The following is a 72089-nucleotide window of genomic DNA, read 5'->3' on the forward strand; positions in this document are numbered from 1 at the left end:
AGGTACCCATGTACATGTCAAAATACTTCCCAAAGGTCAGTGAATACCACGATCACAACACCAGAGGGAGCTCCACAAATCATGTAAAACCCAGATTCGGCTCAAACAAGGGACTAAACACGTTTCGCAATTATGCCACATCAATGTGGAACGCCCTACCTAAAGCTGTAAAGGAATGTGAATCACTACCCACTTTCAAAAACACTCTCAAAAAACACCTACGTGAGACTGCAATTCGAAACTGGCCCCTACAAATGTCCTAACCTAGTTGTACAGTAAATTACCAAGTAAGGCTTTGTCAGTATTCCAATGTACAGTGTAAAATGTGTGTGTCCCCTACCCAACCCCCCCCCCCCCCCCCCCCACCTCCAATGTACAGCCCTCACCCACCCACCCCACCCAACCCCACCCCACCCACCCAACCTCCTCCTATGTACAGTTTCTACGCCAAATGTATATACACTCTTTTTCTGGACACTTTTGTATCACAAACAGTACTGTATTTGCAAATCTGATATGTCATAAATGTATAGATGTAGCAGTACTGTCTATCTGTATGTCATGTATGTCATATATGTTATGATGAATTGAAAATGGGGGACCCTGATGTAAACAAGACGAAAGTATTTCTCTGGTCTGCATCCCCTTAACAATTGTATGTATTGAGCTGTACTGTACTGTACCCATTCTGCAATCTGTTAATAAACTTTTCAATCAATCAATCAAACCAGTCATAAACAACACACCAGTCATAAACAACACACCAGACATAAACAACACACCAGACATAAACAACACACCAGTCATAAACAACACACCAGACATAAACAACACACCAGACATAAACAACACACCAGACATAAACAACACACCAGACATAAACAACACACCAGTCATAAACAACACACCAGTCATAAACAACACACCAGACATAAACAACACACCAGTCATAAACAACACACCAGACATAAACAACACACAGACATAAACAACACACCAGACATAAACAACACACCAGACATAAACAACACACCAGACATAAACAACACAGACATAAACAACACACCAGACATAAACAACACACCAGACATAAACAACACACCAGACATAAACAACACACCAGACATAAACAACACACCAGACATAAACAACACACCAGACATAAACAACACACCAGTCATAAACAACACACCAGTCATAAACAACACACCAGTCATAAACAACACACCAGTCATAAACAACACAACACACCAGACATAAACAACACACCAGTCATAAACAACACACCAGTCATAAACAACACACCAGACATAAACAACACACCAGGGCCCTGTTTCTTGTTACTGGATAACTGAGTTAGCCGGATAACTTTAGCTGGATAACTGGGTTAGCCGGACTTTCCGATTTCATGTACCTGGATTTTCCAAATCACCATGACAACATATCCAAAAGTTTGAGCCTGGTCGAAAGCAGAGTTCAAGTTCAAGTTAGCCTGAACTATCGCCACGCCCCCGCAAAGAAGTGACAGCCCGTTTCCTGAAACTATTCCCACAGTCTACGATCTGCATTATACCATTCTGAATTACGTTTTTGTGCTCCATTCTTCCAGAGGGGGCTTTTGAAATGTAAAATAGACCCAACATGCTGATACTAAATTCACTTTGTCCTAAATAATGCACGTTATATATACCGTGGCGACGGTGGCGCTCGCTCGTGCGACGTACACATTATGTGGTTATTTTAATTGTAACTGGGATTAAGATGTCTGATGAGATGCGCTGTTTGACGGATTTGAGAAATTGAATGAGCCGTTGACGTCACATGAATGAATGAGGATAAAGAAATAAAACTTCATTCAAAATAAGGGATATTCTAAACACGGGTCTCTCGTTCATTAATGTATAAACAATGAATCTATCCCATCTGGCACAGTGGCCCAGCGGTAGCGCTCAAGTCTGCCAACCTAGCGATCCGGGTTCAAATCCCGGTGTTTCCAATATGATTTTTTTGAATATAATATTAATGATTATACGCCAAAGTAGCCTGGTTTTAAGTTAAAATATTATAAATCTACATGCATTGAGGATGTCATTCTTTATATAGCTCTCAACGTGCACCAAATTGAATTATTCCTATATTGCAAAAAGAAGGACCCCGGTCTTGAACCCGGGTCGTCCGTGTGGAAGTCAAAAGAACAACCCGTTAGACCACATTGGAGATAAGTTAAACATTGACTATACATCAATCAATGGGCAAGAAAGCCGTCTCGTAATTCTGTATAACAGTTAACTAGTTATTTTCGCTAGCAAGATCTCATTTGATTATTCAATCCAGCAGGCAAGTTTAAAGAAATATAATCTGATTGATTGAGGTAATGAGGGACTTAGAATTAGCCTATAGATAACGCATTTAACTTGTCGGCGAGGCGATTGAGCCTATTGCAATCTGTCAATAAAGTCTTAAATCAATTAATCAATCAATGCCGTTGAGAATCAGCGTCTCTGCCATCGATACGTGCTGGCTTTCCACCTAAAACGGGAGCGCGCATCTAGCCTGACTTGAGCCTGACTCTCAAGTCTGGCTTGAGTTAACGAGACTGAATCCTCCTTTGTGAAACAGGAAAATCCCGGCTTTGAACATCGGGTTAACTGAAGCTGGATAATGGACATGTTGATCGACTTAGTTGAACCACGTACATGAAACAGGGCCCAGGGCCCCGTTCCTTGTACCTGGATAACTGAGTTAGCCGGATAACTTTAACTGGATAACTGAGTTAGCCGGACTTTCCGGTTCCCCGTACGTGGATTTTCCAAATCACCATGACAACAGATCCAAAAGTTTGAGCCTGGTCGAAAGCAGAGTTTAAGTTCAAGTTAGCCTGAACCATCGCCACGCCCCCGCAAAGAAGTGACAGCCCGTTTCCTGAAACTATTCCCACAGTCTACGATCTGCATTATACCATTCTGAATTACGTTTTTGTGCTCCATTCTTCCAGAGGGGGCTTTTGAAATGTAAAATAGACCCAAAATGCTGATACTAAATTCACTTTGTCCTAAATAATGCACGTTATATATACCGTGGCGCTCGCTCGTGCGATGTACACATTATGTGGTTATTTTAATTGTAACTGGGATTAAGATGTCTGATGAGATGCGCTGTTTGACGGATTTGAGAAATTGAATGAGCCGTTGACGTCACATTAATGAATGAGGATAAAGAGATAAACTTCATTCAAAACAAAGGATATTCTAAACACGGGTCTCTCGTTCATTAACGTATAAACAATGATTTTATCCCATCTGGCACAGTGGTGCAGCGGTAGTGCTCAAGCCTGCCAACCCAGCGACCGGCGTTCAAAACCCGGTGTTTCCAATATGATTTTTTTGAATATAATATTAATGATTATACGCCAAAGTAGCCTGGTTTTAAGTTAAAATATTATAAATCTACATGCATTGAGGATGTCATTCTTTATATAGCTCTCAACGTGCACCAAATTGAATTATTCCTATATTGCAAAAAGAAGGAAAAGACTAGGGTCTCGAACCCCGGTCGTCTGCGTGATAGTCAAAACAACAACCCGTTAGACCACATTGGAGATAAGTTAAAGATCGACTATACATCAATCAATGGGTAAGAGAGCCGTATCGTAATTCTGTATAAGTTTAACTAATTATTTTCGCTAGCAAGATCTCATTTGATTATTCAATCCAGCAGGCAAGTTTAAAGAAATATAATCTGATTGATTGAGGTAATGAGGGACTTAAAATTAGCCTATAGATAACGCATTTAACTTGTCGGCGAGGCGATTGAGCCGTATTGCAATCTGTCAATAAAGTTTTAAATCAATTAATCAATCAATGCCGTTAGAGAATCAGGATCTCTGCCATCGATACGTGCTGGCTTTTCGCCTGAAGCGGCCGCGCGCATTTAGCCTGAGTCGCAAGTCTGGCTTGAGTTAACGAGACTGAATCCACCTTCGAGGAACAGGAAAATCCCGGCTTCGAACATCGGGTTAACTGAAGCTGGATAATGACATCTTGATCGACTTAGTTGAACCAGGTACAAGAAACAGGGCCCAGACATAAACAACACAGACATAAACAACACACCAGACATAAACAACACACCAGGGCCCCGTTCCCCGTACCTGGATAACTGAGTTAGCCGGATAACTTTCGGTCAAGTCTGATTAAGCCGGACCTTCCCATTCCCCGAAGCTGGATTGTCTAAATCACCATGACAACAGATCAAAAAGTTTGAGCCTGGTCGAGAGCAGGCTTAAGTTCAGTTAGCCGGATGAACCATGGCCACGCCCCCGCAAAGAAGTGACAGCTCGTTTCCTGAAATGATTCTCACAGTCTAGGATCTGCATTATACCATTCTGAATTACGTTTCTGTGCTTCGTTTTCCTAGAGGGGGCTTTTGAAATGTATAATAATAGAACTAAATGCTGATAATAAATCATATTGAGCCTATAGATTTACTTTGTCCTAAATAAAATAATGCACGTCATATACGGCGCTCGGAGTCGCGATACACGCTGCATGTGGTTATTTTAATAACGGCTCATTGCAAATGTGAATCCCGCGGGGATATTTTTAATGAATGAAACCTATCGGCCGTTTGGCTCTGATTAGTTTCATATATTAATCTCCACTGTAGATTTGCTTAACGGAGCGCCGGATTGTGTTTCATTCAAGCATAAAATTGAAGTGTCTATGCGGGGATTGTGGTTTTTGTGTGATATTGTAACTGGGATTAAAATGTCTGATGAGATGCGCTGTTTGACGGATTTGAGAAATTGAATGAGCCGTTGACGTCACATTAATGCATTTGAGAATAAAGAGATAAAACTTCATTTTTTGGTAAGAAAAATATTCTAAACACGGGTCTCTCGTCCATTAATGCATAAAGAATGAGTATATCACGTCTGGCACAGTGGCGCAGCGGCTAGTGCTGAATCCTGGCAACCGGGCGACCGGTGTTCGAAACCCTGCGTTTCCAATATAATTTTTTTGGAATATAATATTAATGATTATACGCAAAAGTAGCCTAGTTTTAAGTTAAAATATTATAAATCTACATGCATTGAGGATGTCATTCTTTATATAGCTCTCAACGTGCACCAAATTGAATTATTCCTACATTGCAAAAAGAAGGAAAAGACTAGGAGAAGTGGGATTCGAACCCGGACCGCCTGTGTGAAAGTCAAAAGCAGAAACCATTACACCACAGTGTAGATAAGTAAAAGATCCACCATACATCAATCAATGGGTAAGAGAGCCGTATCCTTATTCTGCATAACAGTTTAACTAATTATTTTCGCTAGCAAGATCTCATTTGATTATCCATTCCATAAACCTACTGCCAGCAGGCAAGTTTAAAGAAATATAATCTGATTGATTGGGGTAATGAGGGACTTAAAATTAGCCTATAGATAACGCATTTAACTTGTCGGCGAGGCGATTGAGCCGTACTGCAACCTGTTAATAAAGTTTTAAATCAATTAATCAATCAATGCCGTTAGAAAATCAGGATCTCTGCTATCGATACGTGATGGCTTTTCAACTGAAGCGGCCGCGCGCACTTATCCTGGGTCTCAAGTCTGGTTTGAGTTAACGAGACTGAATCCACCTTCGAGGAACAGGAAAATCCCGGCTTCAAACATCGGGTTAACTGAATCTGGATAATGGGACTCTTGATCGACTTAGTTGAACCAGGTACGGGGAATAGGGCCCAGACATAAACAACACACCAGTCATAAACAACACACCAGGGCCCTGTTTCTTGTACGTGGTTCAACTAAGTCGATCAAGATGTCATTATCCAGCTTCAGTTAACCCGATGTTTGAAGCCGGGATTTTCCTGTTCCACGAAGGTGGATTCAGTCTCGTTAACTCAAGCCAGACTTGCGACTCAGGCTAAATGCGCGCGGCCGCTTTAGGTGAAAAGCCAGCACGTATCGATGGCAGAGATCCTGATTCTCTAACGGCATTGATTGATTAATTGATTTAAGACTTTATTGACAGATTGCAATGCGGCTCAATCGCCTCGCCGACAAGTTAAATGCGTTATCTATAGGCTAATTTTAAGTCCCTCATTACCTCAATCAATCAGATTATATTTCTTTAAACTTGCCTGCTGGATTGAATAATCAAATGAGATCTTGCTAGCGAAAATAATTAGTTAACTGTTATACAGAATTACGATACGGCTCTCTTACCCATTGATTGATGTATAGTCAATCTTTAACTTATCTCCAATGTGGTCTAACGGGTTGTTCTTTTGACTTTCACACAGACGACCGGGGTTCGAGACCCTAGTCGTCTCCTTCTTTTTGCAATATAGGAATAATTCAATTTGGTGCACGTTGAGAGCTATATAAAGAATGACATCCTCAATGCATGTAGATTTATAATATTTTAACTTAAAACCAGGCTACTTTGGCGTATAATCATTAATATTATATTCAAAAAAATCATATTGGAAACACCGGGTTTTGAACCCCGGTCGCTGGGTTGGCAGGCTTGAGCACTACCGCTGCACCACTGTGCCAGATGGGATAGATTCATTGTTTATACATTAATGAACGAGAGACCCGTGTTTAGAATATCCTTTGTTTTGAATGAAGTTTATCTCTTTATCCTCATTCATTAATGTGACGTCAACGGCTCATTCAATTTCTCAAATCCGTCAAACAGCGCATCTCATCAGACATCTTAATCCCAGTTACAATTAAAATAACCACATAATGTGTACATCGCACGAGCGAGCGCCACCGTCGCCACGGTATATATAACGTGCATTATTTAGGACAAAGTGAATTTAGTATCAGCATTTTGGGTCTATTTTACATTTCAAAAGCCCCCTCTGGAAGAATGGAGCACAAAAACGTAATTCAGAATGGTATAATGCAGATCGTAGACTGTGGGAATAGTTTCAGGAAACGGGCTGTCACTTCTTTGCGGGGGCGTGGCGATGGTTCAAGCTAACTTGAACTTAAACTCTGCTTTCGACCAGGCTCAAACTTTTGGATCTGTTGTCATGGTGATTTGGAAAATCCACGTACAGGGAACCGGAAAGTCCGGCTAACTCAGTTATCCAGTTAAAGTTATCCGGCTAACTCAGTTATCCAGGTACAAGAAACAGGGCCCAGACATAAACAACACACCAGACATAAACAACACACCAGTCATAAACAACACACCAGACATAAACAACACACCAGACATAAACAACACACCAGTCATAAACAACACACCAGTCATAAACAACACACCAGTCATAAACAACACACCAGACATAAACAACACACCAGACATAAACAACACAGTCATAAACAACACACCAGACATAAACAACACACCAGACATAAACAACACAGACATAAACAACACACCAGACATAAACAACACACCAGACATAAACAACACAGACATAAACAACACAGTTATAAACAACACAGTCATAAACAACACACCAGACATAAACAACACACCAGTCATAAACAACACACCAGACATAAACAACACAGTCATAAACAACACACCAGACATAAACAACACACCAGACATAAACAACACACCAGACATAAACAACACACCAGACATTAACAACACACCAGTCATAAACAACACACCAGTCATAAACAACACAGACATAAACAACATAATAATAAAATGTGTAGAAAACAAGGTAAGTTTATCTCCGTTATATTAGTGAGAAATAATGCAACCTTGGCCCAAAAAGCTAGTACTTCTGGACATTCCCACATCATATGTATGTATGTTCCTATGACTTTTTGCGGACATAAAGCACATAGAGGACTTTGTAAAATTTTGATTTGACAGAGTTTCCTGGGTGACAGAAAAAATATTTGTATCAGTTTGTAATGAGTTAATTGATTATTATAATTATGAGAGGTTAACGGAATATTATCCCATACATTCTGCCAATTTATGCAGGCGTTGTAATCCTTTAAATCTATGTTCCAGACAGTGGTATTACCTGTAGTTCTGTTTAGTTTCCCTTGTATTTTATTATATAACCCAGAAACAAAACCATTTTTAACATTTTTGCCATTCACTATATTCATTAAGGGGTGAACTGGTAAAGGCTGATTCCATGGGACACCATAAGTGTGCATTGCAGTGCGCAACTGTAAATAAAAAAAGAAGGATGTACTAGGGACATTATAGATTTGTTTGAGCTCTTGAAAGGATCTGAGACCGTATTCACTGTATATGTCAGATAGTTTATGAATACCTTGTCTTTGCCAATTGGGAAATGTAGCTGGTTTCCCTCCCAACAGTAAGACGTTGTTATCAAAAATAGGGGTATCTAGGTGCCATTTTGTGTCCCACTGTCCCATTTCGGCAATATATTTCCAGACGTAAATTGAATGTGCTATAATTGGGCCGAATTTAGTACGGCAAAAGCTTTGGGATAGACCAGAAAAGAGGATATCTTTGAGTGTATATGGAGATACAATGTGCTTCTCCATATTCACCCATGGTATGTCAGAATCATTATTGAACCATCTTAGCAACGGCCTGAGCATAAAAGAGAAATAGTACTGTTCGAAATTATGAACCGATAGCCCTCCTGCTTTCCTACTGTAAAAAATAAAATAAAAAATGTATGTACAGGAAAACTGTACCCAAATAAAGAATAATGCATGCCAAAATTGGGGGAATTCAAATTAAGTAATAATTTGATGGATATAATATTATTATTGGCTATACTTGTTCTATCACGCAACGTTCAGCTTCCCACCGGACTGTCAGGTGTTACACCGAGCATCATCATTGTAGTGTAGCTAGTTAGCAAAATATCAAGCCTCTTTCAAAATGTCTGTTAACATTATGGATCAATGGCTGAGTCGAGCTGGTTCATCCAGCAACAACAGCACAGGTGATACTGCTGAATCAGGAGAACCCATTCGGAAGAAAAAGAAAACGGAGAAAGTGAAGAATCGTCAGTTTGGTGAACATTATGTGCTCTCTGGATTTACTGTCACAACTACAGAGCAACCACAGCCAATGTGTTTCCTCTGTGGCGACATGCTTTCGAATAATAGCATGAAACCATCCCATTTACATCTTTTTATATTCAGATCTAATTCTATTGCCTATATTTTTGTCTTTCTGCTATTCCCCTGCCCATACCTATACCTCCCCTCCCCCATGCTGCTATGACGCCCACATTTACCCAAGGGGATCAATAAAGGAATATTTCATCTGATCGTATCGTATCGCATCGTATCTTATGTTATCTTAGTTTAGAGTCTTCAGTGCTTTGTTAACTTAATGTTACAATGGGAATGAGGTGATGATGTCAGACCTCAGAACTAAAACTTTACTTCAATAAACTGCCAACCTGTGTGACCATGTGACTTTATCCAGGTCATCCACTCACTCACACACACACACACACACACACACACACACACACACACACACACACACACACACACACACACACACACACACACACACACACACACACACACACACACACACACACACACACACACACACACACACACACACACACACACACACACACACATATAGTGAAGTATTTTGCACTGTTGTCGCATTTATCTTGTTGAAATCCTCCCACAGGTTCTTTTTACTACCACATATTTAATTGAGACCCTTTATTTGTTTATTATTTCAATTTAGCTGGAAATACATTGCTACATCATTCAGTAACATTTGCAGAGCCTTATAACAAAAACATTATTACGGTCACCATTGTGACCAGTGGGATTAATCAACAAATTGTATTATTTATTTTTCTATTTCATTGAACATTGCACATGTTAAAAGCCATTTTTTTACTCAAAATGTGAGTATTACCAAGTCAACTTGTGTTCTTAAAACAATGACAATAAACATAGTTTTATTAGGTTGAAATAATGTGGTTGTGTACTTATTTTTCTGTTAACTTATTATGGATTGAAAACTGAAAACCTTAATGCACAGTAACTGAACTCAATATTTTTAAGTTCTGGTAACTTATTATATTTTTTTTTACAGTGTAGTCTTGCGATCAATCAAAACTTATTTACACGATATACCTCACATTCACCCTCCATTCACATCCTGGTGTTCTCCATTAGGCCTGTAGGTGGAGCTATGACAGCACACGTACAGTACACACACCAATGGTGTGTGATGTGTCCAAAAATGAATGGGCAAATGTGAGTGAAATGGTCGCACTGTATGCAGCTGTTTGTCTGCATTGCATCCCCCCCCCAACTCAGATTTAGGGTTGATACAACCATCATAATAATATTGTTAATAATAACAATAACAATAATGATGTAATAATGTAAAAATTATCATTAAAAAGACCTGATTATGAGAAAAAAATATTACGATGCATGGAATATTGTTGAGGCACACTAGTTACAACTATATTTCAAACAGGCACTCCATGTCAAAAAGGTTGCTGACCCCTGCAATACAGTGTAGGACAGATGAGCCAACGGAACACACAGACAGGCAGCCCTGTGCAACACCACCAGGGGGCGTTGGAGAGACAAGTCACTGCCACAGAGACAGAGAGGAGTCGAAGTGAGTGTGATGTCGTGGCCTAACACAGCCTGTCTTCTACACGGCAGATCACTACATGTCCTGCCTTGACACACAGTCTGATCTTCAGCTACACGGTGGAGACATGCACATGGATTGCCAGTACAGGGCATGTGGACATGCTAGCTACAGTGCTAGTCTACATGCTAACCCAGTATCTGGGCATCACATCGTCCACTCGTATGGGCACAGAGACTCCCAGCCCATCAGGATGGAGGGACCCCAAGGCCGGCTCTATATTTAGCACACTATCTCGACTCAGCTGGAACACTAGAACGCACAGGGATAGGCACAAACACGAGGAGCACACCGTGGCAGCAGGGCTCAGACCCACGGTGTCAGTTTACACGACAACACAAACAGAGATGCTCACTAAATAATGGAGAAGCCTCTACCATTTCCGAAGACACTGTTGGCCTGTCTTGTGCGGAGTGTGATCTGGTTATTGATGTGAGACCGGGACCCCTGTGACTTAGACCAGACCTAAAGGTGTAACTTCATACTGAATATGTATTTCAATGGACAGTGATGGAATTTAATTAGAATAAAATACTTGTCGTTGTCCGATCTGAAAAGTATTACAGAATTCATGTCCCTGGCCCCCGCTGTCAGCCTATTAGCAACGTCTCATCCGAATTGACCGCGTATAGTTTTGCTAGATTAGCTCCGGACTGAGACTCGCACAGACAGACAGATGCAACAGATTAGATTACACAGTCTCCCCCCAGGCATCCACCTGGTGGAGACACTGACATGGAGACATGATGAACATCCACCTGGTGGAGACACTGACATGGAGACATGATGAACATCCACCTGGTGGAGACACTGACATGGAGACATGATGAACATCCACCTGGTGGAGACACTGACATGGAGACAGGAGATGATGACCTCCACAGTATCCACAGGAACTTGAAATAACAGCTGTTTTAATCAAAGTTAGGGGAAACTATATCACTCCTTTCAAAACCAATTATTGTTTGACACATTATAAATTGACACATTATACATTGTGCAAATATTTGAAAAGTATTGGGATTTTATTTCTAAGAAAATGGGGGAGTATGAATGTGTGTGTGTGTGTGTGTGTGTGTGTGTGTGTGTGTGTGTGTGTGTGTGTGTGTGTGTGTGTGTGTGTGTGTGTGTGTGTGTGTGTGTGTGTGTGTGTGTGTGTGTGTGTGTGTGTTGTGTGTGTGTGTGTGTGTGTGTGCGTGTGCGTGTGCGTGTGTGTGTGTGTGTGTTCTTGTATAAAATCCAGAGATATAGTTGGCCCTCAGTATAAGACAAAGGTTTGTACTTTGTATGTCTGCATTTTAAATATAAGGAGGAGTCAAAAGTATGTTTTTTCTCTCTGAAATGTAATTGAGTAAAAGTACAAGTATACAAACCTAATAATACTTGAGTAAAGTACAAATCCCCCCAAAAACAGTATTGTAACGAAGTACAATTACTCAAGTACTTTACACCCCTGGTCAGAGGGTAGCTTCCCTTCTCAGCGCAGCCCACACTGTGCTTCACGCTGGGGCCCCAGCTCCTCCTAGCACCCAGTAGCCTCAACCAAACTAATGTGAAGTTAATGGGGCCTCTGTGAGAAGCACTTAAACAGACCTCGAGTTCAAGTTTCAAGTTTGGTTTCATTTGTCACGTATACACTTTGATATTGAGGGAGAGCTGAATACAGAGCAGACACAAGTTGGGTTACTAAATGATTGAGGAGTGCATCTCAGGTCAGAGGGGAAGAGTTCTAATATAAAATCTGACATGAATTTGTATCCCACGTCTGTGATTTTGAGCATTGCAGCTAGTGCTTTGCCATATCATATCGATTACGATAATACTGGCATAGATTTGTACACAACAAGGTGTCATATCGGCGTGAAAATCGTGCAATATTGAAATATTGTGATATTATTTTAAGGATATATCGCTCACCCCTAATTGCAACCCACCCTGTAAGTTCATTCAAATAAGCCTACACATAATACTGTATATTAAAATATGTAACCTACATATTAAGTATTTGTTATATATTATAAATGTCCAAAACTGTACGCAAATCAAATAAGAACCTGTCATCAATTATGGTGTTAGTGAATACTACTTGGATAACTCTATACTGAAATGGCCTCAATCTCTCTCTCCGATGCATCCTTGGTTGCCTGTAACTCTTTCAACACCTACAGTATGTCCCCTTTCTCCTCAATGTACCTCTAAGCACTAGGGGCTTCTGGGTAGTGTAGAGGTCTAAGAACTGGGGCTTCTGGGTAGTGTAGAGGTCTAAGCACTAGGTGTATCTGGGTAGTGTAGAGGTCTAAGCACTAGGGGCTTCTGGGCAGTGTAGAGGTCTAAGCACTAGGTGTATCTGGGTAGTGTAGAGGTCTAAGCACTAGGGGCTTCTGGGTAGTGTAGAGGTCTAAGCACTAGAGAGGCTGGGTAGTGTAGAGGTCTAAGCACTAGGGGCTTCTGGGTAGTGTAGAGGTCTAAGCACTAGGGGCTTCTGGGTAGTGTAGAGGTCTAAGCTCTAGGGGTGTCTGGGTAGTGTAGAGGTCTAAGCACTAGGGGCTTCTGGGTAGTGTAGAGGTCTAAGCACTAGGTGTATCTGGGTAGTGTAGAGGTCTAAGCACTAGGGGCTTCTGGGTAGTGTAGAGGTCTAAGCACTAGGGGCTTCTGGGTAGTGTAGAGGTCTAAGCACTAGGGGCTTCTGGGTAGTGTAGAGGTCTAAGCACTAGGGGCTTCTGGGTAGTGTAGAGGTCTAAGCACTAGGGGCTTCTGGGTAGTGTAGAGGTCTAAGCACTAGGGGCTTCTGGGTAGTTTAGAGGTCTAAGCACTAGGGGCTTCTGGGTAGTGTAGAGGTCTAAGCTCTAGGGGTGTCTGGGTAGTGTAGAGGTCTAAGCACTAGGGGCTTCTGGGTAGTCTAGAGGTCTAAGCACTAGGGGCTTCTGGGTAGTGTAGAGGTCTAAGCACTAGGGGCTTCTGGGTAGTGTAGAGGTCTAAGCACTAGGGGCTTCTGGGTAGTGTAGAGGTCTAAGCACTAGAGAGGCTGGGTAGTGTAGAGGTCTAAGAACTGGGGCATCTGGGTAGTGTAGAGGTCTAAGCACTAGGGGCTTCTGGGTAGTGTAGAGGTCTAAGCACTAGGGGTATCTGGGTAGTGTAGAGGTCTAAGCACTAGGGGCTTCTGGGTAGTGTAGAGGTCTAAGCACTAGGGGCGTCTGGGTAGTGTAGAAGTCTAAGCACTAGGGGCTTCTGGGTAGTGTAGAGGTCTAAGCACTAGGGGCTTCTGGGTAGTGTAGAGGTCTAAGCACTAGGGGCGTCTGGGTAGTGAGGAGGTCTAAGCACTAGGGGCTTCTGGGTAGTGTAGAGGTCTAATCACTAGGGGCTTCTGGGTAGTGTAGAGGTCTAAGCACTAGGGGCTTCTGGGTAGTGAGGAGGTCTAAGCACTAGGGGCTTCTGGGTAGTGTAGAGGTCTAAGCACTAGGGGCGTCTGGGTAGTGTAGAGGTCTAAGCACTAGGGGCTTCTGGGTAGTGTAGAGGTCTAAGCACTAGGGGCTTCTGGGTAGTGTGGAGGTCTAAGCACTAGGGGCTTCTGGGTAGTGTAGAGGTCTAAGCACTAGGGGCTTCTGGGTAGTGTAGAGGTCTAAGCACTAGGGGCGTCTGGGTAGTGTAGAGGTCTAAGCACTAGGGGCTTCTGGGTAGTGTAGAGGTCTAAGCACTAGGGGCTTCTGGGTAGTGTAGAGGTCTAATCACTAGGGGCTTCTGGGTAGTGTAGAGGTCTAATCACTAGGGGCTTCTGGGTAGTGTAGAGGTCTAAGCACTAGGGGCGTCTGGGTAGTGAGGAGGTCTAAGCACTAGGTGTATCTGGGTAGTGTAGAGGTCTAAGCACTAGGGGCTTCTGGGTAGTGTAGAGGTCTAAGCACTAGGGGCGTCTGGGTAGTGAGGAGGTCTAAGCACTAGGGGCTTCTGGGTAGTGTAGAGGTCTAAGCACTAGGGGCTTCTGGGTAGTGTAGAGGTCTAAGCACTAGGGGCTTCTGGGTAGTGTAGAGGTCTAAGCACTAGGGGCGTCTGGGTAGTGTAGAGGTCTAAGCACTAGGGGCTTCTGGGTAGTGTAGAGGTCTAAGCACTAGGGGCTTCTGGGTAGTGTAGAGGTCTAAGCACTAGGGGCTTCTGGGTAGTGTAGAGGTCTAAGCACTAGGGGCGTCTGAGTAGTGTAGAGGTCTAAGCACTAGGGGCGTCTGGGTAGTGAGGAGGTCTAAGCACTATGGGCTTCTGGGTAGTGTGGAGGTCTAAGCACTAAGGGCTTCTGGGTAGTGTAGAGGTCTAAGCACTAGGGGCGTCTGGGTAGTGTAGAGGTCTAAGCACTAGGGGCTTCTGGGTAGTGTAGAGGTCTAAGCACTAGGGGCTTCTGGGTAGTGTAGAGGTCTAAGCACTAGGGGCTTCTGGGTAGTGAGGAGGTCTAAGCACTCGCCTACTACCACAGAGACCCGGGTTAAATTCCCGGCAGCACTACCTCCAGCTCGGTCAGACGCCTCTACCTCTACGGTGTCCGCGTGTCGGAAGCCGGCGGGGTACGAGTCCAGCAGGGAGGGGATCTGGGGGAGATAGCGTGACTCTCCACACGTGTTACGCTCTCTCTCCCAGTGAAGCTCTGGAAGGTGAGAAGAGACGGCTGGCGACTCCACACGCGTGTCGGAGGAGGAGGCATATGGCAGCGCAACGACCAGGAGGGAACTGGCATGACTCAATTGGGGATATAGGAGAAAATGTGTTGAAGCAACGGTATAATGGGAGTGACTGTGGCAATCAGACCAAGTTTCAACTATCAAATAATTCCCGATTAGTATCGACTTTAAATTGACTTAAGGGGCGGTCAGGTGGCGTGGCGGTCAGGTGGCGTAGCGGAGATTGCGCTCGTCACCAATGCAAGAGGCTGCGGTCTCGACTCCCGGAATCAGCATTGCCTTGGCTCGGGCTGATCGCCATACTAACTCGTTTGGCTGAGTTAGGGGGAGGGAAGCCGTGGGTGGGAATCTGGCTACAGGTCAGGTCTGGGCGCCTGCTCAGCGGAGGCAGGACTTGATGGAGGCAGCGTGCCCTCCCACGCGTTACGCTTCACCAATGAGAGTCCTCGCTGCCAGGTGAAAAAAGAGTCACTGGCTGTCGCCGCGCGTGTCGGAGGAAGCGTGCGGATACTTCAGGGTTCCCTTGTACCGACCAGTAGGAGAACATGCGCACAACAACCAGGCAGGGGAGGGGGGGAATTGGCACAACAACTAAATTGGGACGGGGAGAAAAACAGAGGGGAAAAAATCGGAGAAAGAGAGGATTAAATTGACTTGAGAACGACTTGAGATACAATATTCTTTGAACACATTGGCCTCATTGCCCCCACTGGCTGCTATGGTGCACAGTAATGTTTAGCAATGTCTCACATTAACGCCGCTGTTAAGCTTTGGATCTTTTCCTACATTGTTGTCCTTCCAAAGGAATTCACGCAATGATGAACCATTCTACACCTACTGTTAACAATTGTGTGTATTGAGCCGTACTGTATTGTACCCATTCTGCAATCTGTTAATCAAATGTTCAATCAATCAATCAACTCCACACGTTAAGGCAACACAACCACAACAAGTTAGTGTGTGTGTGTGTGTGTGTGTGTGTGTGTGTGTGTGTGTGTGTGTGTGTGTGTGTGTGTGTGTGTGTGTGTGTGTGTGTGTGTGTGTGTGTGTGTGTGTGTGTGTGTGTGTGTGTGTGTTTCTCATCTTCATACAGCCTCCAACCCAAGAGATTGATGCCTTACAACAGAGGAGAGTTGGGCCAGAGTTAAGTAGTGCCAGGGTGAGCCAGCACAGATAGGTTTGATCACGTTTGGACGGCTTCCTGCTGGCTGACAGCTAATCCAGGCTTTTAGTCCGTGGATGATCCCACCAAGCCTCCCAGCCAGCGCTGATCCAAACAGTAACACCCTCCCAGGTCCCAGCCAGCGCTGATCCAACTAACACCCTCCCAGGTCCCTCCCAGGTCTAACAACACCCTCCCAGGTCTAACAACACCCTCCCAGGTCCCTCCCAGGTCTAACAACACCCTCCCAGGTCCCAGCCAGGCTAACAACACCCTCCCAGGTCTAACAACACCCTCCCAGGTCCCAGCCAGGCTAACAACACCCTCCCAGGTCTAACAACACCCTCCCTGATCTAACAACACCCTCCCAGGTCCCAGCCAGGCTAACAACACCCTCCCAGGTCTAACAACACCCTCCCAGGTCCCAGCCAGGCTAACAACACCCTCCCAGGTCTAACAACACCCTCCCTGATCTAACAACACCCTCCCAGGTCCCAGCCAGGCTAACAACACCCTCCCAGGTCTAACAACACCCTCCCAGGTCTAACAACACCCTCCCTGGTCCTAGCCAGGCTAACAACACCCTCCCTGGTCCTAGCCAGGCTAACAACACCCTCCCAGGTCTAACAACACCCTCCCAGGTCCCAGCCAGGCTAACAACACCCTCCCAGGTCTAACAACACCCTCCCAGGTCCCAGCCAGGCTAACAACACCCTCCCAGGGCTAACAACACCCTCCCAGGTCTAACAACACCCTCCCAGGTCCCAGCCAGGCTAACAACACCCTCCCTGGTCTAACAACACCCTCCCAGGTCTAACAACACCCTCCCAGGTCCCAGCCAGGCTAACAACACCCTCCCAGGTCTAACAACACCCTCCCTGGTCCCAGCCAGGCTAACAACACCCTCCCAGGGCTAACAACACCCTCCCAGGTCCCAGCCACGTCTAACAACACCCTCCCAGGCTAACAACACCCTCCCAGGTCTAACAACACCCTCCCAGGTCTAACAACACCCTCCCAGGCTAACAACACCCTCCCAGGGCTAACAACACCCTCCCAGGTCTAACAACACCCTCCCAGGTCTAACAACACCCTCCCAGGTCCCAGCCAGGCTAACAACACCCTCCCAGGTCTAACAACACCCTCCCAGGCTAACAACACCCTCCCAGGCTAACAACACCCTCCCAGGTCTAACAACACCCTCCCAGATCTAACAACACCCTCCCAGGTCCCAGCCAGGCTAACAACACCCTCCCAGGTCCCAGCCAGGCTAACAACACCCTCCCAGGCTAACAACACCCTCCCAGGTCTAACAACACCCTCCCAGGTCCCAGCCAGGCTAACAACACCCTCCCAGGTCCCAGCCAGGCTAACAACACCCTCCCAGGCTAACAACACCCTCCCAGGTCTAACAACACCCTCCCAGGCTAACAACACCCTCCCTGGTCCCAGCCAGGCTAACAACACCCTCCCAGGTCTAACAACACCCTCCCAGGTCCCAGCCAGGCTAACAACACCCTCCCAGGTCTAACAACACCCTCCCAGGTCTAACAACACCCTCCCAGGTCCCAGCCAGGCTAACAACACCCTCCCAGGTCTAACAACACCCTCCCTGGTCCCAGCCAGGCTAACAACACCATCCCTGGTCCCAGCCAGGCTAACAACACCCTCCCAGGTCTAACAACACCCTCCCAGGTCCCAGCCAGGCTAACAACACCCTCCCAGGTCCCAGCCAGGCTAACAACACCCTCCCAGGTCTAACAACACCCTCCCTGGTCCCACCCAGGTCTAACAACACCCTCCCTGGTCCCACCCAGGTCTAACAACACCCTCCCTGGTCCCAGCCAGGCTAACAACACCCTCCCTGGTCCCAGCCAGGCTAACAACACCCTCCCAGGTCCCAGCCAGGCTAACAACACCCTCCCTGGTCCTAGCCAGGCTAACAACACCCTCCCAGGCTAACAACACCCTCCCTGGTCCCAGCCAGGCTAACAACACCCTCCCAGGTCTAACAACACCCTCCCAGGTCCCAGCCAGGCTAACAACACCCTCCCTGGTCCTAGCCAGGCTAACAACACCTTCCCTGGTCCTAGCCAGGCTAACAACACCCTCCCTGGTCCCAGCCAGGCTAACAACACCCTCCCAGGTCCCAGCCAGGCTAACAACACCCTCCCAGGTCCCAGCCAGGCTAACAACACCCTCCCAGGTCTAACAACACCCTCCCAGGTCTAACAACACCCTCCCTGGTCCCAGCCAGGCTAACAACACCCTTCCAGGGCTAACAACACCCTCCCAGGTCTAACAACACCCTCCCAGGTCTAACAACACCCTCCCAGGTCCCAGCCAGGTCTAACAACACCCTCCCAGGTCTAACAACACCCTCCCAGGTCCCAGCCAGGCTAACAACACCCTCCCAGGTCTAACAACACCCTCCCAGGTCCCAGCCAGGCTAACAACACCCTCCCAGGTCTAACAACACCCTCCCAGGTCTAACAACACCCTCCCTGGTCCTAGCCAGGCTAACAACACCCTCCCTGGTCCTAGCCAGGCTAACAACACCCTCCCAGGCTAACAACACCCTCCCTGGTCCTAGCCAGGCTAACAACACCCTCCCTGGTCCCAGCCAGGCTAACAACACCCTCCCAGGTCCCAGCCAGGCTAACAACACCCTCCCAGGTCCCAGCCAGGCTAACAACACCCTCCCAGGTCTAACAACACCCTCCCAGGTCTAACAACACCCTCCCTGGTCCCAGCCAGGCTAACAACACCCTTCCAGGGCTAACAACACCCTCCCAGGTCTAACAACACCCTCCCAGGTCCCAGCCAGGTCTAACAACACCCTCCCAGGTCTAACAACACCCTCCCAGGTCTAACAACACCCTCCCAGGTCCCAGCCAGGCTAACAACACCCTCCCAGGTCTAACAACACCCTCCCAGGTCCCAGCCAGGCTAACAACACCCTCCCAGGTCTAACAACACCCTCCCAGGTCTAACAACACCCTCCCTGGTCCTAGCCAGGCTAACAACACCCTCCCTGGTCCCAGCCAGGCTAACAACACCCTCCCTGGTCCTAGCCAGGCTAACAACACCCTTCCTGGTCCCAGCCAGGCTAACAACACCCTCCCTGGTCCTAGCCAGGCTAACAACACCCTCCCTGGTCCCAGCCAGGCTAACAACACCCTCCCTGGTCCCAGCCAGGCTAACAACACCCTCCCTGGTCCCAGCCAGGCTAACAACACCCTCCCTGGTCCTAGCCAGGCTAACAACAGCCACCATGACAATCTAGACCAAGAAATTATTTGCCACCTTACTGGCGATCACTGCCAGGTCTTCACGGGTCCAAAAGGCTCTACCCAAGTCGAAAAAGACCCACATCTTTCGTACCCGGGCTGTAAAAGATCCATCTATTTGGGGAAAATGTAAACAAAACAAAAACAAAACGGATCAAACAGATCTGGACCGAGACGGAACCATGCGCTGGCCAGGTATGGTACTGTATGTCCGAGCAAGGCCGAACACGGCCCCTGAAAAAAAGTCCAGTGATCATATCAGGCATACACAACCGCACAAACAGTATGATATAAATCAAGTAATGGGGCTACATTTGATCAAAGCAAAAACGAATCAAATGTGTAATGTTTTTGTTTTAAATTAGCCACCTTTTTTGGTTCAAAATAAAATATGGTCATTAGGGATGCTCGATATTGGCTTTTTTACCGATACCGATATTCCGATATTGTCCAACTCTTAATTTCCGATACCGATATCAACCAATACCGATATATGCAGGGTTTCCCCCCCCAAAAAACTGAATAATTTCAGGTAACTAATAATGTCACTGGATATATATATAACAAATATTGTTATTGTTTTTTTTTTTTTTTTTAAACCGATACCGATATTTTCCGATATCACATTTTACTGCCGATATCGGCCGATAATATCGGTCGGCCGATAATATCGGACATCCCTAATGGTCATCATTTAATATTCTGGATGGACATACAGTCTACTACTCTACTGCTGGGGGGGGCATACAGTATGCCGCACCCCCCCCCCCCCCCCACCCCCAACAGCTGGGCCAGAAAGCTGCCCCCCTTTCCCCCCTCATGGGCAGCCCTGTGTCCACGTGTAGTTAGTTACTGCTAACCCAAATAAAATAAAAAATTTAAATACTTTACCATGCCTCCTTACATTTAAAACCAAGGTGCCAGGGTGGTGTGCCAGCAAGCAACTCATGCTATTGGCTAGACTATCTCATCTTTATAAAACTATTGCCCACACTGATAAAAAACAACAACACGTAAGAGTCCTAGGATTTGGCAAGAATCGGTGCAATGCCATTTGGGGTGAATACTAGGAATATCAAATCTGACCTTGAGAGAAAATACTTATAATAGTATTTTGGTGTCTGTAATTAACACATAATAAAACATGTACAAATTCACATGTGAAAACCTACTCAACCACATTTTCAGATATAAAATAGATAAGAAATAATCAACTATTGGTGTATCAACAAACATGGTATCTGAATCACTATCCCATACATCACAGAGAACCACGTTTTGGAGGGAATCAATTGTCATTTAGTCAAATAATTTAACCAAACACAGATCAACCCTCCTTAGCTTAAAATTACTTTACAGAATCGGTATAGACAGCATACAATTTGAAAGGTATATAAACAAAAACACCTAGGCCTAGTTTGGCCTAAATCACACCAGGGTTCATAAAACAATCACAGAACGTTTTTTTCTTTTACAGTGCATTGAATAATACAATACATTTATGTCTAAAAACAACTAGGATTACGTTTCAAGGAGGCCGAATGTATACTACTGTAAAACTACAACATAGGCATGTCAAGTTTCAAGTTTCACGTTTAGTTTTATTTGTCACATATAAGGTACATGTACATTACAGGGCTTGAACAATGCTTGGTTCTGTATGAGCCCCCTGAGATTGAGAACAATTTAAAATGCAAACATTAGGTAGGGATGTAGTGCACATATTTTAGTAATAAATAGATCAAATATGGTGTGGTGTTAAAAAGTGTTATAAAATTTCAATTGGCGGCCTGAAGAAACCTTGGCCAAAAGCAAAAAAAATCAATGCGATATGGAAATTCTGAGAAATGATATAGGCAATGCCCCATGGAAAGCATTATGGACTCCCATTAGTATGCAGATGCTTGAATGATGGTTTATTAATAATAATAAATAAAAAATAGGGAAACAATGTCCAGGCACGCACTCCAGGTTTTTCCAAATTTATTGGCAGCCTGTAATCATGACGTTTCGGTGTGAACACACCGAAACGTCATGATTACAGGCTGCCAATAAATTTGGAAAAACCTGGAGTGCGTGCCTGGACATTGTTTCCCTATTTTTTATGTATGATATCAGAGGTTACAGCACCCAGTGTCAAGTCTAGTGAGGTGAGCGCGTTCTACTACTTTTATCACTTATTAATAATAATAACCACAAGAACACCCCTCACAGCAGCATGGTAAGCCCAGTACATAGTTGTCCCGTTAACAGATTGCCTGAGATGGCATTTTTATTTCCTCCAATCATATACTTGACAAATTACTTGACAAATGACATATAGACCAAGATGACCACAAGAAAAAGAAAATACAATAAAACGTAATATAACACAAGCTGTACCTGTACGCAATGTATGTAAACAAAGAAACAAGAGGAATTCGTATATAGGATATAGTGTGTTTTGTCTCAAGTGCCACGCTTTCTCCAAAAATCCTGCAAAACTGAAGATGTCCTCCACAAAAAATAAAAAACTCAACATACAACTCTCAGACTGCCGAAACAAATCCGGATTTACAATTTGAATGTTCTCAAATAAAGCCCTCCTCAGAGCGGTGTACAAAGGGCAATAGAGAAACAAAATGAGGCTCCACCACTCCCAGATCACAGAGAACATTCTCATTACGGAGGTATTGGCCTCTGGTCACCTCAGTGTGACATTAACCCCTGGTATCCCACGGTCTGAAACATGACCTATGGTACGTGTATGTGTGGGGCTGCCTACACTAACTGCCAGTGCCAGGTCATTGTCGGGGGTTTCTCGTGCAGCTTGTGTTAAATTCTGTATTTGTTATTGTTATTGTTATTATTATTATTATTATTATTATTATTATTATTATTATTATTATTATTATTATTATTATTATTATTATTATTATTATTATTATTATTATTATTATATTATTATAATTGGGAGTATTGGGCTCTGCATGTGAATGACAGGAGAAATTAACAATGCACTGATAACATAGGTGATGATATGGGAGCGCTCTCACACACACACACACACACACACACACACACACACACACACAGACACACACACACACACACACACACACTCACACACACACACACACACACACACACACACACACACACACACACACCAGTGGCGGCTCGCCACTGGTGGCGCTAGGGCGCCGACCCACCTGTTAAATGAGAGAAGAAGAAAAAAAAACTTTTTTGTTTTTTGTTTTATAGCCCTATAAATAATATAAACATGTTTAAAATGAATAATATTTACTCATTTTAAGTATGTTTGTATTTCCAATGCACAATATAACGTTATTATCTAAATAAAAAAAAACAGCGTTTTCATGGGCAGGAAGTGACGTTTTTTTTTATTTTTTCGTATTTCTCGCCCGGGCAAGAAGCGATAGCGCTCTGCGTGCGCGTCACAGTTTGATCGCTGTCTCCGTCACAGCCAATCAGTGCATACGGCGTTGTGCGTTGAAATATGACTATTATGTTGGAATCCGAGCGCGATTTGAAGCGGTCTAGCCAGCAGCGTGTGAACTTCCGTGAAGAATTTCCATAGCCGCATTTCGCGGAGACGCTCTCTGATTGGCCGACGCGATGCCAGTTTTTTTCCATTGCCGCATTTCTCGGGTTGGTTAGAATGCAACTCAGTCGACTCGTCAACAACAACAGCAACTGTTACTACACTGAGCTTAGGCACTCTTTCAAAGTTGGTTAAGGTTAGAGTTTGTCTTAGAGCATGGCGATAGAACGCCAGGTAGTTTGCAGGCTGTTCGAGGCGGAAATGGAGTCTGGACAAAGACACAGCTCTTGGCTAACTAACAACAAGCTATATATGGATGCAGTGTGGAGGGACATGTATGGACAATGGATGGACATCAACACAGGCTGGATGGACAATGCCATGGAGTGGATATACTTTATCAACAAGCCAACAACAAGGTAGATTAGCGATCTTAACTCTAGTTTAATACATGATACGTTGTCTACTGATGCCGCAGGCATAACGTTGTACTGCTAGCTGTTAGCTCCGTTAGCTTAGCTGGCCACTTAGTGCATGGCACGGAGTAACGTTAACGTTTAAACGTTATGTCGAGGTCATACAATACTACAGTCGACATAAGGTTAACGTTACCCCGTTTCCATGAAGTGTTTAAATAGCAGCAATCTTGTTGAAAATGTAACTACTAAAATGCTCTCTGATGCTGCTGATGCATAATGAATGAATGGTGAGTTGTTTAAAATGACAACATACATGTGTTAATTATTTGATTTGATTGATCCGAGAGACAGAGAGATCGTCTATGTTTGAATGAATGAATGAGAACTTTATTAACAGATTGCAGAATGGGTACAATACAGTACGGCTCAATACACACAATTGTTAAGGGGATGCAGACCAGAGAAAGACGTTTGTCTTGTTTACATCAGGGTCCCAGATTTTCGATTCATATCGATAGTTTAATAGCTAGCCTTGGCTCGTTTAACAATATGCAAAATATGTGTACAGCCCTGTACTCATACTGAAGTTATTCTTGGTATATAATAGGTCTGATTGTGTAACAAATCGATTCCACGTCGCGCTGTGTGTGAGAGAGAGAAGGAGAGAGGGAGAGATCTGCCTGTGTTTGTAGACGGGCGAGTTTTGTTTCTAACTTTTCTATTTATATATTGTGTTTCAAGTTGTGAATTAGAGTCTAGACTATACTTTATTTGACTGGTTGTGTGTTGTTGTAGTAACAGCTGAGCGACTCGTTCATAAGAGCCGATTCATTGCCGTGAGCGTGAGTCGAATCGCTCACGTCTTGCCATGAGTGTTGCGTGGTACTGTACTGTACTGTACAAAATATTTGGTATAGCGCCCCTAGTGGCGAATACCCACCGGCCGCCACTGACACACACACACACACACACACACACACACACACACACACACACACACACACACACACACACACACACACACACACACACAGACACAGACACACACACACACACACACACACACACACACACACACACACACACACACACACACACACACCACGTCCAGCCAAGAAGAACGTCCGGCCGGCGGTGAGATGACCAAATGGTCATCATGATGTTTCGGAGCACAATGGTGAATATTCCATATCTGGTACAGTGGGCTACAGCGGACGGCAACAGCCTACAGCAGTACTGTTACTGTACAATGTGGATGATGCGGTTTATATTATGGCTGATCCTTCTTTATACACATTGTTATCCCAAGCCCCGGCTGGTGGACGCTCCGGAGGATAGTCCTGTCCTGTCGGCCCTGCTGCCGAGGACCACAACACCGTCCAGCAGCCCCATACAGATAAAACGTGTATATTATATAATGGTATCTTACATTGAAACAGGAATATGATCTGCCTCAAAACCAATAAAATAAGCATCGTATGTCAAATGAGGGTTGAACAAGCTTTGCCTGGAAAGACAATCTACAAGAATCAACGCGGTTGCGTAAATATGCGCTGATGAAAATGAAAAGATATGATTAATAAGGACATCTCACCTCTGCAGGGTTCTGTTCGGCTTCTATTGCAGCAGCGCGCACCTGCAGGAAACACCGACGAGCTGTGAGTGACAGGCCGCGGCGTGGGGGCGGGCTCTCACAGTGTCGGCGACGTGGTTGATTGACAGTGCGATCCACGAATCCGGGACCACTCCCGAAAGAAACGTCTTGAAATATTCAAGGCGGGGGCGGGGCGCCATTCAATATTGATCAGCCCTGCCTCGAGCTTATCGATAATTTATAAGAATATAGTAGAGTAAGGAAATCATCAATAGGCAGCATACATGTACTTGCTCATTATTGGGAGTCATTTTAAATAGGCCCAATATGTCGTCTGTTTGATTATGGCATTTAGTGGTTATGAATGAATTAATGAATGAATGAAAACTTTATTAACAGATTGCAGAATGGGTACAATACAGTACAGCTCAATACACACAATTGTTAAGGGGATGCAGACCTGAGAAAGACTTTCGTCTTGTTTACATCAGGGTCCCCCTAATCAGGGTTAGACATGGTGAGTTAGTTTTAAGGTAGTAAGCTAGGCTCCTCATGTAGCATTTAGCTAAACTGTAATTATATTTAAATCTTGCGGGTAACATGGAAGGCAGAGAATAGACCACCGCAACACTTCAGATCGATAAACCTAGATCTCTGGACAATCCTCAGACTCCAGACTGAAGACTCTGGCAGGAGCACTCATTCAAGGGTACTACGACTATGACTCCAGACTGAAGACTCTAGCAGGAGTACTCATTCAAGGGTACTACGACTATGCTTGCACCAAATGAGTGCCATAAGTATTTGAATTGCACCTCATGGTACCAAAGCACCTCAAAGGCACTAAAAACAAGATAACAAACATCTCAAAACAAACTGGTCAGGCTACTGCTTGACCTGACTCCTAGAACCCACCTCACCCCTGCACCCACAACTTCTGTATGAAAAGTGCTATAATGCAAATAAAGTTATTATTATATTATTTCTCCCCCCACCCTCTCCCATGATTTGATTGATTGATTGATTGATTGATTGATTTTATTGTGGATTAGAGACATCATCCAAGGGATAAAAACATGATAAAATGCAAGCACTTATTTCCATCATGGTCCCTGGTATTAAAAAACAGGACATACATCAACATAAAACAACATCATAAAAAACATCAACATAAAACAACATCATAACACATTAAGATACAATATGCATATACAGTTGAAGATAAAAGAATAATAAATAAATATGCTACCCTCTCTTTCCTGTGCCGATAGCCATGACCGTACGTGCTGTTTGAAGCCAGTTGACCCGGGGGCCTGTTTGATGCTGCTGGGCAGGCTGGTCCACAGAACTGCAGCTGAGACCCGGGGGCCTGTTTGATGCTGCTGGGCAGGCTGGTCCACAGAACTGCAGCTGAGACCCGGGGGCCTGTTTGATGCTGCTGGGCAGGCTGGTCCACAGAACTGCAGCTGAGACCCGGGGGCCTGTTTGATGCTGCTGGGCAGGCTGGTCCACAGAACTGCTGCTGAGACCCGGGGGCCTGTTTGATGCTGCTGGGCAGGCTGGTCCACAGAACTGCTGCTGAGCCCGGGGGCCTGTTTGATGCTGCTGGGCAGGCTGGTCCACAGAACTGCTGCTGAGACCCGGGGGCCTGTTTGATGCTGCTGGGCAGGCTGGTCCACAGAACTGCTGCTGAGACCCGGGGGCCTGTTTGATGCTGCTGGGCAGGCTGGTCCACAGAACTGCAGCTGAGACCCGGGGGCCTGTTTGATGCTGCTGGGCAGGCTGGTCCACAGAACTGCTGCTGAGACCCGGGGGCCTGTTTGATGCTGCTGGGCAGGCTGGTCCACAGAACTGCTGCTGAGACCCGGGGGCCTGTTTGATGCTGCTGGGCAGGCTGGTCCACAGAACTGCTGCTGAGACCCGGGGGCCTGTTTGATGCTGCTGGGCAAGCTGGTCCACAGAACTGCTGCTGAGACCCGGGGGCCTGTTTGATGCTGCTGGGCAGGCTGGTCCACAGAACTGCTGCTGAGACCCGGGGGCCTGTTTGATGCTGCTGGGCAGGCTGGTCCACAGAACTGCTGCTGAGACCCGGGGGCCTGTTTGATGCTGCTGGGCAGGCTGGTCCACAGAACTGCTGCTGAGACCCGGGGGCCTGTTTGATGCTGCTGGGCAGGCTGGTCCACAGAACTGCTGCTGAGCCCGGGGGCCTGTTTGATGCTGCTGGGCAGGCTGGTCCACAGAACTGCTGCTGAGCCCGGGGGTCTGTTTGATGCTGCTGGGCAGGCTGGTCCACAGAACTGCTGCTGAGCCCGGGGGCCTGTTTGATGCTGCTGGGCAGGCTGGTCCACAGAACTGCTGCTGAGACCCGGGGGCCTGTTTGATGCTGCTGGGCAGGCTGGTCCACAGAACTGCTGCTGAGCCCGGGGGCCTGTTTGATGCTGCTGAGCAGGCTGGTCCACAGAACTGCTGCTGAGACCCGGGGGCCTGTTTGATGCTGCTGGGCAGGCTGGTCCACAGAACTGCTGCTGAGACCCGGGGGCCTGTTTGATGCTGCTGGGCAGGCTGGTCCACAGAACTGCAGCTGAGACCCGGGGGCCTGTTTGATGCTGCTGGGCAGGCTGGTCCACAGAACTGCTGCTGAGACCCGGGGGCCTGTTTGATGCTGCTGGGCAGGCTGGTCCACAGAACTGCTGCTGAGACCCGGGGGCCTGTTTGATGCTGCTGGGCAGGCTGGTCCACAGAACTGCTGCTGAGACCCGGGGGCCTGTTTGATGCTGCTGGGCAGGCTGGTCCACAGAACTGCTGCTGAGACCCGGGGGCCTGTTTGATGCTGCTGGGCAGGCTGGTCCACAGAACTGCTGCTGAGACCCGGGGGCCTGTTTGATGCTGCTGGGCAGGCTGGTCCACAGAACTGCTGCTGAGACCCGGGGGCCTGTTTGATGCTGCTGGGCAGGCTGGTCCACAGAACTGCTGCTGAGACCCGGGGGCCTGTTTGATGCTGCTGGGCAGGCTGGTCCACAGAACTGCTGCTGAGACCCGGGGGCCTGTTTGATGCTGCTGGGCAGGCTGGTCCACAGAACTGCTGCTGAGCCCGGGGGCCTGTTTGATGCTGCTGGGCAGGCTGGTCCACAGAACTGCTGCTGAGCCCGGGGGCCTGTTTGATGCTGCTGGGCAGGCTGGTCCACAGAACTGCTGCTGAGACCCGGGGGCCTGTTTGATGCTGCTGGGCAGGCTGGTCCACAGAACTGCTGCTGAGCCCGGGGGCCTGTTTGATGCTGCTGGGCAGGCTGGTCCACAGAACTGCTGCTGAGTAAAGAGGAAGGTCTGCTGGCCGGAGGAAATTAGTTTAAATCTAAATGGAACTATGTTTTCATGGCTATTATGGTTGTTCCTTACATATTGAAAGTAATCTTGAAGGTAGCTTGGCACCTCCCCTTTATAAACTCTATATACTAGCATATAGCTTTATCATTGAGTCTTGTTTCCACCCTGAGCTGCATCCCTAAGGAACCTAGCGGGCATGTTGTCTCCTCCTGTAGCTTTATAGGGTTGAGCTCCAGAAGTGTTTTAAGCACCGTCTCCTCTGTCACTTTTTTAAAGGAAAAGGCATTTGTCTGTACCCCCTTTTTTGCATAGTGATCCTGGATATGGGCTATTCCATATCGGTCTGTCTGAATGGGCAATTCAGCGACTAGGTTTTTGGCCACTGTTGTAAAATAGCCATTCAGGCTGTTTGCTACTTACATTTTTTCAGATGTTGTTTCCCCATCGATCTTCAGGCTTATTTTGCTTGGGTTGTTTTTGTTCTCCATAATCTTGTCATTAAAAAAGGTTTTTTAGCATCATCAATTAATTGTCTCACTTTATTTCTCAATTTCTTAAATTCAAACCATTTCAGGATACCGGAAGTGTTGCGGTGGTCTATCTAAACTATTTTGATCCGAGTGACTGTGACCATAGACATAGATATATATATCTATGACTGTGACTAAAGATTTTTTTAATACTCATGATGGACGACGCACCTCCACTCCAGGCCAGTAGGCGGCAGTCAAGTGCCCCCCCCCCCCTCAGACCCTCCTCTCGTCTGACACACTGACGTTGGTGCAGCATGTGGGTCGTGTCGCGTGATGATGACGTATCGGTAGCAGTGTAGGCAAGTGTAGGTAGGAACCGAAGTGTATTGTTGTCAGATTAAACATTTTATGTTTACAAAAGAAGAAGAATATGCCAGTTGTCCTATTATTACACCAAACCGAGAGGAAGAGACCGTTTCAGAGACCATGTGGTGAAACCCTGCAGTTTAAATGAGCTAAAGAACGTGTTTCTAGAAACATCTAAACACCAGTCAGTGTCGCTCAGATGACGCGACGTCACACCGGGGGGTGAAACACAGAGAACAGACTTTGAACCTCATTGACTTGTTACTTTACTTCATCGCCGGTTTGTGCAGCACAGAGCACACCGACACTTGTTTGCTGCTAGCAAAGTAAAGGACATCGTTTGTAAATCTGGTATGTCATTTGTAAATCTGGTATGTCATAAATGTATAGATGTAGCAGTACTGTCTATCTGTATGTCATGTTATGATGAATTGAAAATGGGGGACCCTGATGTAAACAAGACGAAAGTCTTTCTCTGGTCTGCATCCCCTTAACAATTGTGTGTATTGAGCTGTACTGTACTGTACCCATTCTGCAATCTGTTAATAAAATTTTTAATCAATCAATCAATCAATCAATCGTTGTCCTTGCATCAGATGACAGTCCGTGACACCTGAACACCACCACCATGCTTCCCCGGGCGAGTAAAGACTTCCTCGTTCGAATATCCTTCTACTGGAAGCCGTTTTTCCAAGGCCGGTACCTGATCGTCACGAACACGGTGAGTGGCGGGGGCATGCTGGCGCTGGGGGACGTCCTGCAGCAGACCCGTGAGAGGCGGGCCGACCCCGCCAGAGTCCGGGACTGGACCCGCACAGGTGAGGAGCACAAGCACCTTATAATCCCCATAATAATAACAACGTATTAATAATGTCGACGTCGCGACACACTATATTTGGTGCTCTCTGAATTCCCATGGCTCCTCCACCTGAGTTGTTTAACCCGTTCACTGCCACACGACAGAAGGTTAACCCTTTACTATCACACAACCGACGGTCGCAGCTGTTGTGTGGCAGTGAAAGAGTTAACCTTCTGTGTGTCGTCGCAGTGAAAGGGTTAACCAGGGTTAAAAGGGTTAACCAGCAGCTTGCAATGGGCCTGGTCTACACTACACGACCAAGGTACCCATGTACATGTCAAAATACTTCCCAAAGGTCAGTGAATACCACGATCACAACACCAGAGGGAGCTCCACAAATCATGTTAAACCCAGATTCGGCTCAAACAAGGGACTAAACACGTTTCGCAATTATGCCACATCAATGTGGAACGCCCTACCCGAAGCTGTAAAGGAATGTAAATCACTACCCACCTTCAAAAACACTCTCAAAGAACACCTACGGGAGACTGCAATTAGAAACTGGCCCCTGTAAATACCAGAGATGTTCCGATACCATTTTTTCCTTCCCGATTCGATTCCGATACCTAAGCTTTGGGTATCGGCCGATACCGATACTGATCTGATACAAGTGCATACATTAAAAAAAATATATATATATTATATAAATTATACTTTTTTATTTTATTTTTATTTTTTACAGCTACAGATACTGTTTTATATATACTGTTTTTTTTGTAATAACTAGAAAGTAATGGTATTTATTCAACAACAACAGGTGATTGTATAGATTAGTATTAGTAGTTCTATGCTCAATAAGTATGGGGCTGCGGCACTGCAGATATACCCTACTCCAATGATCCGCACGGACGTTAGAGGGTGTTGCACTTGCTACCCAGTCTGTTAGCTAGTAGCAGAGGCTCTGGCTAGTATTAACGTTTATGTTGTGATTTTCGATGCAAAATAAATATTCAACATTCTCTTTTGAGACTCCGCCTCAGACTCTTATCCTTTGGCACTTGGAATTTGCTATACTTTGCTTGCAGGTCTGCAGCCATTATTGCTGGATTATGAATAGCACCAACTTTAGCCAAGGTACCGTTATCAAGCTAAGCTAGCTGACCTAGCTTGTCTTCCCCGCAAGGTTTTCACATTGACATTTGATAACATTAGTCAGCTAACGCTAGTCAGTAGCTACTTGACTTAAATACGATTCACTGTGGGTGCATTATTGTTGATAGACGGACAGTGTCCGGTCCGCGTGAATACTTTGGGCAGCCGAAGAGTGCTTCCGCGTTGCTATGAATTGCTCTTATTGGCCGAGCGTGCGCATGAGCCGCGACAAGCTCCTCAGAGGCAGGAATACTAAGCTCCCCCTTAGGCTCCAGGAGAGAGGAGAGAGGCTGAAAACCCGCAGTTCTTGCCCGACTGATGGGAGCCGAATCCCGGATCCGATTTTTCTGATGAATACCCCCAGGTCCCGAACGCAATTTATATAAATGGAAGTATTGATTGCGCCGTAACGAATCATTACAAAAATATACCGTTAACTGGAATATGTTGTGCCTTTACACATATGTTGGATTATGTAATTGGTTTGTCATGACAAACCAATAAAAGAATCGCGATTTACATGGTGGCTACAACAACACACAGTGACTACATGCATTATTGTTTACAATGAACGGTGGGGCTAATCTAAAGGACTGGACACGGACGCATTAAACAGCAATCAATTAATTTAATATAACAGTCCGGTTCTGTGTTTGTTTGTGTCTGTAGATTGTTGGTGAACAACTAACTTTAGGTTAGTTTAACGCGTCCGTGTCCAGTCCTTTAGATTAGCCCCACCGTTCATTGTAAACAATGATGCATGTAGTCACTGTGTGTTGTTGTAGCCAGCGGGTAAATCGCGATTTTTTTTTATTGGTCTGTCATGACAAACCAATTACACAATCCAACATATGTGTAAAGGCACAACATATTCCAGTTAACGGTATATTTTTTTTAATGATTTGTTACGGCGCAATCAATACTTCCATTTGTATAAATGACTGCCATCAGAAAAATCGGATCCGGGATTCGGCTCCCATCAGTCGGGCAAGAACTGCAGGTTTTCAGCCTCTCCTCTCTCCTGGAGCCTAAGGCGGAGCTTAGTATTCCTGCCTCTGAGGAGCTTGTCGCGGCTCATGTGCACGCTCGGCCAATCAGAGCAATTCAGAGCAACGCGGAAGCACTCTTCGGCTGCCCAAAGTATTCACGCGTCCGGTCCTGGAGAAAGGACAGGCGATCATCTGATTTGATGTAACGTTAAAGCGGATGTTGTTCCAACTAGCTAGCTTTTCAGCTAATGCTATCATAACACCAGCAAGCAAAACACATCCGAGCTCCCCGTCACACCGCTCTGTCGGGACAATGGAATTTAAGAAAGTGTATCTGCTGTTAAAATGACAAACAGCATCACACTTTAAAACACGTTCATTTTATAATCCTCACTCTCCGCAGTAGATAAATGACGTCATGGGATCGGAGGCTAGACTTTCGGCGTACTCGCCGATACCAGCATTTTAGGCAGTATCGGAGGCATTTCCGATACTGGTATCGGTATCGGAACAACTCTAGTAAATACCCTAACCCAACCCCCCCCTCCAATGTACAGTAAATGTCCTAACCCAGTAATACACGAGTCCCTCTTCTTGGACCTAGTAAGGTTTTGTCGTGTACAGTTTCTTCGTCAAATGTATATACTCTCTTCTTTTCTTTTTTTTACTCTTTTTGTATCACAAACAGTACTGTATTTGTAAATTTGGTATGTCATAAATGTATAGATGTAGCAGTACTGTCTATCTGTATGTCATGTATGTCATATATGTTATGATGAATTGAAAATGGGGGACCCTGATGTAAACAAGACGAAAGTCTTTCTCGGGTCTGCATCCCCTTAACAATTGTGTGTATTGAGCTGTACTGTATTGTACCCATTCTGCAATCGGTTAATAAAATGTTCAATCAATCAATCAAACCTTCTGTGTATTGTGGCAGTGAAAGGGTTAACAGAATACTCTCGCCTCTTTCCTCTCCCAGGACGCATGTGTGTCGTGGGCTGCTCCATGGGACCCGTCCTGCACTATTGGTACACCTGGCTGGACAGATTCTATGTTGGCCACGCCCTGAAGACGGTGGGCAAGAAGGTGTTGGTGGACCAGCTGATCGCATCACCAACTCTTGGAATGTGGTACTTTGTAGGTGAGAGGGATCATGAGGTGTCCTCTGTTGTTGTGTGTGTGAGTGACTGAGTGACTGAGTGACTGTGCACACACAGTTTACATTGAGTCAAAGCTTGTACCTTAACCTTGCCGTCGGTTGTGTGATAGTAAAGGGTTAACCTTCTGTCGTGTGGCAGTGAAAGGGTTAAGACGTGAAGAGAATAGTTTGCCAACATACTGTAGGCTGCTATTGATCAAAGGTCATCTGGAGCTACCTTGAGGAGGCTGGTAATAATAACCAGTTTGGATGGGGGGCCAATTCTCAACATTACTAAATTAGTCATACAATGAATTGGTTTGTTTGTGCATTGGACACGCCTGTTTGAATATAACTGCGTGTTGCCCAGCCCCTGGACAAAGAACAACGTTGATTGATGTACATCTGATAAGAGGATTTTGTTTATTGTAGGGATGGGTGTGATCGAGGGAGATGGTTTTTCCAAAGGATGGGAGGAGTTCAAAGACAAATTCTGGGAGTTCTACAAGGTAAGACCAGAGTCTGGAAAAGAGACACCTCTTCAACCATCTGCTGTCATTTCCTGTAATGCATCAAGTGGGCTTTCACACGCTGTGTGGACCAAATAGTTTTAGATATCATCCATTTTGTACGGCTACCCCTTTTTAGTCGTTTTGCCCACTAATAGGCCTTTAGGGTCTTTTAGTTGACTTTTAGAGAAGATTTATTTTACACCATAACTAAGTCATTCTTTTGTTTTTGTTTACGCTGAATGATTTCTATTCTATCTCCTCCCAGGAAAATAGAGATACATATTTGATTATTTTCTGACGGAGCGAAGGTGTGCTGAACATTCCGACACTACATTGATATTTCTTCTAGATCTGTATCTGTAAAAAGAAAAAAGGTTTAGTTTGAGGCCTGTTGAGTGCTATCATGAAGTTCAGTGACCATGCCAGGCAGCACTGTGTTAACAAATACATACAAGACTGCCCCCTGCAGTGTCTCAGTGCATCCTCCACACTTTCTCTTTCTCTCCAATACATAATTATTTCCCAGACGCTTTGCACCCCAGGCTCTTCAATAGGTCTCCCATATATGACACCATTATGATGGGATCATTGGCAGTGGTGCAGTCGTAATATGGGAAAGGCCCAAACGCCACGCGTGCACGCATACATGTTCCCTCGGTTGCGCACAGAACAGATGATTATTATGCATAAATGTTTTAAATGTAATTGTAGTTACAATTTCTTTAATTGAATTAACTTAAACTAGAAAAGTAAATACAAACTAAATTAACAATGTAACTTAGAGTTAGTTTACAGAACAGAAGGACAGTTTCCTTCAGCGACTCCCCGCCAGGACTCATGACGCTGGTGGAGAGGCGGTAGTGGAGGAGAGGAGCTGGGCGGCTGCTCCAGGACTCATGACGCTGGTGGAGAGGCGGTGGTGGAGGAGAGGAGCTGGGCGGCTGCTCCAGGACTCATGACGCTGGTGGAGAGGCGGTGGTGGAGGAGAGGAGTGCGTTGTTATGCTACCGCCTATCGGTATCCTATTATTATGCTAAGTCTAGGTGATAAGTGCCGGCCGGCGCGACGAGTCCAGTGACAATTGTGAACGCATTTTTGTGTGTGCGCGTGCACATCCGCGCGCACTTCTGCCTCAGTGACATACCTAAACGGCGTTTAACCGCGTTTGTGCATGACTGCATGCCTGATCATTGGTAAGTGTGGCACAGTGGTGTAGTGGTTAACACTGTCGCCTCACAGCAAGAAGGTCCTGGGTTCGATGACTCCTTTGGGACCAGGATGGCGCGTTGCCAGGCACCCAGGTGGGGGATCTCCCAGGCCGTTCTGTGTGGAGTTTGCATGTCCTCCTCCGTGCTCACAAGCGTTTCCCCTCCAGAAAGAATAAATAAAACCAATGGAAAAACATGCAGAACAGATCGCTAACGCTGTCGCGTCCCTGACGCAGATGGACAGGAGCACTTGGATTGGTCCCCGGGCTGCAACCCATGTCTGCTCCCGGCTGCCCTTGGGGGGGGGAGGATGACGGGATGGGTCAAGTGCAGAGAGGACATTTAATAAAAATGTAGTAGTGTCCTATGTGTGTCGCCAATTGCATGTGTGTGCCGCCGCATGACCTCAGTATGTTGCAATGAATAAAGACGGCTTCAAAGTCCAGTGTTATCTATGACCGCACAAACTCTAGACCAGTGGTGCCCAACCAGTCGATCGCGATCGACAGGTAGATCGCGGGCTGATTTCAAGTAGATCTTGATTAATAAAATTTGATTATAAAAAAAAAAAAAATTTTTTTTTTTTTTTTGCTAAATCAACTCTTCCTCTCTTTGTTAATTACAACAAGCAATGCTGTTTGTTATTTAATATGAGGTCGGACTCTGCACTGACAGATTTGTGTTCATTATGCTGCTTTTATAAAGCCTCAAATGACGGCTTACAATATACAATTTTGGCTGGTAGCTCTCGGGCTTAAGTGGTAAATAAAAAAGTAGATCTTGGTTCAAAAAAGGTTGGCCACCCCTGCTCTAGACCATAAACAACATGCTCGGTCTCCTCTCCCAAACACTACAAATTAACCCCTAAAAAACTCTTTCATTATCATCCAACCAAAAAAACATTACAGCGATGGGAGACATTTCACTAAAGAGTACATTTCTTAAATCATCATATAAGGCAGTAGTTTTCAAGGTGGGGTCTGGGGACCTCCAGGGGGTCCCCAGCTAAATGAGTAATAGTTTAATTTAACTAATATTGTATAGAAGTCAGCCCAATTAGAGAATATATAAGTGTGACTATATCATAGGCTTCACTCTCTCTAATGGTATCTCTCCATCTACAGTTATGGAATTCTGGACTAAATCCTGTCTTAACAACAAATATCTTCTCAAATGGGGGTCCCCGAACTATTATTTGTCAATTTGGGTGTCCTTGACAAAAAAAAAGGAACCCGTGATATAAGGGACCCAGACAATTAAACTATATTTATATAGTTTCAGTAGTTAGGGATATTTCTTTTACATATTTCTTCTTTTACATAACGTTAACATAAAGTCTTTCCTCCTCTGGGGTACCATTGAATCTGCCGTTTGTATGGCTAATGGAAAAGATAGGAGATTAAACTGGACCTGATGAAGTCTTTGTTCGTAGCACCACATTGCAACGTCGTCGTGCAGCGACACACACGTGACGAGCGACACACAAGAAACATCCGTATGCATTTTCTCTTTTATTGGGTCACCGATGACATTTTGTATCTGTGCTTGATAGGGGTGGGTACTGTTCACATGTGAATCGATACCGGTACCCAACGGTACCTTTTTTCAGTACTTTAGTCTCTAAAAATGTAATCTACTATTTACAACAATTTGTTAATATATATATAATATTGCAGCGAGCGTTGTCTGCATCTAGCTTTGTAAAGTGTAACCACACTTGCGACCATTTTTTGCTCGCCATCGCCCGACTGCTTTGTTGTTGTTGACTCAAGTGGAATCCTAGGTAAGTGTGTATTGTGCACGTGAGCGTTGACGTGAACGTGCGGCACACTTCACACTTCATAGGGTTCGTTTTGCGGTAAACTAAAAACAGTACCGACATGTGCCACCGGTGGATCTCACGTGAATCGGTCGGTACCCTTAAAATGACCGGATTCGCTGCCCATCCTTAGCGCTTGACCCTTGCTGTTGTCCTTCCCCCAAAGGGCACCCGGGAGCAGACATGGGTTGTGGCATGGGGGCCGCGCCCGGGTGCCCAATCCAAGTGCTCCTGTCCATCTTTGCAAGGGTTTATCTCTTTTTCTGGGGAGAACGGGGGGAACATGCAAACTCCACACAGAAAGGCCCAGGAGATACCCCACCTGGGTACCTGGTCCCCAAGCGGGATGGAACCCTTCTTCATGTGAGGCGACAGTGTTAACCACTACACCACCGTGCCGCACTTACCAATGATCCCATCATATATGGCGTCATATATGGGAGACCTATTGAAGAGTACCGTGACGTGTACCTGAACATAATTGTGCACAAAAGGGTAGATTTAGCATAACATTATAGTTCTGAATTACAATTGATCCTAACCTGCTCCTGGATGAGTATTACCTGTGATCATTATGAATATCAGACGTCATCCCTTTTGCATTCCGATTTGACACTATTGCCTCCAATTTCAACTTTCAGTCATCTACTTAAGTTTAGCATAATCCCTCCATGGCATATTGAAGGACTTTTTAATGGCTTCTTGATGATAATGTATACGGTCTGTTTGTCTTAAAAAATTTTTTAAATGGACACTTAACCAACTGAACTTAATTTATTTTGCACATAATCTCACACACATCCAGAAACTCACGCTGTGCTCTTGTATTGTTTTTATTTCTCATGGAAGTGCTGTTCTGTTATTTGCCACCAGGAGGCGCAAAGCCTGACAGAATGCCACGATGCCTTGTTTCCACAGTGCTCTCAGAAATAGGACAAATATTGATATAAATTTGACATAACTCATGATGATGAAGTTAAGACTTCCTCTGGGCTTTTGAAAATGTATGGGAGCAGCCGAGAAACATCGCTGATCGAAGCACAACTTTCCAAAAATTATGTATTTCCCAAACGAAGATACAAGATCATCATTAAATATTATTTCACAAACCCTACATTTCCATGTCCCAAAAATGTATCCATCCCTTAGTAGATGATGCATTATTATAGTATATGGTAATTATTTTAATTAGACATAAAACATAATATGATATTGTTATTATCATTATTATTATATCATGTGGTCAGCCTTTGATGGGGACAAACTATATCCGTGTCATCCTCCTACTCTTGTAAAGGCCTGATGACCAGCGGAGAACGAGGAACTTAGCACCCACAGCGCCGGGCTGTTCCCTCCCCCCTGGAATGCAGTTTTGAATTTAAATGAGACTAATAATAATAATAATATTATTAAATAAGACTAGTAATAATAATAATAATAATATTATTAAATGAGACTAGTAATAATAATAATAATATTATTAAATGAGACTAGTAATAATAATAATAATATTATTAAATGAGACTAGTAATAATAATATTATTAAATGAGACTAGTAATAATAATAATATTATTAAATGAGACTAATAATAATAATATTATTAAATGAGACTAGTAATAATAATATTATTAAATGAGACAAGTAATAATAATATTAAATGAGACTAATAATAATAATAATATTATTAAATGAGACTAGTAATAATAATATTATTAAATGAGACTAGTAATAATAATATTAAATGAGACTAATAATAATATTATTAAATGAGACTAGTAATAATAATATTATTAAATGAGACTAGTAATAATAATAATATTATTAAATGAGACTAATAATAATAATATTATTAAATGAGACTAGTAATAATAATATTATTAAATGAGACTAGTAATAATAATAATAATAATATTATTAAATGAGACTAATAATAATAATATGAAATGAGACTAATAATAATAATAATAATATTAAATGAGACTAGTGTAATTCAATTGCAAATCTATCACGAGATGGCCAAGCAACATCGGTATCACAGTTCTGTATCCACAACATGACGTCAGAGCCCAGACAGGAACATGTTCCAAAGCATTACTGAGCAAAAGCTGATTTATTTAACAATTTATGACCACTTAACTCAATCAGCGCCAGGGGGCGCTAGAGCGCCATCGCTTTAATTAATGGGGAGACTGCGACATTTGCGAGTGCTTAAAATATATCTTATATTATAGCTATGGGTCTAATACACCCGTCGATTGTCAGTGAGTTGCTTCCAGTCAACATGCACAAAACAGATTGTTTTTTTCATCCGTACATATCCATTTTATACCGTTTTGAATACGAGTATAGTTTTGGTTATTCTTAGTAATCCCAGGAAAAGTCGCGATAATAGCCCTTTAGTGGAATACACTAAACACGTTTTTTTTTTTTTATTATTGATCTTTTTCCCCCTCCATTTTCCTCCGATTTTCTCCCATCCCAATGTTAGTTGTATGCCAATTCCCAATCCCCTTCCTGGTCGCTGCGCACTTACCCCCCACAGTCGGTCTGGGAGAGTGGAGGCTACCACATGCTTCCTCCGACACACGTCCAGCCAATCACCGCTTCTTTTCACCTGGCAGCGTGGACTCTCACTGAGAGGGCGTAGCGTGTGGAAGGATCACAATATCCCACTCCGGTCCTATCCGCGCTTAGCAGGCGCCCCGACCGAACTGTAGGAGTCGCTGTTTACAACGACCCGGACCCACCCCGCCAGCTTCTCCCACCCTCTAATACTGCCAATTGTATTAGTGTGAACGGCCAGCCAAGCTGGTGACAACGCCGGAGCTGTGAGCTGGATTCGAACAGGCGAATCGAGCCGCTCCGGGGTTTGGTGACGAACGCAATCTCCGTTACGCCACCTGACCGCCCACACTAAACACGTTGTAATTTTTTGCCTGATTATCGAATCTTCCTGAAATCAACACTAGATTATCATTATTATCCTTCCTCATGCATACATGAAATGGGCCCTGGAGCGCGGTGCCCCCCGCAGATGTAATGTTGTAAACGCTAGTCCTGCCGGAGTATTTAAACCCCGCCCACACGAATCAGATAGGCGGCGGTATTTGCCCTTTTGCGAGCTCAGACCCATTCCCAATGATAACATCAGGCTGGATGGATGAAAAATTTATGGATATAGCTAATAAAAGAAATAACAATTAAAACCCAACTTTTCTCGTGATTGGCGCTGAACGGTTGGTGAGTTAACCCGACTTTTTCCATGATTGGCGCAGAATGAGTTAATAGTTTTTTCCATAGGTTTTTCCAAGACGATGATCCCAAAACACACTGCTGCAAGTGGCGTGCATTGAGGCAGAGGGGATACATTGAGTCAAAATGGCCACCAAATCTCCAGATCTGGACCCCGTTGAGATAGTTTGGCACATGACAGATTCTGATTCTGTCAGATCTTTTTTAAATATGCGGATGACACAACAGTAGTGGGACTAATTTTAAGAACCGGGATGAATCGGCCTATAGAGCTGAAGTCGATAGCTTTGCTGTATGGTGCAAGGAGAACGACCTGCTTTTAAACATCTCTAAGACAAAGGAAATTATAGTTGACTTCCGGCGCGGGGAGGCAGTCCACCCCCCTCTGTACATAAACGGCCAGCAGGTGGAGAGGGTAGACTGTTTCAAATTCCTCGGCATCACCATATGTGATCATTTAAAATGGGAAGTTAACACCAGCCTCATAATTAGCAAAGCCCACCAGAGGCTCCACTCCCTGCGCCAGCTTAAAAAGTTTGGTGTGTCCAGGGAGGCGATGCTCAGCTTCTATAGCCACTGTGGAGAGTGTCCTTACCTTCTCAATGACTGTGTGGTACGGAAACACCACCGTCCATGATAGGGGACATTTAGAACGAACTGTACGCACAGCGTCAAAAATCATCGGCTGTGAGCTCCCCTCTGTGGCCTCCATTTATGCCACACAAATCCGGCGGAAAGGGGAGAAGGTGATCGGGGACCCTTCTCACCCTGCTTACGACCTCTAACCCCCTTCCCTCTGGCAGAAGACTCCAAAGTCTCAGGTGCAGGACATCCCGTTTTAAAAACAGTACATATCCCGAGGCTTTCCGTCACCTGAACTTGAGTACAAATGTTCAGGCACTTTGCACCACAAGGGCTAGCACCAGCCAACATGCACTTTAAGGCAATATGCACTTTAAAACTGGAACACTGAGCTATTTATTTTAGGTACTGTAGCATTTTTTCTTTTTAATTGTTTGTGTAAAACTCTTTATTGTGGGGATTATACTCTTGTGTTTTTATATTGTATGTTTTTAACATTGTCTGTACTGTATGTGGCACCAAGACAAATCCCAATCAACAGTGTTGAAATGGCAATAAAGTTTCTATCTATCTATGAAAGACTACACACCAAGCCAAAGAGAAGCCAAATCACAGACCAATGATGCATTGGTAGCCGACTAGCCGCCACAGAGTCTTCCTGGTTCAATAAACCGCATACAAATCTTATAGGTGGTTTAGTGGAAGATCTTATAGGTGGTGGGAGAGACGAATAGTCGGAATCGCTACATAGGTGTAACCGGAGCGCCCCCTTCTGGTTGAGCGGATCTGGCACCTCCTTACCGATGGCAGCAAAGGGCACACTCTACTCTGCTCCATCTGTACTACCTATGGTCAATTATGAAGTTCATCACAAAATATGCAAAATCAATTCACATCTATATCTCCACAAGTCTTCATCGAAATGCTACCAACATTGACCGGTTGTGCAGATGCTGCAAATGGTGTTGATAACAGTGCAGTGACATTCAGTGTCTTACTGTAATCAGTACTGTCTGAGTCACACAGTGACATTCAGTGTCTTACTGTAATCAGTACTGTCTGAGTCACAGTGACATTCAGTGTCTTACTGTAATCAGTACTGTCTGAGTCACAGTGACATTCAGTGTCTTACTGTAATCGGTACTGTCTGAGTCACAGTGACATTCAGTGTCTTACTGTCATCAGTACTGTCTGAGTCACACAGTGACATTCAGTGTCTTACTGTAATCAGTACTGTCTGAGTCACACAGTGACATTCAGTGTCTTACTGTAATCAGTACTGTCTGAGTCACAGTGACATTCAGTGTCTTACTGTCATCAGTACTGTCTGAGTCACAGTGACATTCAGTGTCTTACTGTCATCAGTACTGTCTGAGTCACACAGTGACATTCAGTGTCTTACTGTCATCAGTACTGTCTGAGTCACACAGTGACATTCAGTGTCTTACTGTCATCAGTACTGTCTGAGTCACAGTGACATTCAGTGTCTTACTGTCATCAGTACTGTCTGAGTCACACAGTGACATTCAGTGTCTTACTGTCATCAGTACTGTCTGAGTCACACAGTGACATTCAGTGTCTTACTGTCATCAGTACTGTCTGAGTCACACAGTGACATTCAGTGTCTTACTGTCATCAGTACTGTCTGAGTCACAGTGACATTCAGTGTCTTACTGTAATCAGTACTGTCTGAGTCACACAGTGACATTCAGTGTCTTACTGTAATCAGTACTGTCTGAGTCACACAGTGACATTCAGTGTCTTACTGTCATCAGTACTGTCTGAGTCACACAGTGACATTCAGTGTCTTACTGTCATCAGTACTGTCTGAGTCACACAGTGACATTCAGTGTCTTACTGTCATCAGTACTGTCTGAGTCACACAGTGACATTCAGTGTCTTACTGTCATCAGTACTGTCTGAGTCACACAGTGACATTCAGTGTCTTACTGTAATCAGTACTGTCTGAGTCACAGTGACATTCAGTGTCTTACTGTCATCAGTACTGTCTGAGTCACACAGTGACATTCAGTGTCTTACTGTCATCAGTACTGTCTGAGTCACAGTGACATTCAGTGTCTTACTGTCATCAGTACTGTCTGAGTCACAGTGACATTCAGTGTCTTACTGTCATCAGTACTGTCTGAGTCACACAGTGACATTCAGTGTCTTACTGTCATCAGTACTGTCTGAGTCACAGTGACATTCAGTGTCTTACTGTAATCAGTACTGTCTGAGTCACAGTGACATTCAGTGTCTTACTGTAATCAGTACTGTCTGAGTCACACAGTGACATTCAGTGTCTTACTGTAATCAGTACTGTCTGAGTCACAGTGACATTCAGTGTCTTACTGTAATCAGTACTGTCTGAGTCACAGTGACATTCAGTGTCTTACTGTAATCAATACTGTCTGAGTCACAGTGACATTCAGTGTCTTACTGTCATCAGTACTGTCTGAGTCACAGTGACATTCAGTGTCTTACTGTCATCAGTACTGTCTGAGTCACAGTGACATTCAGTGTCTTACTGTCATCAGTACTGTCTGAGTCACAGTGACATTCAGTGTCTTACTGTAATCAGTACTGTCTGAGTCACACAGTGACATTCAGTGTCTTACTGTCATCAGTACTGTCTGAGTCACAGTGACATTCAGTGTCTTACTGTCATCAGTACTGTCTGAGTCACAGTGACATTCAGTGTCTTACTGTCATCAGTACTGTCTGAGTCACACAGTGACATTCAGTGTCTTACTGTAATCAGTACTGTCTGAGTCACACAGTGACATTCAGTGTCTTACTGTAATCAGTACTGTCTGAGTCACAGTGACATTCAGTGTCTTACTGTCATCAGTACTGTCTGAGTCACACAGTGACATTCAGTGTCTTACTGTCATCAGTACTGTCTGAGTCACACAGTGACATTCAGTGTCTTACTGTAATCAGTACTGTCTGAGTCACACAGTGACATTCAGTGTCTTACTGTCATCAGTACTGTCTGAGTCACAGTGACATTCAGTGTCGTACTGTCATCAGTACTGTCTGAGTCACACAGTGACATTCAGTGTCTTACTGTCATCAGTACTGTCTGAGTCACACAGTGACATTCAGTGTCTTACTGTAATCAGTACTGTCTGAGTCACACAGTGACATTCAGTGTCTTACTGTCATCAGTACTGTCTGAGTCACAGTGACATTCAGTGTCTTACTGTCATCAGTACTGTCTGAGTCACAGTGACATTCAGTGTCTTACTGTCATCAGTACTGTCTGAGTCACAGTGACATTCAGTGTCTTACTGTCATCAGTACTGTCTGAGTCACAGTGACATTCAGTGTCTTACTGTAATCAGTACTGTCTGAGTCACACAGTGACATTCAGTGTCTTACTGTAATCAGTACTGTCTGAGTCACAGTGACATTCAGTGTCTTACTGTAATCAGTACTGTCTGAGTCACAGTGACATTCAGTGTCTTACTGTAATCAGTACTGTCTGAGTCACACAGTGACATTCAGTGTCTTACTGTCATCAGTACTGTCTGAGTCACAGTGACATTCAGTGTCTTACTGTCATCAGTACTGTCTGAGTCACAGTGACATTCAGTGTCTTACTGTCATCAGTACTGTCTGAGTCACAGTGACATTCAGTGTCTTACTGTCATCAGTACTGTCTGAGTCACAGTGACATTCAGTGTCTTACTGTAATCAGTACTGTCTGAGTCACACAGTGACATTCAGTGTCTTACTGTAATCAGTACTGTCTGAGTCACAGTGACATTCAGTGTCTTACTGTAATCAGTACTGTCTGAGTCACAGTGACATTCAGTGTCTTACTGTAATCAGTACTGTCTGAGTCACACAGTGACATTCAGTGTCTTACTGTCATCAGTACTGTCTGAGTCACAGTGACATTCAGTGTCTTACTGTCATCAGTACTGTCTGAGTCACAGTGACATTCAGTGTCTTACTGTCATCAGTACTGTCTGAGTCACACAGTGACATTCAGTGTCTTACTGTCATCAGTACTGTCTGAGTCACAGTGACATTCAGTGTCTTACTGTCATCAGTACTGTCTGAGTCACAGTGACATTCAGTGTCTTACTGTCATCAGTACTGTCTGAGTCACACAGTGACATTCAGTGTCTTACTGTCATCAGTACTGTCTGAGTCACACAGTGACATTCAGTGTCTTACTGTCATCAGTACTGTCTGAGTCACAGTGACATTCAGTGTCTTACTGTCATCAGTACTGTCTGAGTCACAGTGACATTCAGTGTCTTACTGTCATCAGTACTGTCTGAGTCACAGTGACATTCAGTGTCTTACTGTCATCAGTACTGTCTGAGTCACACAGTGACATTCAGTGTCTTACTGTAATCAGTACTGTCTGAGTCACAGTGACATTCAGTGTCTTACTGTCATCAGTACTGTCTGAGTCACACAGTGACATTCAGTGTCTTACTGTCATCAGTACTGTCTGAGTCACACAGTGACATTCAGTGTCTTACTGTCATCAGTACTGTCTGAGTCACAGTGACATTCAGTGTCTTACTGTCATCAGTACTGTCTGAGTCACACAGTGACATTCAGTGTCTTACTGTCATCAGTACTGTCTGAGTCACACAGTGACATTCAGTGTCTTACTGTCATCAGTACTGTCTGAGTCACACAGTGACATTCAGTGTCTTACTGTCATCAGTACTGTCTGAGTCACACAGTGACATTCAGTGTCTTACTGTCATCAGTACTGTCTGAGTCACAGTGACATTCAGTGTCTTACTGTAATCAGTACTGTCTGAGTCACAGTGACATTCAGTGTCTTACTGTCATCAGTACTGTCTGAGTCACAGTGACATTCAGTGTCTTACTGTAATCAGTACTGTCTGAGTCACAGTGACATTCAGTGTCTTACTGTCATCAGTACTGTCTGAGTCACAGTGACATTCAGTGTCTTACTGTAATCAGTACTGTCTGAGTCACACAGTGACATTCAGTGTCTTACTGTCATCAGTACTGTCTGAGTCACACAGTGACATTCAGTGTCTTACTGTAATCAGTACTGTCTGAGTCACAGTGACATTCAGTGTCTTACTGTAATTAGTACTGTCTGAGTCACAGTGACATTCAGTGTCTTACTGTAATCAGTACTGTCTGAGTCACACAGTGACATTCAGTGTCTTACTGTCATCAGTACTGTCTGAGTCACAGTGACATTCAGTGTCTTACTGTCATCAGTACTGTCTGAGTCACAGTGACATTCAGTGTCTTACTGTCATCAGTAATGTCTGAGTCACACAGTGACATTCAGTGTCTTACTGTAATCAGTACTGTCTGAGTCACACAGTGACATTCAGTGTCTTACTGTCATCAGTACTGTCTGAGTCACACAGTGACATTCAGTGTCTTACTGTCATCAGTACTGTCTGAGTCACACAGTGACATTCAGTGTCTTACTGTCATCAGTACTGTCTGAGTCACAGTGACATTCAGTGTCTTACTGTAATCAGTACTGTCTGAGTCACAGTGACATTCAGTGTCTTACTGTAATCAGTACTGTCTGAGTCACAGTGACATTCAGTGTCTTACTGTCATCAGTACTGTCTGAGTCACACAGTGACATTCAGTGTCTTACTGTAATCAGTACTGTCTGAGTCACACAGTGACATTCAGTGTCTTACTGTAATCAGTACTGTCTGAGTCACAGTGACATTCAGTGTCTTACTGTAATCAGTACTGTCTGAGTCACACAGTGACATTCAGTGTCTTACTGTCATCAGTACTGTCTGAGTCACACAGTGACATTCAGTGTCTTACTGTAATCAGTACTGTCTGAGTCACAGTGACATTCAGTGTCTTACTGTAATTAGTACTGTCTGAGTCACAGTGACATTCAGTGTCTTACTGTAATCAGTACTGTCTGAGTCACACAGTGACATTCAGTGTCTTACTGTCATCAGTACTGTCTGAGTCACAGTGACATTCAGTGTCTTACTGTCATCAGTACTGTCTGAGTCACAGTGACATTCAGTGTCTTACTGTCATCAGTAATGTCTGAGTCACACAGTGACATTCAGTGTCTTACTGTAATCAGTACTGTCTGAGTCACACAGTGACATTCAGTGTCTTACTGTCATCAGTACTGTCTGAGTCACACAGTGACATTCAGTGTCTTACTGTCATCAGTACTGTCTGAGTCACACAGTGACATTCAGTGTCTTACTGTCATCAGTACTGTCTGAGTCACAGTGACATTCAGTGTCTTACTGTAATCAGTACTGTCTGAGTCACAGTGACATTCAGTGTCTTACTGTAATCAGTACTGTCTGAGTCACAGTGACATTCAGTGTCTTACTGTCATCAGTACTGTCTGAGTCACACAGTGACATTCAGTGTCTTACTGTAATCAGTACTGTCTGAGTCACACAGTGACATTCAGTGTCTTACTGTAATCAGTACTGTCTGAGTCACAGTGACATTCAGTGTCTTACTGTAATCAGTACTGTCTGAGTCACAGTGACATTCAGTGTCTTACTGTAATCAGTACTGTCTGAGTCACACAGTGACATTCAGTGTCTTACTGTAATCAGTACTGTCTGAGTCACAGTGACATTCAGTGTCTTACTGTAATCAGTACTGTCTGAGTCACAGTGACATTCAGTGTCTTACTGTCATCAGTACTGTCTGAGTCACAGTGACATTCAGTGTCTTACTGTAATCAGTACTGTCTGAGTCACACAGTGACATTCAGTGTCTTACTGTCATCAGTACTGTCTGAGTCACAGTGACATTCAGTGTCTTACTGTAATCAGTACTGTCTGAGTCACACAGTGACATTCAGTGTCTTACTGTCATCAGTACTGTCTGAGTCACACAGTGACATTCAGTGTCTTACTGTAATCAGTACTGTCTGAGTCACACAGTGACATTCAGTGTCTTACTGTAATCAGTACTGTGAGTCACAGTGACATTCAGTGTCTTACTGTAATCAGTACTGTCTGAGTCACAGTGACATTCAGTGTCTTACTGTCATCAGTACTGTCTGAGTCACAGTGACATTCAGTGTCTTACTGTAATCAGTACTGTCTGAGTCACACAGTGACATTCAGTGTCTTACTGTCATCAGTACTGTCTGAGTCACAGTGACATTCAGTGTCTTACTGTCATCAGTACTGTCTGAGTCACAGTGACATTCAGTGTCTTACTGTAATCAGTACTGTCTGAGTCACAGTGACATTCAGTGTCTTACTGTCATCAGTACTGTCTGAGTCACAGTGACATTCAGTGTCTTACTGTCATCAATACTGTCTGCGTCACAGTGACATTCAGTGTCTTACTGTCATCAGTACTGTCTGAGTCACAGTGACATTCAGTGTCTTACTGTAATCAGTACTGTCTGATAGGGATGGGTACCGAATTCGGTACTTTTGAGGTACCGAACCGAAACACGTCGGTACTACCGAATATCGAATCAAGTGAGAAACCGAAATAAAAATAAAAAAAAAATAAAAAAAAATATTTTTTATTAATTTTTTTTTTTACTTTTTTTTTTTTTTTTTTTACTTTTTTCTTTTCATGTCAACGTTCACACGCACAATATATGCTTACCTAGGATTTGACTTGATTCAACAACAAAGCAGTCGGAGCAATGACAAGCCGAAAACTGTCGAAATTGTAGTTATTTGAAGTTTGGATTTTTTTTTTACGACTGAGGTAGGTAAATTAAATTTCTACAGTTTTCGGCTCGTCATTGCTCCGACTGCTTTGTTGTTGAATTAAGTAAAATCCTAGGTAAGCATATATTGTGCGTGTGAACGTTGACATGAAAAGAAAAAAGTAAAAAAAAAAAAAAAAAAAAATTTTTTTTTAAAGTACCGAAAAAAGGTACCGTTGGGTACCGGTATCGATTCACAGGTACCGGTACCGGTATCGGTTCAAATGTGAAAGGTACCCATCCCTACTGTCTGAGTCACACAGTGACATTCAGTGTCTTACTGTAATCAGTACTGTCTGAGTCACAGTGACATTCAGTGTCTTACTGTAATCAGTACTGTCTGAGTCACAGTGACATTCAGTGTCTTACTGTCATCAGTACTGTCTGAGTCACACAGTGACATTCAGTGTCTTACTGTCATCAGTACTGTCTGAGTCACACAGTGACATTCAGTGTCTTACTGTCATCAGTACTGTCTGAGTCACAGTGACATTCAGTGTCTTACTGTAATCAGTACTGTCTGAGTCACACAGTGACATTCAGTGTCTTACTGTCATCAGTACTGTCTGAGTCACACAGTGACATTCAGTGTCTTACTGTCATCAGTACTGTCTGAGTCACACAGTGACATTCAGTGTCTTACTGTAATCAGTACTGTGAGTCACAGTGACATTCAGTGTCTTACTGTAATCAGTACTGTCTGAGTCACAGTGACATTCAGTGTCTTACTGTCATCAGTACTGTCTGAGTCACAGTGACATTCAGTGTCTTACTGTAATCAGTACTGTCTGAGTCACAGTGACATTCAGTGTCTTACTGTCATCAGTACTGTCTGAGTCACACAGTGACATTCAGTGTCTTACTGTCATCAGTACTGTCTGAGTCACACAGTGACATTCAGTGTCTTACTGTCATCAGTACTGTCTGAGTCACACAGTGACATTCAGTGTCTTACTGTCATCAGTACTGTCTGCACAACATTAAATTTTTTACCAAAAAGTTTTATCAAACTTCCCAAAAATATTTGTCAATGCCTCCGATATCGGCAGAAGTATGATTTTCTTCCCCTGAACTTTATGGCCACACCCCCCGGGGTGACAGTGGCTCAGGAGGTTGAGTGGTTGTCTCGTCTGGTAATCGGAAGGTTCCCCGGTTTGATTCCCGCTCCTCCCGGGCATCGTGTCGAAGTGTTCTTGAGCAAGACACTTAACCCCTGATTGCTCCCGATGAACAGGTTGGCACCTTCCCTCTGGCAGAAGACTCCAAAGTCTCAGGTGCAGGACATCCCGTTTTAAAAACAGTACATATCCCGAGGCTGTCCGTCACCTGAACTCAAGTACAAATGTTCAGGCACTTTGCACCACAAGGGCTAGCACCAGCCGACAGGCACTTTAAGGCAACATGCACTTTAAACTGGAACACTGAGCAATTTATTTTAGGTACTGTTGCATTTTTTCTTTTTAATTGTTTGTGTAAAACTTTTATTGTGGGGATTGTATTGCATGTATTCTTGTGTTTTTTATTGTATGTTTTTATAATGTCTGTACTGTATGTGTCACCAAGACAAATCCCAATCAACTGTGTTGAAATGGCAATAAAGTTTTTGTATTCTTGCGTGGTCGCCTCCGTGGTCGCTGTGAACGTGTGGATAAAAGCGCTATATAAAGGCACCATTTACCATTTTCTGTAAACTAAATGGGGCCACTTCTTGGAGGTTGTTTTTTATGCTAATCTTTGTGTTTCTCTTTCCCTACATGTATAGGCTGACTGGTGTGTCTGGCCTGTGGCGCAGATGGTCAACTTCTACTTCCTCTCACCCAAGTTCCGTGTTGTCTACGTCAACACCATCACTTTAGGCTGGGACACCTACCTGTCTTACCTTAAACACAGAGTGAGTCACAACACCATCACTTTAGGCTGGGACACCTCCCTGTCTCACCTTAAACACAGAGTGAGTCACAACACCATCACTTTACCAAAAAGATTAACGAACTAAAACGAAAATGAACGCAACAAAAAAATGCAAAAAAAGAACACAAAAAAACGAACGAAAAAAAGAACGCAAAAAAATTAACTAACTAAAACGAAAACGCAAAAAAACTAACGAACTAAAACAAAAACGCAAAAAAACGAACAAACTAAAACGCAAACACAAAAAAAAACGCAAACAAATGTACGAACTAAAACGAAAACGGGGAAAAAAAGAACGGACTAAAACGAAAACGCAAAAAAACGAACGCAAAAAAATTAACGAACTAAAACCAAAACGAACGGAAAAAAAATGCTAAAAAAAGACCGTGACAAAATTAACTAACTAAAGCAAACGCAAAAAAACGAACGAACTAAAACGAAAACGTGAAAAAAACGCAAAAAAATGAACGAACTAAAACGAATAACGCAAAAAAAAGTACGCAAAAAAAAGAACGAACTAAAACGAAAATGCAAAAAAACAAACGCAAAAAAGAACGCAAAAAAATTAACGAACTAAAACGAAAACAAACGCAACAAAAAAATGCAAAAAAAGAACACAAAACGAACGAAAAAAGAACGCAAAAAAATTAACTAACTAAAACGAAAACGCAAAAAAACTAACAAACTAAAACAAAAACGAACTAAAACGCACGAACTAAAACGAAAACGCCAAAAAAACGAACACAAAAAAACGAACGGAAAAAAAAAACGCAAAAGAAACTAACGAACTAAAACAAAAACGCAAAAAAAAGTATGCAAAAAAAGAACAAACAAACGCAAAAAAACGAACCCAAAAAAATTAACGAACTAAAACCAAAACGAACGCAAAAAAAGAACACAAAAAAACGAACGAAAAAATTCTAAACTAAAACTAAAACGAAAACGCAAAAAAACTAATGAACTAAAAAAAAAACGCAAAAAAAAACGAACTAACTAAAACGAAATGAAAAAAAAACGCAAAAAAATTAACGAACGAAAACGGGGGAAAAAAACGCAAAAAATTAACGAACTAAAACGAAAACGGGAAAAAAAAGCAAAAAAATGAACGAACTAAAACGAAAACGGGAAAAAAACACAAAACGCAAAAAAACTAACAAACTAAAACAAAAACGCAAAAAAACGAACAAACTAAAACGAAAACACAAAAAAAAATTAACGAACTAAAACGAAAACGGGAAAAAAAAGTATGCAAAAAAAAAGAACGGACTAAAACGAAAACGCAAAAAAACGAACAAACTAAAACGCAAACACAAAAAAAAACGCAAACAAATTTACGAACTAAAACGAAAACGGGAAAAAAAAGAACGGACTAAAACGAAAACGCAAAAAAATGAACGCAAAAAAATTAACGAACTAAAACCAAAACGAACGGGAAAAAAAATGCTAAAAAAAGACTGTGAAAAAATTAACTAACTAAAACAAACGCAAAAAAACGAACGAACTAAAACGAAAATGTGAAAAAAACGCAAAAAAATGAACGAACTAAAACGAATAACACAAAAAAAAGTACGCAAAAAAAAGAACGAACTAAAACGAAAATGCAAAAAAACAAACGCAAAAAAGAACGCAAAAAAATTAACGAACTAAAACGAAAACGAACGCAACAAAAAAATGCAAAAAAAGAACACAAAACGAACGAAAAAAGAACGCAAAAAAATTAACTAACTAAAACGAAAACGCAAAAAAACTAACGAACTAAAACAAAAACGCAAAAAACGAACTAAAACGCACGAACTAAAACGAAAACGCCAAAAAAACGAACACAAAAAAACGAACGGAAAAAAAAAACGCAAAAGAAACTAACGAACTAAAACAAAAACGCAAAAAAAAGTATGCAAAAAAAGAACAAACAAACGCAAAAAAACGAACCCAAAAAAATTAACGAACTAAAACCAAAACGAACGCAAAAAAAGAACACAAAAAAACGAACGAAAAAATTCTAAACTAAAACGAAAACGCAAAAAAACTAATGAACTAAAACAAAAACGCAAAAAAAAACGAACTAACTAAAACGAAATGAAAAAAAAACGCAAAAAAATTACGGGGGAACGAAAACGGGGGAAAAAAACGCAAAAAAATTAACGAACTAAAACGAAAACGGGAAACAAAGCAAAAAAATGAACGAACTAAAACGAAAACGGGAAAAAAACGCAAAAAACGCAAAAAAACTAACGAACTAAAACAAAAACGCAAAAAAACGAACAAACTAAAACGAAAACACAAAAAAAAATGAACGAACTAAAACGAAAACGGGAAAAAAAAGTATGCAAAAAAAAGAACGGACTAAAACGAAAACGCAAAAAAACGAACGCACAAAAATTAACGAACCAAAACGAACGAAAAAAAATTCTAAAAAAAGACTGAAAAAATTAACTAACTAAAACAAACGCAAAAAAACGAACGAACTAAAACGAAAACGTGAAAAAAACGCAAAAAAATGAACGAACTAAAACGAATAACGCAAAAAAAAGAACACAAAAAAACTAACGAACTAAAACAAAAACGCAAAAAAAGTATGCAAAAAAAAGAACGAACTAAAACGAAAATGCAAAAAAACAAACGCAAAAAAGAACGCAAAAAAATTAACGAACTAAAACAAAAAGGAACGCAACAAAAAAATGCAAAAAAAGAACACAAAACGAACGAAAAAAGAACGCAAAAAAATTAACTAACTAAAACGAAAACGCAAAAAAACTAACGAACTAAAACAAAAACGCAAAAAAACGCAAAAAAATTAACAAACTAAAATGAAAACGGGAAAAAAAACGCAAAAAAATGAACGAACTAAAACAAAAACGCAAAAAAACTAACAAACTAAAACGAAAACGCAAAAAAACTAACTAACTAAAACAAAAACGCAAAAAAACGAACGAACTAAAACGAAAACGAAAAAAAAAACGCAATAAAATTTACGAACGAAAACGGGGAAAAAAAGCAAAAAAATTAACGAACTAAAACGAAAACGGGAAAAAAAAGTACGCAAAAAAAAGAACGGACTAAAACGAAAACGCAAAAAAACTAACGCAAAAAAATTAACGAACTAAAACCAAAACGAACGCAAAAAAAATGCTAAAAAAAGACGTCAACACCATCACTTTAGGCTGGGACACCTCCCTGTCTCACCTTAAACACAGAGTGAGTCACAACACCATCACTTTAGGCTGGGACACCTCCCTGTCTCACCTTAAACACAGTAAGTCCGCTAGTCGGGTGTTTAAAGGAGCATTCCACCCAAAGCTTTTCTTATGTATGTATATGTAAAATATTAGTGTCTTATCTTGAATTAGGCTCTGAAATGAAATGTTTTTTGATGAAAACCTTTATTATCCCAATTAAGGGGAAATTGCATTGTCATAGGCAACAGTGCTGCTATGGATTCTTCTTTTATTCCCCGCAATGTCAACACAGACTGTTCACTCTTACTGTATTATTTGTGTACATTATAGTGAAATGCTTGGTTCTGTATGACCCTCCTGAGATTGTGCTTCATACAGTAAAAAAGTTAAAAGAATAAAGACCAAATACAAAATATACAAAACTAAATGTACAAAATGCAAAAAAAACTAAATGCAAAAATGAGGTAGAAGCGGTAGTGCAAATCATTTAGGAATAAATAGTAGGGCTGTCAGTTTATCGCGTTAATTAGATTAATGAATTACACAGCAAATTATCGCATTATGAAAATTAACTCAAAATTAATTAAAAAAAATATTTATATTTTTTTAATCTCATTCATTCCATAAGAACGTAGAATACACATTTACAGACTTTTTTTTTTAAATGGTCCATTTGCATGTTCTTGGTATCTGATTCTAGGGACATCTATGGATCTCAGGGAATGTGTTCCCAGTGTCAGAAATACTGTGTCTGTTACTAGGCTTGAGTCAATTGTAATGAACCAAAGGAGAATATCAATAAAAAATCTTTTTATCTTTGACTGTGAATAACACAATTTTTTGTAGATACAGTACTGAATTCTGCCATCCGGACACATGCCATTTGAAATATGATTATAGAATATAGAATATCAGGCCTAAAATGGTTATGCGATTAAAATGTGATTAATTGATTACAAATCCTGTAATTAATTAGATTAAAAAAAATGTATCGCCTGACAGCACTAATAAATAGATCAAATATGGTGTAATGTTTATTCCCACCCTGTTTAATGACTACCCCATGACTTAGCGGCCTCACTGATGTCCTTCCAGTTGGATGTCCCTGGAGAGCCGGTCTCGGAGAGCCGTGCCGTGGGGACCTGGGACCTGGAGAGGACTGAGCCGGTCTCAGAGAGCCGTGCCGTGGGGACCTGGGACCGGGAGAGGACTGAGCCGGTCTCAGAGAGCCGTGCCGTGGGGACCTGGGACCTGGAGAGGACTGAGCCGGTCTCGGAGAGCCGTGCCGTGGGGACCTGGGACCTGGAGAGGACTGAGCCGGTCTCGGAGAGCCGTGCCGTGGGGACCTGGGACCTGGAGAGGACTGAGCCGGTCTCGGAGAGCCATGCCGTGGGGACCTGGGACCGGGAGAGGACTGAGCCGGTCTCGGAGAGCCGTGCCGTGGGGACCTGGGACCGGGAGAGGACTGAGCCGGCTGCTCCCAGCTAAAGCCCCGTCCACGGCCCACTCCAGAGGAGCTATGGATCTACGGTCCTAAACCTGGGAACACTTTCCCTTCCTCGCTGTAGAGTTTTAGTCACTCCATGCCCTGTTTGTGTATTTATTTATGTGTGTGTTTTGTTCAAGCCTACTGTACGACTACCATCAACTATGTTCTGGGTTCAGGCCTTTAATGCGGCCTTACTGCCTGTCAATGGACTGCGTTTATATAGCAGCTTTTATCCAAAGCGCTTTACAATATATTTACTTTACACGTTCACACAGCAGACGATGCAAGGTGCCGACCTGCTCATCGGGAGCCCTTTCACTGCCGCGCTACCAAACGGTTAACCCTTTCACTGCGACAATACACAGAAGGTTAACCCTTTCACTGCCACACGGCAGAAGGTTAACCCTTTACTATCACACAACCGACGGTCGCCCGGGACAAGCGGTAATCGAACCGGGAATCTTCCAGACTACCAGGCGACTGCTCTACCTCCCATATAATGTAAGTGTGCGGCCATGTTGATATCTGTAATGTCATTTACCAAACATTTCGGACAACGATTCATAGATTTAAATGACCTATACAACTTAATAATTGATTGTCTTTAATATTCACACTGCATCTTTGCAGCCACTGTGTAAGAAGTCATAGATTAGAGAACTGTATTTTATATGTATTGTATCATTCCATATGTCATATCCAAAAACCAGCTGTTATGTGCTTAAAACGTATTAACCTTGCCTTAATATGAATCATTTATTCAGGGTCTTCAAGCATCCCTTGTAAATATTCAGCAAAATTTGACATTGTTTTATCTGCAGGAATATGAAAAATGTATAATGTTTTAATTCAAAGTTGTCTTTGAATCTATAAAGTTGTTTAATGTCAAGTAACGTTAGTTTACCTGGATCACTATGGATTTAGTACAATTTCAACCCAGACATGAACTATGTACAGTAGTTAGACTGTAGTTGTTAAAAGTTGAAAAAGTATGCCAATCAGTAAATGAGACATTATTGCAATATGTTTGGTCATTGAATGTTTAATTTTTTTCAATGCATGTTGACTTAACACTTTGGTTGCCTTGGGTTAAATTCATGATATACCATAGGTTGCCGGCTCTATTTGTCTATGGAGAAGTACCCCTTCTTTGCATGGCTATAACTTTTTAAATTCTATTGCTACATTGCCATTATTAGGGCCCATTCAAAGTCCTATATGTATTGTTCATTGTGTAGCAACGTTAAACTTTTTCATTCACATATTCATAGTAAAGTATGGTCTAATGTATAAGTATGTTTTCATCTCTTTCTGCAGCTTTCTCCAGAACGTGATCTATAGCCCCAAATGCATTATATTGATGATGCAATACAGTTTTATGGCAATCAGCGCGATATAAAAAATTCCAACTAGACGTACTTCTAGAAGTTACTACACGTCATCTGATGTTGACCGGATGGGCTAGGGGGCGTTTATAATTCCGTGGGCAGCGTTATACCAATCATCTAATGTGGGTCAAATGTTGATAATAGCAGTTAGTATCGAAGACGGTAACGTTACACGCTAAAACTCACCCCAGTCTCCGCGCGCCGTTGGGCGATCATCGTAGAGTAGAAATCTTATCATTATGGGATGTAGATTTACCCGGTCCATCTCCAGCTTGTATAATGGTATATACGTCCAAATCATGTTGTTTATCGAGTTATTGGCAATCGATCACTGTGTATTGTCACGAGCTAGAATGCCGGGACCTATAGCGAGTGCCCAGAAGTAATACGGACGTCCAGCACAACCTCTATGCCACTTCCTGTTTAAGCGATTGCGCCGATCGGCCACCAGATGGCGCTCCTGAACCGCCAGAGAGCTCAGTGGGTCCTCCTGGTGGATCTCAGGCCAGCGGAGGGGACATATGAATCCGATCGCATATTTTTGAAATATTGATATAAGGACGCTGTACAGCGTCCTCCGGCAACTTGAGCATGGCCGGCAATGACGTCTAAACACGTTTCATGGCAGCCAAAGTGTTAACATGCATTTTTTTCTCAATGCATGTTAAGTCAACAAAGATATGTGCAATAAAGAATACAAGTCTTTGTATTGGAAGTACCTGTCTTTTATAGTTGGCTTAGAAACTAGCTATTAAAAAAATTACAATCAACCTAAACTCTGGTTATGCCTGTATTTTTTTTTCTTTTATTGTTGAGCAAATAAAGTACCTTGTTCAAACAGTGACTAATGGCTTAGGTGTTTTATAGGCTCCAACTAAAGCACACCTTGGTCATTCAGCCACATCCTGCCTTCAGGGATGTACGGTGTGTGTATCGTCTCCAATTGATATGACCAGTGACTCAATCTTGACCTCAACATGCCAGCAGCCATGCGCCTTACGGTTTTAATATCCATGTTTATACTTACAGTATGTAGAGGTAAGTCGGCGTTTGACATCTTCTATACCAAACTTCCAACTAATTTGTTTAAACATTTGCTTACCGGTATGTTAAAAGTCTTGCTAATCGAAAGGTTATTATCACCATGACCTAACCGATTGTCTAAGAAAAGTTTACATTTTGTGCAGAATACACGTGGAAATATTTTCACATTAGGCCTATATCACATTTCATAGTTTATGAAGACAATTTCTGCAATGGACAATGGCCTTGCAGAGGAAGCTCTATAGCTGAAGATATAGCCTACTGTATTAGAATATCTTTAAAGTGAATAACATTTTAAGCTGCAATGATATGAGCATATTGACAGTTATTATAATAAAACACAAGATACTTGTGCCCTAATGATAAGGATAAACGCTCAATGAAGAAACCCAATCCCCTTGCCACACATCTATGCTACTTATCTATACATTATTCTGAAGAGGGAAGAGAGGAGGGTTAAATATATGGTTGCAGTCTGAAGGTCATAATTATGTTTAAGGGTCTATACCTTGAAAATAATATTTGATTGTGTGTGTGTGTGATGAACCAAATCTTTAGTCTGGCATCTGTAAGGATAATTACTTTTGCAGACACACTACATCATCAAGTGTCGAGCCCCATTCCAGCAGATTAGTTCTGGTTGTGGAACCGGTTCTGTTAAGAATATAATGTTTTTTTGTTGTTGTAGTCTGACCTATGTATTTATGATTGATATATTGTTTTAAATTGATTGTGTGTCCTGTTGTTTGTTATGCTCTGTAGTACACTCGGCACCATTGAAAATGAGGGTCTCCCTCAATGACTCCCCAGTTTAAATAAAATATAAAGAAAGAAAGAAAAATAATCCTTCGAACCGTGATTATGTCTGAGTTTCCACCCGTTTTGAGCCGAACTATACTGTCATCAAGGATGCGTTGCTCAATGTATTTGCTGAAAGCATAACATACTTGTTTATGATAAAGGATTAGTTAATTCTAGGTGTCTGGAGAACTTGTTTTCCCTTCTCAGATGGCTGTTGGCAGTCTGGTCCCTCTGCTCTGAGGTGCGGGTGTGTTGTTGGGTCATTATTCTAGGTGTCTGGAGAACTTGTTTTCCCTTCTCAGATGGCTGTTGGCAGTCTGGTCCCTCTGCTCTGAGGTGCGGGTGTGTTGTTGGGTCATTATTCTAGGTGTCTGGAGAACTTGTTTTCCCTTCTCAGATGGCTGTTGGCAGTCTGGTCCCTCTGCTCTGAGGTGCGGGTGTGTTGTTGGGTCATTATTTGACAATTATGTGTTGTTTCTCTTCAAGTTTGGGAATTGCCTTGTTGCTGAAGTGACTGAGAGTATATATGAACGGCATGGCTAGACGTTATGCACTGAAATAACAAACTGTTCAGCTGCATTCGATTACAATTCGATGGTCGGAAATTCTGACCTGCTAAAACGGCGCGTCGACTCAGAGTTGCTCTAGTCGCACATTCGGCTATGATGTTGATTGATTGATTGATTGATTGAAAACTTTATTAACAGATTGCAGTATGGGTACATTACAAGCTCAAAACTAACAACTGCTAAGAGGATGAAGACCAGAAAAAGACTTTCGTCTTATTGGGAGCATGTCTATGTTCCCCGGGTCCTATGTTCCCTGGGTCCTATGTTCCCCGCTTTGATTGATTGATTGATTGAAAGTTTTAGACCACCAGTCCTGATTCCAAACTCTAACCTTAACCGTTCGAAACAAGGCGGACATTAATAATTAATAAAATAATAAAAATGTATAAAATGTTCAATCAAAGCGGGGAACATAGGACCCGGGGAACATAGGGATGATCCCGTCTTATTTACATAAGGGTCCTCCATTTTCAATTCATCAAAACATTTATGACGTACAAGACATACAAATGTACGGTACTGTGTTTGCCCTTTACGGTGGCCAGTTTATAATTGCAGCCTCCCGTAGGTGCTCTTTGAGAGCAGTTTTGCTGGAGTGTAGGGATTCACATTATTTTACGGCTGTGGGTAGGGCATTCCACATTATTGTGGCATAATTGCGAAACTTGTTTAGTCCCTTGTTTGAGCCGAATCTGGGTTTAACATGATTTGTGGAGCTCCCTCTGGTGTTGTGATCGTGGTATTCACTGACCTTTGGGAAGTATTTTGACATATACATGGGTACCTTAGTGGTGTAGTGTATCTTGTAGACCAGGCCCATTGCAAGTTGCTGTACTCTGTCGTCTACTCTAAGCCATCCTAGGTTGTCAAAGTGGGCAGGGGTGAGGTGGGTTCTAGGAGTCAGGCCAAGCAGTAGTCTGACAAGTTTGTTTTGTGATGTTTGTATGTTTTGGTACCATGAGGTACCAGTCTTGGCCAAGATTGCAGTGACTGCTCTACATGCACCACGAGGCCTTGGATCAGTTACTTACCGTCGTCTGTTAACAGACTCTTAACAGACTGTTAACAGTTTAACAGTCAACGCGGTTTCATTGCTGGGTTAAGTACTTCTATTTTATTCATATAATATGCTTACTTCATATATCTACTCCATTATATGCTTACCACTTGTATCTATTGCTATGTCCGCCCACTACAATCACATGAGCTGTCTAACGCCTGTCCCGTCTCCCTGTCCCCCTGTGAGTTGCTGTCCTGGAGTGCTGACCGGAGTGTCGGACGTCCCGTGATGAAGGCCGGGAGAATGCGACCCCCTCTGCGTGCCCCCCTGTCTCCGGAGGAGAGTGCCGGACGTCCCGCCATGATGTCGGGGAGTTCGCGACCCTCTCTGCACCGCCCCCTATCTCCCTGTCTCCGGCTGTCCCTGAGCAATGACCGGAGTGTTGAATGTCCCGTGACTAAGACGGGGAGGACGTGACTCTATTTGCGCCGCCCCTGTGCCTCAAATAGATCCGCTATCAGCTCTATCTTCAATCTTTCAAAATGTTCAGTTGCTATCGCTATCAGCTCTATCTTTAATCTTTCAAAATGTTCAGTTGCTATTGCATGCACTCATCTGTGTTTCACTTCACACTTGAGTGCATGCTTACCAACTGTAAGTCTGCAACACTACTATCACCGACATCTAAGAAGGGAGATCCCCCTTGAATGGCCCTTCTAAGGTTTCTCTCCTCCACACTACCTGTGGAGCATTTTTCCCTATTGTTAGGTTTTAGTGAGTTTTTCCTCCAGAGAGGCTCCAGAATGAACTGTGGTAACCCCGGCTGGATCAGTGGACTGGAAAATGTGGAGTACCGGATTTTTTTCCCCATCCATTTTCATTGAGTCCATTCCAAAATCCCTTATGTCATCTGGGAGACGATAGGGGGCGCTTTTTTCCACATATGATCGCCGGCGGCGCTCGGGTATACTCGGGTAGGCTCGCGTGATGCAATATGATTTCAGATCGCTAAAAAAAGAAAAATTCCGAGAAATCTCGTGAGTGGCTTTCAACATAACTATTGGAAACCCGAGATATCTCGTGTGTGGCAGTCAAAGTGTTAAGCAGTCACTATAGGTCTTCTCTTACTGAGAGACATGGGGGAGAGAAGGAAGTGGGTGGATACATTTTTATTTTATTTTATACTCACCACAAGGTGGTGTACCTGAGTGGCTCCGCCTAGATCAAAACAAACCGACACACAGGGTTTCTAGCAATCGCAATGGTTCCCTGGTTGTCCTCATAAACAACAGTCTTCTTATATACATAGGTATCCATCCCTTCGAGCAGTTGTTCCAGGTAGATACACTCCTGTATGGTCATAGCTAGAGCCATATATTCGGCTTCACAAGTTGATAAAGCCACGGTGGGCTGTTTCTTTGTTTTCCACGAAACCAATGAGCTGTTTGCGTTCAAACTCACACAATATCCGGTGGTACTCCTTCTATCTGTGGTGTCAGCTGTTCAGTCTGCATTTTTGATCCACAATTTAAATTTGACAGACAAGTAAACTCAGTGGTAAAGGCATGTTTTTTCCAACTACGCACCATTGCCAAACTCAAAGCCCTTCTCTCCCCTGCAGACCTTCAGAGAGTCATCCACGCCTTCATTTCATCTAGATTAGACTACTGCAACTCCCTCTATATAGGCATTAACCAGTCTTCCCTGTCCCGCTTACAACTGGTACAAAACGCTGCTGCCAGACTGTTGACCGGAACCCGCAAGAGAGACCACATCACCCCTGTCCTTGCCTCCCTTCATTGGCTCCCAGTACGCTACACGCTACAGGATAGATTTTAAGGTTCTCCTATTTGTTTTTAAAGCCCTTAATGGTCACACACCCTCCTACATCTCAGACCTCCTATCCCCCTATTCCAACACCAGGTCCCTCAGGTCAGCCGATCAGAGGCTCCTGACAGTCCGGAGGTCTAACCTCAAGCTCAGGGGGGGCCGTGCCTTTGCTATCGCAGCCCCTGAACTGTGGAACAGCATCCCCACCTCCATTAGGCTCGCCCCCTCGATAGATGCCTTCAAATCGAGGCTCAAAACCCACTTCTACCTACTAGCCTTTCCCGTTCACTGACTCCTGCCCTGTTTTTCTATGTGTTTGCCTGTGTGCCCTCCCATAAAACGGAGTGTGATTGTTGTCTATATGTATCTTGTGTATTTACCCTCTGTACAGCACTTTGGTTGACACGCGTCATGTGAAATGTGCTTTATAAATTAATTTGATTGATTGATTGATTGACTGTAGGCTTTAAGCCCTAGGCCCTCGCTGCTCTTTCTGAAACACAGTTGTCTGTCTGCTGTACCTTTAAGATAACGAAAAACATGTTTTACTGTAATCCAGTGCTCCTCTGTGGGATCAGCAAAATGCTGGGACAACTTACTCACTACAAAACATAGGTCAGGGCGAGTACATGTCGTCAAATAGATGAGGCTACCCACTGCTTCCCTGTACATTTCTACATCTGTCAGTTTCTGAGCATCCTCCTGGTAGTCCAGCTTTTGATCACATGGTGTATCCCTTGTTCTACATTCCTGCATGTCAAAACGTTTCAGAATCTTTTCCACATATCTCTTCTGGGATACTGTTACACAATTGGCAGACTACTCAAAATCGATACCTAGAAAGTGTTTTAACCTCCCAAGGTCTTTCATCTTAAATCTATTGGAGAGCATCTCTTTCACCTGAGCTAGGCTCCTGGTGTTGTCCGCTGCTCTGATCAAATCGTCTACCCAGATGACGATGATCACTTTCCCCGACTCCTTTGATTCCCTCGAGTAAACACAGGGGTCTACTGGGTTCTGTAGGAAGTGATCTTTGATAAGGCATGTATGAAGCATCTCGTTCCAATTTCGCCCAGACTGTTTCACCATAGTCTATCCCCTCCCTCTGACTGAAACCCTTAGTCCAGCTATGGCTCCTCTGTCTGTGTCTCGCCCTCACATGTTGTCTTTGTGACAAAGTTGACTAGCCTGTGTTTCTGCACTATCCCTTTACCGGGATAATAAACCAGGAAAGCGGGGCTTCCCTTGTCGTGCCCTACAAAGAGCCCTTTTAGGGCTCGCGTCCACCTGCCTCACATTTATGACCGCACGCGTCTTTTTTCAATGTATTCCAATGGGGAGGGAGCGTATGCGGCCGCCTACAGGAAGTGCGCTGCTGTCGGCTTTTTTTTTCACCGCCTTTCAGCTTTTTCTATGCGGCCGCATACAGCCTAGAGAGTTGAAACGTTCTGAACTTTTTCCCATTCTACCGGGCGCACTGCCAGCATGTTTCAGCTAGAAATATGCGCCAGGTGGACACGGGCCCTTACACACCTGGACTCTAGCTTTCCTCTGTTCTGCAGGTACGCATAACACTCTGATCCAAATCGGTGCATTCTGGCTAGATTACACTTCTTTCCTGTCAGTGCTGTATATGGGGTGGTGCCTGTGTGCTTATTGAAGCACCTGTTTCTGGTGTAGGCGGCTTCTTGTACCGCATAGTGCCACAGGCTCTTTGGTAAGTTACTATCTACTAGCTTACACCTAGCCATCTCGAAAAGAGTACGCCATTCTCTCTCTGCCACTCCGTTCTGGTGTGGGGAGTATGGGCATGACGTCTCCTGTCTTATCCTGTTCTTCCTCAACAGTGATTGAAACTCTCTGTTTGTGAATTCGGTCCCGTTGTCGGACCTCAAACATCTTACTGTACCATAAGGGGCTATGTCCGCCAGGAATTTTTCCGTGGACTGGAGTGTGTAACTTTTTGCTTTAAGAAAGTAAACAAACACTGCCCCTGTGTACACTTCTGTAAAAGACTGTACATATATAAAGCCTCCTATGGACTCGTTCCTTACTGGACCGGCAAGGTCTGTGTTAACCAACGCAAGTGGTACTTTTTCTGTGGGATTCCTGTTTCTCGATTGAGTAAACTTCCCCTTTATGCACACGACACATTCTTTATCAGGTCTACGCTTTTCGCCTTCAATGTGCAGTCCCTTCCGTTGGCCTGATGACGTACGCCGTCTGCGCCCTGGGGATGAAGTCCTCTCGTTCTGCTACTCTCCAGTCGACGCCTCGATCCGTCTCACGCCGACCATCGCCGCCATCTTGTCCATGCGCGTGTCGCGCGCCCTGGTCGTGTTTCATCATGCACGCTTTGCAGGGGCCACACCAGACAGTCCTCGTGCAGTTACTTCTCCGATGGCCTTTCTCTCCGCATCGCCAACACGCCAGCTCCGTCGTGGTCCTGGTCCTCTCCCTTGGCGTCGCTCGGGTGGGTATCTTCTGAGGCCTCGAAGTTCCTTAACTTAGCCTTGAACTGCCCCAACGTCATGTTACCAGGAGTGTGACCGGTTTGTACAGCTCCGGTAGTCCTCTCATTATCATCGCCATCATTAGCCCATCGCTTGGTGCTTCTCCGGCACCCCTCAATGGCGTCGTGATTCGCTCCGCTCTGTTGACGTATTCGGTCACAGTCTCGGTTGGTCCCTTCCTCAGGGTCGTCAGTGCTATGTAGAGGGCCATGACTCTGGGTCTCCCTCGCCCGATGAAATGCTTTCTCAATACCGCCAGGCTTTCTCTGCCTTTGTCTTTAGTGTCGCAGAATATCAGCCCCAGGCTGGTGTCGTCGAGCATCGGCGCTAACTCACAGTACGCGCTTGCGTTCCGCTGGTCGCACAGGGCTTGCTCTTCCGCTGTCAGTTCTCCCATGGGGGCCGCCAGGATCGTCTCCTTCAGCCCTGTAGCATAGCATGCGCTCTTCCCAGAGTTCATAGTTCTCTGCTTTTCCATTGAATGGTGGCCCTTTGTTCCTCCCTCTGGCCGCCACGCGTTCCAAGGTGGGGTTCTTCCCCTCGCCTCCGCCATGCCCAGCGGGCGCCACGCGCTCCAAGGTGGGGTTCTCCCCCTCGCCTCCGCCGTGCTCAGCATGCTCCGTCTCCCCCGGCGCCGCCTCCTCGGGGCTCTTGGTCGCTGCCTTCCAGAGACTCCCGGCTGCTGCCTTCTTGACTCTCCTGTGAGTCTTCTTGGCTTTCATGTCGCTCTTTGATGGTAGGCGTAGCTTTAGCTCTCGTTGGCCTAGCGTCTAGCCGCGCGGTGCTCCCGGCGCTAACCTAGCCTGTACTTCAGCTAATCTTGCTACCCTTATTATTTCGCCCCCGCTTTTTTTGGGCCCATAACCTGTTAACAATTCGGCTATAGGGCGACAATAATGTGGTCAAGAAGCATGGTTTCTATCTTGAGCCCAAACTGGCGTGGTTTATTTAATCACATGTTAAGCAGCAGTCACTATAGGTCTTCTCTTACTGAGAGACATGGGGGAGAGAAGGAAGTGGGTGGATAAATCTTTCTTTTATACTCACCACAAGGTGGTGTACCTGAGTGGCTCCGCCTAGAGCGCCCTCTAGTGGAAACAGATATATATGCAACTAAACAGTTACTAGTGTAAACAGCCATATGTGCAGGTAGACAGTTACTAACAATCCTACACAGAATCTCTGACTTCAACTTGGATTTCAAAAAGGTCTACTTCCTACTTCCTACAAATCAAATACAACTGCTCAACTCAGAGCCTCAGTGTCATTTGATGTAATTTCAACATAGCCACTCACATGTATAAACGTTAATGTTGTTTTAGCTGTTTTAAGAGTACAAACAAGAGTGTCATTGATTGCCTTAATGTTTTGTTTCACTCAGCAATTAGGTTTGCTATAATGCCCCATTTTCAACACATCACTGTGACTTATCTGTAAATTGGCCATCGTTACACTCACGTTTGAATGAATAATAATTAAGTTCCATGAGAAATGAATAGGCATTTACTAAATCCTCCTTGGTCTGACCCCTCCTTATTTGATACAGTTGTTAAAATGGTCATCTACTTTGTATAAAACCAGAGCTGCTTACCATATCTCGCTAGATGTTCCCCATGAACCGGTTAACCTGCGCCCCCAAACGTGGCCTTTTTAGTTTTCATTTTTGAGGACTGCATACTTTTTTTGCAAACCAAAACAACATACTTTTAGAGCCTGGTCTCTTTTGAAAGATGACATTCTGAAGTTTCTGATTCCAGAAAGAAAATTCAATTCTAGTGCTAACCTAATAGAGTACCATAGGTCTAAACTTGAGTTGTAGAAAAACTTGTTACTCAAGTTTGTCTGTAGTAGTTAGTAGTCCAGAGGTAGTATTTCCCCAGAAGGTGGAATGGCTTACAAATCCATACGGAGCCATAGCCTGAAGCCTTATGTAGTACATGTCCAAATTTCATAAATATCCATTCAGAAATGAGTGATTAGGAGTGATTTTGGTAAACTGTGTACAAAAGAAAAACTGAGTTTTCTTATAGACTTCAATTCATTCTGCTGTTTTTCTCTTCCTGTTTTCGCTTGTTAGTTTTTCACCAGATCCCTGATTCATACATCCCCACGTGGGGTATCATTGGAAAGCCACAATCATTGGCTACAACTCTCCACAATCATTTTCGAGATCGGATCTAGATTGATGGAACTAGAGCCCCAAGAGTCAGGAGTGGTATTTTGCGCAATACCGTGTACTTTGCACAAGCCTCAAATACCGGCATGTAACTCGAGAACCGCTGAACGGATTTTGTCGCTATCGGCAGGCAACAAATAAGCCTTCAATTCGATATATATATATTGTATTACAAAATATGCACACCCGAGCCACTAGGGGTCGCCAAAGTGCCGGTGGGCAAATCGTCCTAAAAAGGGCCCACATGTGGCCCCTTGCAGCTTAAGAGGTAACTTATTTACACTTCCTTTGGTCAATCCTCCTTCCAATTTGCTCTTTCCAGCTGTTGGAATGAGATGCAAAATACTTTGAAAATGGACAAATTGGGCGGCTAAGTGGCGCAGTGGGCAAGGCGCTCGCCACTAATGCAGGAGATGCTGGGTTCGAGCCCAGCTCTCGGCATTGCTACCAGCTTGGCTGGCCGTTCATACTAACACAATTGGCAGTGTTAGGGGTGGGAAACTGATGGGTGGGGATCGGACGTTGTGGACAGCGACTCCTACAGGTCGGTTGGTGCGCCTGCGCAGTAGAATCAGGAAGCAACGGGGGCGGCGTGTCCCTCCCACGCAGACCCTCGCCACTGAGAGATCGCACTGTTCAGGTGAAAAGATGCGACGGCTGCCTCCTCGTGTACCGGAGGGGACACGTGATGCAAGGCTTGGTCCTCACTGCAGCCGGCCTGTGGGAGGCATGGTCTAGCAACTTTCGAGACAGGGGAGGGTAGAATTGGACAATACGAAATTGGGATGGGAGAAAAATTGAAAATGGGAGAAAAAGTAGATACAAAAAAAGAAAATGGACAAATTGACTCCCCTCACTATTTTTAAGGACTCTATCGCATAGTTGTTTTGTTTACACACACCTGCAACTGTCACCCAGCATGTTAACTGTAATTTGACTGTTCTGCTTCATGTATGCCCCTTTGTAATTGTATTTGGTTATTTTTTATTATTACCTTTTGCCCTCTCGCCAGGCCATCATTGTGAATACGAATTTGTTCTTAATTTACCTGCCTGGTTAAATAAAGATTAAAAGAAAATACAATTATTCTAAGCAGGGCCGCCTCAGGGGGTGTGCGAGCAGTGCGGTCGCACAGGGCCTCGCGGGAAGGGGGGCCTCGCAAAAAAAAAAAAATTATTTATTTAAAAAAAAAAAAATTAATTTAAATTTTAAATTTTTGCGAGGCCCCCCTTCCCGCGAGGCCCTTTTTCATCACAGATCTAAAATCTAGTTTTGCTTATATGCTTATATATTTCACATTAGACATGTTCCTGGCTCTGAGGCTCTGCAGGCAGCAGAATTGGTTTCAATGAGGGGAGGGGTTACAGCCAGGTAAGGTAGCGTCTGTTGAGTTCATTGTGTGTGTCTGTGTGCGTGCCGGGGGGGGGGGGGGGGGGGCGTGAACCGACTCATTGCCAGACGTGAGCGATTCGACTCACGCTCACGGCAATGAATCGGCTCTTATGAACGAGTCGCTCATGACCGACCCATCACTAGCGTCTGACTATTTCGCGCGTGCAGCATTGGAGCCTAGGTTATGCCAGCCAAGATGAAGAGGACATCGTTCGGCAGATGGACTGAAGATGAAAGTTGTTGCATGTTAGACAGTTCAGTCAGACTAGACATCCCGGCTAAAGACAGGGACAGCTAGTTAGCTTTAGCTACGTTATAATATTAAGTGTGGTTCAGTCGGGATATAGCCATGATGATGTCGGCTAGTAGCTAGCTTAGCTAAAGGCTAACTAGCGCTAGCTAACCTAGAGACAGCGCGTGCAGCATTGTTATGCCAAGATGAAGAGGATGGTCGTTCGGCAGATGAACTTCGTCAACTCCACGTGGTTGTCTCCATCCTCTTGGACGTTTGGTGAGTTTTTAATGCACTCTGTTCTATTCCCGCCGTGGATATCTCTCTCTCTCTCTCTCTGGAGCCAAACTGGCCGACTAGCTGTTGTAGTACTAGTAGCTAACGGTGTGTGGCCTGGTGTCAGCACCTGTATTGCTTTTCTCATGTTGTACAGTTTTTCAGTGGTAGCCGCATAGCTTGCTTCTGCGTTAGCTAATGGTTAGCGATAGCCGGGTTGAGCTAACTGTTAGCCAGTTAGCTGTTTAGCTACGACGTTAGCTGCCGGCTGCGCTCTGCTGGGAACGTTAGTTTGATGCTATCAGTTAGCCTAGAGTTAGCTGTTAGCTTGTGCTACGACCATTGACATTAGCCGTGAGAATAGCAGGGGGTTCTGGCACTCTGACTACGACATCATCTTTGACAGAAGATGTAGTCGGGCCTGCACCATGACAAGGCTCCGGCCATAGCTTCTTTTTGTCCCGCCAGCGAGAGGCCTTTCGTCAACGTGGAGACCTGTGTTGCGGCCTTTCGCCCTGCGTTCCTCGTGCAGGTAAGATGTCATGACATTACCCCACTCTTCCTTCCTTCCCCTCCCGAATGTTTTGTTAATAACGATGTTTTTTTCCAGGCAAAACATATGTTACTTCACAACATTTGGAGATACGACATGTGCTGTGTGTGCATTGTCTTGGTCGTTTGTGTAGCTTGGGTAGCGTTGGGCCGTTGGCCAAAGCTGTGTGTGGCCTGGTGTCAGTACCTGGCTAGCCTATTTAGCTGAATGCTGTTTAGCTGTTTTCTCTGGTATAGACCCTCTTCTCTTTGGATTTAAGTGTTGATCTTTGTCCTTTTGGATCTATGTATATTCATGTTGCCTTTGTGAAGTTATCTTTTCCTTCTGTTTTGTTCTTCCATTAAAAGTTGAATATCCTTCTAGGGGCTCATCTTTGCTTATCTCTCTCATACATGCTCTCTCTCTAACACACACACACACGACAAACACGCATGCTCTCTCTCTCTCTTTCTAACACACAGTCTGCCTATGGCTGCCTTTCTCGATGGCTAGGCTGTGCTCGCTGAGTCTGTACCTAGTCAAGGATCTTCAGTCACAGTGCTCAGGTATTCTGCCACTGTGTACTCTCTGTTTAGGGCCAAATAGCATTTCAATTTCTTTCCAATGTGTCTCTCTCTCTCTCTCTCTCTGTACACTGTATATTGACTGTAGAACGGGAGCTCTCTCTCTCGCTCTCTCTCTTGCTATATGTTGACTGTATCATGCCCAGCCTCGGGCAGCGCTATTATTTAAGAATATGTTGACTGTATGAAAAAAATAAATAAAATTATATATATATATATATTTTTTTTTAACCTTTTTGGGGGGGGGGGGGGGGGGCTCGCGTTTAAATCTCTCACAGGGCCTCGCATTTCTCCCAGGTGGCCCTGATTCTAAGTATATTAGCTACATGTTGTTGTAAACTGTCTTTGTGAGTTGTAGTTCATGCGAGACAAATCGTAAGAAAGAATTGCCAAAGAAGTTTAGCGTGAGCATCCATGTTTCTCCAGCTTCGTAGCTTGAAGCACGTACTGTAGATCTGAGGTGGACGTGTTTCTCAACTTCCACCTCTGACCATAAACTAATGCAGCATTATGCACTAACATTACAAACTACCTGCATCTGCATTGGGCTGCATATAGTGTGCTCAACAACCACACCCTGCTTTTGGATTTAGCCCTCTCTGAATATAAGTGGAGAGGTTGTTTAGCTTAAGTACTTTGGGGAGCAGGAGTCCTTCGGCAACGGACCGGGGCGATGCCTACTGGCCCATTAGATGTTGGCATGCTGCCAACGTGTAATCCATCGCTATCATTTAATTTCATTTATCCCCATTATGCCGGCTGGTGCATAGGGCAGCAACAAGGTTTCTCCACTTGCATCTGTCCTTGGCCATCTTCTCTCTGGTCCCCCAGCTCTGGTGGTGTTGCTGGGGCTCCATCTTCTCTCTGGTCCCCCAGCTCTGGTGGTGTTGCTGGGGCTCCATCTTCTCTCTGGTCCCCCAGCTCTGGTGGTGTTGCTGGGGCTCCATCTTCTCTCTGGTCCCCCTGCTCTGGTGGTGTTGCTGGGGCTCCATCTTCTCTCTGGTCCCCCAGCTCTGGTGGTGTTGCTGGGGCTCCATCTTCTCTCTGGTCCCCCAGCTCTGGTGGTGTTGCTGGGGCTCCATCTTCTCTCTGGTCCCCCAGCTCTGGTGGTGTTGCTGGGGCTCCATCTCTATAGTCCTCCTACACCATGTCGTTTTAGGCCTCCCTCCCTTTCTTTCTCCTGCCTCCTGTGGTCCAGTGTAGTGCGACTCTTGGGATCACGTTGGTGTCCATTCTGAGGACATGGCCAATCCAGGTCCACCTTCGTTTATTAATTATTATCATGTTGAGGAGGTTATTGTTGGAGATGATCAGTGAAGGTCAGTGAATACCACGATCACAACACCAGAGGGAGTTCCACAAATCATGTTAAACCCAGATTCGGCTCAAACAAGGGACTAAACACGTTTCGCAATTATGCCACAACAATGTGGAACGCCCTACCTAAAGCTGTAAAGGAATGTGAATCACTACCCACTTTCAAAACCGCTCTCAAAGAGCACCTACGGGAGGCTGCAATTCGAAACTGGCCACCGTAATTGTCCAAACCCCCCCACCCCCTCCTAATGTACAGTCTCCTCCCCACCGTATGTATATATTCTCTCCCCACCGTATGTATATATTCTCTCCCCACCGTATGTATATATTCTCCCCACCGTATGTATATATTCTCTCCCCACCGTATGTATATATTCTCTCCCCACCGTATGTATATATTCTCTCCCACCCACCCACCCCCTCCAAATGTACAGTCTCCACCCCACCGTATGTATATTCTCCCCCCACCGTATGTATATATTCTCTCCCCACCGTATGTATATTCTCCCCCCACCGTATGTATATATTCTCTCCCCACCGTATGTATATATTCTCTCCCCACCGTATGTATATATTCTCTCCCCACCGTATGTATATATTCTCTCCCCACCGTATGTATATATTCTCTCCCCACCGTATGTATATATTCTCTCCCCACCGTATGTATATATTCTCTCCCACCCACCCACCCCCTCCAAATGTACAGTCCCCTCCCCATCATATGTATATACTCTGTCAGGATCTATGGGTAACAGTACTGTATATTTGCATATCGTATATGTCACAAATGTAACAGTACTATATACCTGTATATATATTAAAAAAAATAACTAAATGCTAAAATGCAAAATATATGCAATATATAATCTAATAATCCAATAATCTAAATCTAATCTAATATAATGTGGGAAGTTGAAGGAAGAGGCGATACAATAATGCGCGAGACAGGTCCTTCAGTGACTTCCTACTTTATTCATTCACAGAATCAACTCCGTACACACACCTCCACTCCCCTATATCTCCTCCCCTGTGACGCGTCAACTCTGGCGTGAGAGACTCCCTTAATGTGACACCACAATATAATCAAAAAAGTGCTAAATGCTAAAATGCTAAATATATGATCTGATGAAGTATACAGTATTCACATAAAGTGCGGTATGCATAAGGTAGTATATTGTCCTTTTAGGTTCCTAGTAGTTGGATGTCTGGCAGCAGTCCCTGCCCACTGTTGTGGAGCCTGATGG

At 43.9% G+C, this 72089-nt stretch overlaps 1 protein-coding gene across 1 annotated transcript; it reads left to right on the top strand.

Moving 5' to 3' along the window:
* Window positions 1–29453: 29453 nt before the first annotated feature.
* Window positions 29454–57344, top strand: mpv17l2 (MPV17 mitochondrial inner membrane protein like 2). Its single transcript, XM_084318615.1, has 6 exons — window positions 29454–29806; window positions 30052–30273; window positions 33378–33539; window positions 33969–34045; window positions 50378–50506; window positions 54798–57344. The coding sequence occupies exons 2-6, from the start codon at window positions 30084–30086 to the stop codon at window positions 55188–55190; spliced, it is 951 nt and encodes a 316-aa protein (XP_084174741.1). The 5' UTR covers window positions 29454–29806; window positions 30052–30083; the 3' UTR covers window positions 55191–57344.
* The last annotated feature ends 14745 nt before the right edge of the window (window positions 57345–72089 follow it).

This window comes from Notolepis coatsorum (assembly GCF_963971535.1).
Source record: "Notolepis coatsorum genome assembly, chromosome: 7".
Taxonomy (NCBI): domain Eukaryota; kingdom Metazoa; phylum Chordata; class Actinopteri; order Aulopiformes; family Paralepididae; genus Notolepis; species Notolepis coatsorum.

Excerpts from the sequence above, each read along its gene's own strand:
- mpv17l2 (XM_084318615.1), top strand. The coding sequence starts at position 30,084 with ATGCTTCCCCGGGCGAGTAAAGACTTCCTCGTTCGAATATCCTTCTAC. Across the intron at positions 30,274-33,377 it reads CCGGGACTGGACCCGCACAG|GACGCATGTGTGTCGTGGGC; the intron begins GTGAGGAGCACA and ends TTCCTCTCCCAG. Across the intron at positions 34,046-50,377 it reads AATTCTGGGAGTTCTACAAG|GCTGACTGGTGTGTCTGGCC; the intron begins GTAAGACCAGAG and ends CTACATGTATAG.